This window comes from Patella vulgata, chromosome 1 (assembly GCF_932274485.2).
Source record: "Patella vulgata chromosome 1, xgPatVulg1.2, whole genome shotgun sequence".
Lineage (NCBI taxonomy): Eukaryota > Metazoa > Mollusca > Gastropoda > Patellidae > Patella > Patella vulgata.
In genome coordinates this window covers 64197065-64262784 of record NC_065879.2, presented here as the reverse complement: position 1 = coordinate 64262784, position 65720 = coordinate 64197065, and the positions used below count along the sequence as shown (strand labels likewise).

The window sequence follows — 65720 nt, the reverse complement described above, 5'->3', positions numbered from 1 at the left end:
CCTCCACAGAACTCAAATATTACCTTGACAAGAAAGATTTTTGACCAAAAGACTCTTGGATCTGAGATGCACCGCTGTACATAAAGCAGAATCTATACTAAAAGGGCCATCATTTTTACAGTTGCCAGAATACATGCCACAGTCAGTTTTAGTCTTTCTCTCCTTTCTCTTTTCCCACGTTTTGCATTCCGGTTTTTGATGACGTTTTGGTGTTGAATCAAAGAAGAGGGTTTGAATATACCCTTTCTGCCAGGTTTTGGTGAATATTCATGATTTTGATGCTGAAGGCTAAAGTAGTTAAGAGGTTTCGGGAGATAAAGACTATTATTAATTTTTGCACTATATGCGTGTCCTATACCGATAGAGTTCGTTTTCTCTTGACCTTAATGACTTAACACCAAATTTGAAAAATATGTTAAAAACTATTCTCTATAGCGTTTACAAGGTTTTTTATTTTAGGAAAAGGGGATATAACGCTGGATAAGCAGGTCGCGGAATGCGGAATGTCGAAAGAAAAAAGTAATCCTTTAAAAGTAAGGTCGCTATCGGGTTACCAAGGTTTTCAGGATAACGGAGAATAACCCCATAAAAGAGGGTCCCGGAACGCTGAATATCGATAGGATTCGTCCATTCATCATCCCAATGATAAACAGCAAATTTGGAAAACACAAAAATCCATTGAAAACTATGGACTCTATGGTGTTAAAAAGGTTTTCGGAAACGTGGGATAACTCAAGAATAGAAGGTCGCAGAACGTTGAATATCGATAGGGTTCGTCCTCTCCTGAATTCAAACACAGTCGAGTTAACCAGCCAATTGTTGACGGACAGTGGCGATGGCGTAACACGCCCATATGTGGCCACAGACATGTATCGAATATTAATTAGAAACTGAAATAATAGTTAAGAACATAATTCTAAAAATGCAGCAACGTTTATTATTCACTGGTGTTATCTAATGTAAATTTCTCTCTGCTTACTTCAACATCAGAAGATTATCTAACTTAGTCTTATAATACACATCATATTCATTTTGCCAATTATGTTTTTTCCCCCAAATAAATAGTGTTTTATACACTGAATATAGTCAGGTGTTAACTGGTCTGGTTTTACCATTGCTATCTGAAGTATATCTCTATCTGTTTCGGTTTATCTTAAAGTGCGATAATGCGATAATGACAGGTATTTACATTGTCAAACTTTGTACGTAAGGGAATCGTTGTCAGTTGGAACTCGACTGGGTGGTTAATGGCCGTCTCTTCATTAACCCGGTTGGTGCAGCAAAGTAGGGCGTTAAACCCATTTCATTTTTTAAACATTTAATGTCGTTTTGCCAGTTTCAAATTTATGTGTGTTATCAGGTTTATGTACTGATCCATAGAATTAATAACCCACTTAGTCTTTGTAACTATTTGCATACATGTCTGGTACGCCACTAGGGCGGGGTGAGATATAAACTAACTCTACTATTGTCCATCTGCCTTCTATAGGTCATTTAGATACCGGATAATTAAATCGTTAGCCCTGGAATTTCTATGTCCCGTAAGTTGTCAGGTGGTGGAGGGATTCATTGCACCAACCCGATGTTAAAGCCTTTTGAGAGAACAAAAAATGGGGTTTAACTAGGTCATTTCAGGACTATCACATGGTTGAATTTTATTTCAATAATTCGCTTGCCGCGTATGGGTCTTTAGTAGTGGGAGGAAACAGAAGGACCCGGAGAACCCTAGTCCTTGTCATGTATAATTCCGGGGAATCGAAACTACGCCAGTTGAATAAATGACAGACCTTATGATACAACGTGAACGAGCTAATCATTCGGCCACCCCCGTACCCTTCAAGCATTTTTTAATCCCTTGTAAACTAGAATATTGCGAAAGCTGAATCGCTAAAAGGAATATCATTTCAAAAATATAGTTACATAGATATTCGGTATCCTATGGCACTGTTAAATTTATATTTCAAATGTGTCTGTAAAGGTTCAACAATTCTCAATGCACGAAAAAACATTTTAACTGAAAATGCGCTAGACCTAAAACATTTTTGTCAAGAAAGGCGATAGAAGGTGCATGTTGTCTATTCAGAAGGAAATTCTAAAATATGCTAGACCTTCGTGTAAAACGAGCATTTAAACTTATGTTGTTTAATAATTATGATTTTCGCAAGTCATTTTGAACGGTGAACATAATCTGGTTGTCGGGGCGATAATTCCGCATAAAATCGACTCTACAGGATTCATTCTTATGACTAGTCGAACAATCCCATCAAGTTTGGTGAAAAGAATATCAAATGCAGGTAGGACAATATATTCCCACATCATGTGTCAACTATAGAAACATTTTTTGAGCAAAAAGAGCAATCATGTATGCGGGTTTAAATTCATTATTTTATTGGTATTTTAAAGGAGCTAAATCGCTAATATTTGGGACCTTGAAATTGACACAAATGGGTCGCAACGTATATAATAATGTAATATGAATGTATATAAACTGATTTACATTCAATCGTTTTCGTTTTTACTCTAATTTCAAATCTGTTATGCTCGGCGAAATACGGCAGAAGTGTCAATCGAATGGCAATATCTGGTGTCTGGTTAGTCCAGTCTACAACAATAGTATTTATTGCGCATGCTCTCCAGATAAGAATATAGCCTCACCGATTGATTTGACGTGTGGTATATGTCTAGCCTCGTTTTTCGAGTCCCTTATTACAAATGACGCTGAAACGCATTATGGTACACGATTCGTGTACCAATGGTAAAATGTTTATTATGTCTTAAATATTGGATATCATAAGCACATATTTTCAATATACGACAACAAAACCAATGTTGATTTAAATTGACAAAAAATTCGTGTTTTCAATCTCGAAGACTTTGCTACTTTAATTTTCTTTATTAAAGATGGGTTCCCGCGTACAAAATGGGTGATCTAATGGTATATATGGACCAAAAACATATTCAAACTTATTAATTTGTCATAATTATACTTCAAATCCTTCTCAAACATTGTAATTGCGAAGGAATGCCTTGCTATTAAAATTCGATCAAACCAGGCCATGTTTACGTCACGTCTTGGGAGTCAGAGGAGAATTCATTGCATACATACGACGATGTTGTCTTTAATCGCTTACTATTTATTACAAATATCGAATCCTAATTAAATTCTCGGATTATCCACTACCCGCGTCCTTTTCCGTCATTTTTATCTCAGAAAGTATTGTACGTCTAACTCTTCATAAAATTTATCAACTTGTACATCAAGCGCTCAATGTTCGCTTGTGACCTTTGACATCATGCGTGCAGAAGTTCCTAATCGTCGGGCTGTTGATTAGGGGAACCCTTACATTTTTGTCCTGTATACGCTCCATGGGTCTTTTTCGGGGAATCCAGTATTTTTCTAGTAAGATTGGATATCTCTACTTTCCATATATACAGAAATTGCCATACTTTTATTAGAAATAACCACCCGATAAATACTTTTCTGGGAACTCATCTTTAATCTAAGTAATATCAATACAATTTTTTTTATTGTTTAACGAAAGCGTAAAAAGGGTACACAACCAGTCTGATCTGTATGACGTAATCAGTATATCTTTATCTATGTTTCTTTAATACATACACTACTTTTATCTTTACTATTTTGTTTACGATGAAATGAGTGACATTGAACAGGATAATGTACTAGAAAATTTCACAGAGCTAACATTATATTAAGCTGTACATGTACATATTAATTGTGCTTTATTAAAGGAAGTTGGCTCTATTCTTTTCAATCTTAAAATAGACGAAAGTGGGTCTAAAAGAAAACATCAATGTATTATGAGTATATAAAAAGTGATTAATGTTCAATTCAAAAATGAAATTAAAAAAAAATGTAATTTCTAATTAGTTATGTTCTTTGAAATATATGGACAGTCAAAATTGAACAGCAATTGTTTCCGCCTTCTTAGTCCATTCTACGGGTCTTTTTTAAATTTGTTTGTCAATCAACCATTTTTAATTAGTTCCGCGTTGTCTTGTGGTGTATGTTTTTCTTTGTTTATTAGAAATGGCACTAGAAATCATACTGGATATTACGATCCCATATTGTCAAGGCAAGACAACACAATCGATATTGATTAAAATGGACCAATATTGAATTCTAATCCGTGTTTTTAATTTCAAACAGTATAGATAACATTGTATTAGAGGTATTATTATTATTATTATTATTTTTATTATTATTTTTATTAAGGATTTAGGTCAAAGACCCATAGATCCAAATCATAATACAATAAAGTGGTCAGATCAGACAGTGGTATGGTATGGCTTGGTAATAATACATAGATATATATATACATGTAACTATAACAATATAATAAATGATACGTGCAGGTAGATTACTTTTCAACAGTCTTGGTGTATAGAAATGGTGAGATAGTCAGTAAATAGGATTTAGGACTGGGTTTTAACAATTTGTTTCTTAATACCCATACCCTATCTATAAAAGTAGATAATTGTAACAAACGGTTTTCATCGCATGTTAATAATAAATTATAGAACCCATTCTCTTCGTTAATGGAGTCACTCAAATATTGAACTCGTAGTTCATGATATGTCTTACACACAATAAATATATGGTACAAATCTTCAATTATATTGGGTGTACAAAACATGCAATTCGGATGCTTGGATAGTTTTCTCTTATATAAATTTGCTCCTGTGGAGAAGAGATTTAACCTTAATTTTGTGACATTTCTCTTTGCCTGCTTAGGGATTTGTGCAGACAAGTATTTTTCTTGACACAGATTCAGTTTATAATTCTTATAGACTTCAAGGCTTTCAGAATTACTAATTCTCTCAGACCAGTCTTGCCTATTAATATCCGACAGTCTTAGTTTTAGAGATAAAATAAATAACTTTACATTACCAACAGACTGAGAATACCATATATAAGCGTAACCTAGAGAACTTAACAAAATTCTTATTTTGGTTGCCCAGGTGTCTCTACCTAATTCATCTAGTTTGCATAGCATAAGATAAACCTGTTTGGGATATCTGTTATGGGACATACCAATTAACTTGATCCAGTACTTTATACAGGATATCATGTATGAAAAAGACAAGTCAAGGCGGCCACATTCGCCCAAGGCTCCGGGTGTAGTGGAGCTCTTATGGATTCCTAGTGCATACTTGACAAACTTGGAGTGAACACGTTCAATATCATAGCGGAACTCGAATCCCCAAACCTGTGAGCCATAAAGTAGTATTGGTTTGATAATTGCGTCAAAAATTTTGAAAGAGAGTTCGATGGATGGATTTGTTTTCTGAAATAAACATTTGATAGGGATTAATGCCTTTTCAGCCTTCACTGACAAATTGTACAGAGCCTTGCTCCATGACAACCTTGATGAGAACAATATGCCTAAATAGTTATAGTACGTGACACACTCTAACAAATTGTTTCCCAGGAAAAACCTTTCATTATTCCTTAGTGCTCCCCCATTCCTAAATACAACAACCTTGGTTTTTATGGTGTTCACAGATAAATTAAATTCAGTACAAAAGCTCCTTTAAGCTGACAATAAGGTGGTGCCATATGGAATACCTTGCTGTCAATAATCAGCCTTTAATCATAGTAAATAAAACAGGTCAATTCTAGTGTCGAGCAGTTATCTCAAGCTTTTAGAAACATTTTTTTTAAAAAAGAAACACGAACGTTCGGTGGTCAGGTGAAATTCTAAACTAGTACTAGTAGTTTTCCTGGACAAACGCGTGCAGGGTGACGTCAATACTTTCTTTTGTCGCTTTCCATTGGCAGGTGATTGTTGTGTTTTAACATTGTGCATTAAAGAAAGGTGTATTTTTTTTAATAGTCGTGATAATGGATGTAAGATCACAATATTACCTGTCCCGTCGCTACATCACTCGTTTTCCCAACCTGTGTTACATTGTTAAGTGCTCAACATTTCAAAAGAGACAACATTTTAGTACACATTTTAATTGTATATTATCTAATTATAATTTTTACATTTTAAATATATTTATATACCAATCTGATTAAAATACAGATCTATATTTCGTTCGTTTTTTATACTTGCAATGGCCTACACTACATGAAGATCTGACAAGTTATAGCGATAGGTCACGTCAGGGATCAAAAGACCGATTTATGATTCTATGACGTCAGACATTTGATTAACCAATCAGCATTGATGTTACTAGTGGATTACCCACAATTCCGTAAAAACACGTCTAAAGCTCCCCGTAACAGACCGTTTCATTGGCTTATCCCTGACACCATTCAGAACACGAGTTAAATAACAACTCTTCCAGATCCAAGTGTAGTAAAGACAAGTAAAACGAAAATTTGAATTATAAAAACGAAACGAAATAGGATCTGTGTTTTAACCAGATGGTTTATATACATAAAAGTATTGTGGTATGTTTTTGATTTTATTCACTGTATGTGATATGTTTTTAATTTTACTTACTAATCTGTGTTATTTGCTTTTATTTTGTGTATAAATGTAATTTTGTGATACAACTAAAAAAGCAACCAACTGACCGCATCAGACTTTGAAATGTATGATAACGATCATTTGTCAATAGCAGGAAGCTAGTCTCTAGTTTTCCCCCATCAAAAGTGATGAAATAGGTCGTGCAATCGAAAAAGAACGGCTATATAAAATTTCCATCGCGTGTCGGTGTTTTTGGTCGAACTACTCTTATGCACTGGGAGATTTTCCTTCAAAAGTTTAAAGACTACGAACTACAATGTTGTAGTCATTAGAGAAGTAACAGAATAGTGACTTTTTATAGCGGGTGAATCGATGGGGTTTAACGTTCTACTTTTCAGCACAAACGGAGCTAATGAAGAAGGACATATTATTTCATGCGGGGGTTGGGGGGTTGGATGGCCGAATGGTTAGCACGTGCGGACTGTATCATAAATCCTGTCATTGAGTCAACTGGCGTCGTTTCGAATCCCCGGTTGTACGTGACTAGGAGTAGGGTCGCCTGTCCAACCTCGTGGGTTTTCTCCGGGTCTTCCGGTTTCTTCCCACTGCTAAAAACCCCTACGCGCAAGCTAATTATTGAAATAAAATTAAACCATAGTCCCGAAATGACCTAGTTTATGTCGAGTGGACGTTAAACCCCATTTATCTCTCTCTCTCTCTATTTCATGCGGTGTGTGTGCTAAGAGAGACATTTTGCGTAGACAGTTATTGAATTCCAACTGACACTGGTTATTTTACTTGCACGCCAAGGTGTACTCGGGGCCTCGGTTTATTTGGTTCACGCGAACGACTAGACACTGTTTCTTGCCAGACCCTCGTTCTGCTATAGTGTATATAGATAGTGTAGTTATCGAGTATTTCTATAGGCATCTATAACAAAACGATATCTATTTTCACGACGAAATAATTTTTTTTAATCTGTTTCACAGAGGTATTGTGAAAGCCTTCTTATATCTGTGTATTAGCTGACTGACTTTTATAAGTCTTCTACTGGCAAAATGGTGCCTTTTACTCATTTTATATACCCATTTACACTAAATAGGAAATATTTTTTTTATCTAGATATACTTCAAACACCTTTATTTCTTTTTCTAATAAATCACAAAAAATGTTTTAGAATTTAATTGGCAGACGGAAAAAAAGTTAATATCGTGAGCTCATTTTAAAAGCCGCACCGATTTCATCCCTCTTTGTGATTGTAGCGGCCTTGTGAATATTTACTGATGATCAGTGTGAAATGTTATGTATAGTGTTGCTAAGTAAAGGGAGGAAACTACCATGAGCGTACTTGAAGGCAGACCACCATTAATTTCCCTCATTGTTAATTCTATCTCTTTGCCCGGCGCCAACTTTCACCCAAATTTTTGTTGGGCTGAATGCTTTTCACTACAGACAGAGAAAGAAATGGTCATGTTAGTATATTAAAAGCATGTAACTATTCACAGTACATATCACCGTGACCAACCTGTTAACCTCCCTCCTGTAAATCGTGAAAATTACCAACAAAACCTGACAATATAGTAAGGGAGCTAGGTTCACTCTGGTTCGAAAATCGCGTACAAAAATTCTACTATGGTGGATGAGTGGACTTAGGTACCCGGTCCTCTGAACCTTGATTCTTAAGTTGCGGGTCCCCTTCCCATGGGTGTTGGGGTCCGACAAAACATCGAAATTTCGATTTTAATTCGACTTTTGCCTAAAACAATCAACTTTCGTGCATAAGTCGACCAACTGCAGATGTCGCCAACCGACCCTTCCTTTCCCCTTATGAGTTAATTCGACTTCCACGTACAACATTAATTTTTTCGTTAAAAGTTTCACTGTTGGTCCGCTAGAACATAGCACTAACTTAAGAACGCGAAATCCCCTTCTGTACCCAGATAAGAACGACAAAACGACTGGGCGCATGGGTGAAATGACCAAAATAACGATTTAATTCGACTTTTGCATACAGCGATTTACTTTCGTGCTTACGTTGACCAACCTCAGATGTCATCAAAAACACTGCTTAAGAAGACCCACGAACCTTCCTCGCTTAAGAACACCCTTTTACCCCTCTGAGAGATGAGTTAATTCGACTTCCGGGTACAATTTTTTCTTTAAACGTTTCCATATTAGTCCACGGGTTATGTTCGGGTTTTATATAGCTCGGATCTCGGAGAAGGGAGCTGATTTAGTTGATGATCCTAAAAGCTCCAGACGTCCATTCTGTTTCATCAAAATACAATCTGTACGAAACGTCATACTCATGATATTCCAGGATCTTCCAGATGGTTTGATATTTTCATTAAGGACTCCAATGAATTGCTCTCGTACGGTGTTGTCGACCTACTCACTAATGTGCCAAGAGAAAAAGCTTTGATTTCAGAGTTCTTGAAACCCGTATTCGACAACTTTCTACACCAATGGATACATCACTACAAGTTGATACCATTATTCCTTTGATCAAGCAATGCCTGGAATCCACATATTTCACATGGGGAAAAAACTTTTATGGACAGATCCATAGTTTACCGATGGAAAGTCCTTTATTCCCGCTGATTTCCGAAATTTACAAGCTGTCACTAGAAGAAGTCACATTAACCGCTCCTATGAATAACACCTACGTCATGTTACAAAAAGAAGATGATACTGTCGTCCCCCTTAATCCCTTAACAACCAACATCCAAGAATGAAGTTCACAATGGAGAATGAAACCAACAGCAGCCTCCCATTTCTTAATTTAATGGTAAGAAGAGAGAACTCTAATGTCACCACCTCAGTGTACAGAAAACCAACACACATGGATCAATATATCTACTACAAATCTAATCACCCAAATGCATAAAAAGCAGGCATTATCACCACGTTTACTAAAAGAGACAAAACCATTTGTGACTCCGAATCCCTTAAATTTCAAAGAAACAGCCCAGTCCATGTCAGGAATCAAAGTCTTGCAATTCTAATCAAGAGTTTTTTGGTTCCCCATTGATGTCTGTGATATTATGGCGCTTGTCTCATTACTGAACATTTTAATAAATTTTACGTGTTTTCGCAAAATAATTGAGAATTGGTATCAGGTATGAAAAGGTAAGCATACCATGTATCATGCAAGATACCCGTGAGAAATTTTTGAATATGATTTTTCTCTTCAGTGCTTTTGTTTGCAAGGTACTTCAGATTTGATCTGTAAATACTAACCGTTTCTTGTCAATAATATCTAAACAACAAATATTTGGATTTAAACATAAGTACATGTTTGGTCAGATAAAAGAACATATCGCAACTACACGTATCTTATTAATGAAATCAAATAAAGGTTTGAATATTATGGGGGTGGGCTAGGGGCTACGAATATAAACACTATCTGGAACTATTATTCTACCGTGCTGTATGACGTGGTCTTAGAGACCAAGCGAGATGCGCATGCTTAGACCAGATGATGTCATTAGCATGCTGACTTTCACCGTGAAAGCACGGTGTCTGATTGTCTGGGGAAAAAACCTAAGCATTCTTCGATACTTGACAGAATTGTCACTTTATTATCATAATTTTCGATAATTAATAAGCACACCAAGGTGGTGGAAAATTTTAAGGCTAAAATTAGTCTTATCTCATTGAAAATTGTCCCCACGCTGTCGCCATTAAAGTTCAAGAAATAGCCTAAGTAATAAATAAAATGGCGTCAGTGCCTGCTCGGTCCAAATCTGTTGGGCCCCATTGCTGAGAATTTTGATTTGGCAAGCCAAATATTTGATAAAAACGCCAAAAAATGCAAAAAAGTTATCATGAAGAAGAATTTGACATATTTAAGCGCGAAATGCGTAAATTACACGAAGAGTCCGTTAAAGATTTAAGGCAAACTATAGAAGTTTCATTAAAAGATAATTTACGACAGTCGGTTGAAAGTAGACCGGATACACGACCTAATAAGGGTACTGATATTGTCAACAAACGAAAGCGGCAATATCATCACAGTGTTAGTGAGATTTCTGACTCGTCTGAACTAAAGGTTTTCAAACAAGCAACAGCAACAAAAAAGGAAGTCGAAATTACGAATCAAATTGACGATTTATTGGCTGATGAAAATTCAAGTGAGCCAGTCACACAAAACTCTGACTTCGATGTTTTCGAAGAGGCATTAGAAACAGAATACTGCACAAACGATGAAAAAGTTGGGAAGAATATTAGCAATAAGATTGCTGGTATAGTTAATGATATTTTTTCTCATAGTATGACAGATGAGAAAATTAAAGAGATATTTGACAAGTATCCTAGGCCTGGGAATATAGATGTCTTCTTGCCTAGAGTTAACAGAGAAATTTGGTCAAACATTAAGCCACAGACAAGATCTTCAGACATCAAGTACCAGAAAACTGAGGATAGGATAATCAAAACAGCTTATGCATTAACGAACATTGTTGATCAATTAATGATTATCAAGAAGCAACCAAATAATATCAGTATGGCTGAAACGATCTCTAGTATTACTAATGTAATCAAAATGAGTATGGACTCCCTAACATTGTTAGGCCATTCTTATCAAGAAATAAATCAAAGGCGAAGAGCTCGATCTGAATTTTAGGTTTAACCAACTTTGTAGTGCTACTTTGGCATCTGATTTAGGGCCTTCTAAGTACCTTTTTGGAGATGAACTGGGTGAAAGATCTGAAAGAGGCCAGTCAAGTTAGTTCTAATGTATCCTATACCGGTACTCGCTATAATAGCTATCAACCTAAAAGTTTTATGCCTGGACCAAATAATAAAAGGCCTTTTTTAGGGTACAGGAAGGGCCTGAATCACCAGAACACTTCCAGGAGATTGGGTCCAAACCAAAAGTGGCAAGGAAGGGAGAAATATCAGAAAGAAACTCAGAGAAAGTAATACTTAATAGAAATTCACCCAATCATTTGGTGAGTAACATTATTTTAGCTAGTAAGAATACATGGTTATGTTTTAAACAAGCTTTAGAAATTAACTTATTACAATTGGTTAATAATTTTCAAGCAGGAAAATTGAAAGAGCATTTTGGATACTGGAAAACTTTAACATCAGATAAACATATCTTAAATGATATTTTGGGTGTTAGTATTGAATTAAATAATATTCCAGAGCAGAATTTTATACCATATCCATATAAGTTTGCACAAGACAAATGTCAAACCATATCTAAACAAATTTCAAAATTACTGAAAAGGGGAATTATTGAGGAAACTGAACATGAAAAGAATGAATATATTTCTAATATTTTCACAAGGGATAAAAAAAAAGATGGATCTTTACGAATCATTCTTGATTTAAAACAGTTCAATGATGAGGTGATATATAGGCATTTTAAAATGGACACTTTACAACATGCTCTAAATTTGATAACACCTAATTGTTATATGGCATCAGTAGATTGGTCTGATGTTTACTTTACTGTTAATATAAAGAAATCGCACAGAAGATATCTCAAATTCATATGGAATAACAAACTCTTTCAATTTACTTGTTTACCCAATGGGTTAGGTTCGGCACCAAGACAGTTTACTAAGATAACAAAGGTGCTATTTTCATATTTAAGAAAATTGGGACATTTAAATACTTCATTTATCGATGACTGTTTTCTGGTAGGAGACTCTTTACAAGACTGTAGAACTAATGTTACTGTTACAGTTATTTGTTCTTTGTTAGCTGGATTCACTATTCATCCTGAGAAATCAGTGATCGAACCAATGCAATCAATTACTTACCTAGGTTTTGTTTTAAATTCCGTCCAAATGACAATAAAATTAACACAAGCAAAAGCATTGCATTTAAAACTGGCTTGTACTGAATTATTGGGAGAAAATACATTCACAATAAGGAAGTTAGCTCAAGTGATAGGCTATATGGTTTCTACTTTCCCAGCAGTACCTTATTCTCAATTATATTACAGGAGATGTGATAATTATAAAGCCAAAGTTCTTAGATTAAATAAAGGTAATTTTGAGGCCCGTGTTGAACTGCCCTTTGATTGCAAATCTGATATCAGCTTTTTGGATATCGAACATCGAAAAAGCTGAAAAGTCATTGATTTCTAGTAATCTCTCAATAACCCTAAAATCTGATGCGAGCAAAAAAAGGGTGGGGGGGTATTTATACTAGCAGTTCAGGTCTGGTAACAAAGGCCACTGGTGGACATTGGTCAGATAACGAACAAACTTGTCATATTAATGAACTTGAGTTGTTAGCAGCCAAGTTTACATTGTTGACGTTCTGTAAAGACATGTCAGATGTTCATATTTTGTTACAAATTGATAATACTACGGCAGTGTCATATGTGAACAATCAAGGGGGAAAAAATGTCGTATACAATGAGATTATTAGACACGTTTGAATGGTCTATAGATAAAAATATAAGGCTTACAGCAGCTTATATTCCTGGAGTCTTAAATATAGAAGCAGATACGCAAAGTCGTATGTCACACGATAATGTAGAATGGAAATTAGATTCTAATATTTTCCAAAAAATATTTCGCAAGTTTGATTTAACCCCTGACATTGATTTATTTGCTTCACGCATAAATCACCAACTGCCATTATATTACTCTTATAAGCCTGACCCTTTTGCTAAGGTCATTGACGCTTTTTCAGTCCCATGGAACACTTCTGAATTTTATGCTTTCCCACCTTTTTGCCTAATGGGTAGAGTATTGGCTAAAATTGAAATTGAAAAAGTTAGTGGTATTTTGGTTATTCCATGGTGGACAACCCAGCATTGGTTTTCGAAAGTAATCAGATCATTAATTGATTATCCTTTTATATTACCTAGGATAGAAACAATACTGAGTCACCCAAACAAATGTCCATTAAAAGATTTGCCGAAGATGAAACTACTGGCACTCAGAATATCGGGAGATTCTTCACTAATTACAAGATTTCAAAACAAGCTAAAGACATCATTTCATCCTCCTGTATAAAAAGTACCGAAAAACAGTATAACACATACATCAAAAGATGGATACAGTACAGTGTTGAAAGGGAAGTTGATCCCTTTTCTCCACCTTTAGAAGTGGTTATAGAGTTTTTAACTAGTCTTTACAATCAAAATCTCTAATACAGTGCTATTAATACAGCTAGATCTGCGCTGTCTACAATAATTATTATTGACAATAAACCAGTTGGAACAATTCCAGTCATTGTGCGCTTTATGAAAGGTGTATTTAATTTGAGACCTTCAGTGCCAAGGAATAGGGTCATTTGGGACACTAGTGTTGTGCTTAAGTATTTGAGAACTTTGTCTCCAGTGAAGAAAATTACTTTAAAGATGTTGACATTTAAATTAGTTACTTTATTAGCACTTTTGACAGGGCAAAGGATTCAAGCTCTACATTTAATGGATGTTCGCAATATAACTGTGAATAATTCTGGTATCAAAATTAGACATGGTGATCTATTGAAGCAAACAAGACCAGGATATCAACAAGGAGAACTTGTGATTAAAGCATATGCTCCCGATAGGAGACTATGTATTGTGACAGTGATTAATGAATATTTTAAGAGAACTGAGGAAGTTCGTTCCGAGAAAAACCTTTCAAAACTATTTTTAAGTTATGTTAAACCTTATAATCAAGTTTCACGAGACACAATCTCTAGGTGGCTGAAATCTGTTCTTAAAATGTCTGGAATTGATATGAGCATTTTTGTACCTTATAGTATTCGCTCAGCTGCATGTGCAGTAGCAAGTAAAGAGAAGGTTCCTATTAGAACAATTGTAGATACAGCAGGTTGGTCAAATGAGTCAACATTTAGACAGTATTATGATAAACCTTTAGTGGATGAGGGTGTGTTCTCAGAAACTATTTTGAATAGAGCTACTATTTAATTGTTTAATTTGAACTGTATTGTATTGGATTTCTTGTGAAAAAATAGTGATACTTTACATTATAATTGTTGTTGTTCATGGTTACAACTTTAAAAATCTCGCTTGGTCTCTAAGACCACGTCATACAGCATGGTAGAATTTATAAATTAAACGAGACTTACCTGTAAGGTGAAGTTTGATTGTTATTCTACCATTGCTGTTGACGTATCTTAGAGATCAAGTGCCCACCCTTTTTGATAACCCTTCCCTTACTTAAGAATTGTGGAATTTGGGTTGTTTTTGGTACATTGACATGCATGTTTTTGTAACCATTCACACTTTGAAATATGACATCATCTGGTCCTTGCATGCGCATCTCACTTAATCTCTAAGATACGTCAACAGCAATGGTAGAATTACAATCAAACTTCACCTTACAGGTAAGTCTCGTTTAATTTATAAATTATTTTAATAGGTTTACTAGTGTTACAATCTTTTTTATACTTTGGATGACCTACACTACATGAAGATCTGACCAGATGTACTGGGAGGTCGCGTCAGGGGTCATACGATGGCCGAATATCATTAGGTCTGTCATTGAGTCAACTGGCGGGGTTTCGATTCCCCGGTTGTACGTGACAATGAGTAGGATCGCCTGTCCAACCTCGTGGTCCTCCGGTTTCCTCCCACTGCTAAAGACCCCTACGCGCAACCAAATTATTGAAATAAAATTGAACCATGTGTTAGTCCCGAAATGACCTAGTTTGTGTTGAGTGGGCGTTAAACCCCATTTCTCTCCCTCTCTCCCATGACGTCAGACATTGATTAATAAATCAGCGTTGACGTTTTATAGGAGTTTACCTACAGTTTTGTGCAGAGCACGCCAAGAATTCGCAGTAACAGACCGTTTCATAGGCTAATTCCTCACACCAACTAAACGTCTGTTATACAACAACTCTTCCAGATCCTAGTGTTGCAAAGACAAGTAAAACGAAATTTTGAACTATAAAAAACGAAACGAAATAGGATCTGTGTTTTAATCAGATTGCTTATAATATAATACACAATTAAAGCCCCAACATTCCATAATGAGAGTTAAAACCATTATCTAGTGATTTCACACCGTCATCATTCTCTTAGATAATTATATTGAAATAATAATTTTGCTTTTTAGCAGTCCATTCAACATGAATAAGGTTTTGTACTTACATAAAAACAAATTGCATTAAATTAGTACAATTTTTTACTTTTGAGATACATGCGAACTATTTGGCTTGTTGGGATATATGTGAACTATTTGGCTTGTTGGGTTTTTAATAAAACTCTATTTAACCCTTTTTGTATTATTTGATCACCATGTAAAATTATTTGTAATTTAATGCTTGGACCATTTAAACATCTTTTAGGAAACCAATTAGATACTAATATTACCCTACCATATTTGTGGTTTTTTTGGTCAGATTTAGAACCCAGTTATACATGTATTTTATTTTCATGCTTCACTGGTATTACCTAAATGGTATCTTAGAAAGATATTGATTCAGTGAACTATTAAAGACGATGGGTATCCGCATGATGCAAGGTATGCTTACCTTTTCACACCTGATACTACTTCTCAATTATTTTGAGAAATCACAATGTCTGAAATTTTTATCGTATTTTTAAATGGTATAGTAGGGAATAATCGACCGGAAATCAATTGAATTCCAACTGTCACAGTTCAGTTGAATCGTTATGTCTGTCATTGATGAGTCAAGTGGTTTGGTTTCGATTTGCCGGTTGTACGTGACAAGAAGTAGGGTCGTAATGTCCAACCTTGCGGGTCTTGCGATTTCCTCCCTCTGCTAAAGCCATCTACGCTCAAGTGAATTATTTTAAAAAATTGAACCATATATGTTAGCCCCGAAATATCGGTGTCTGTACGGAAGCCTATTCATTTTCTTTGATTAGCATTTGTTTTAAGAGTCTTTTTTTAGAATAAGACCCATAATAATATAGTAAAATTTGAATTGAATAATTCGCTTGGCGTAGGGTCTTTAACAATAGTAGGAAACGGAGAACCCGGAGAAATCCTATTAGATTGGGCATGCGACCCCACATTAGAAAGTATCAATATGGTATATTTAATTTATCGACACAGATGGCCTGTGGCAGTCGAGCAGTATGTCACTGGTCTCACCAATAGAATGTCATGGATTCCAATCTCGGTATGAGCCGAGTAGAATCTTTAGGATTTTTCAAGCCCGAGATTAATAAATGGAACAGCATACAGAGTTTCATCTGTGTAAATAAAGGCGAGGCCGGAAAAGAGCTCTGGCATTTGAAATTTGAAGAGGAGGGGTAGGACACGCCGCTGACCAACAGAAGTCCCCGCCCCCATTGCACTGCACATGAAATTTAACTACTGATAGTCTTAAAATGACCGAAGTATTGTATTGACTATACTTTAAACACCATTTCATTCTATTCCATATCAACAAAACATTGGTTAAAAATGAAGCGATCGACTGCCCCCGTTTAAAAAGAAGCGCACGTACTAATATCTTTTAACGATTCATATTAGTCGGATATCAATCCAAGGCGAATAGGACATAATCTTGTATTGGTGACAGTGAGTTTCGTTTCTTTTTATATATGATTCATATTAGTCGGATATCAATCCAAGGCGAATAGGACATAATCTTGTATTGGTGACAGTGAGTTTCGTTTCTTTTTATATATGTAAATACTTTTACAACACACAATTATACCCCACTGAGGTAAACTGGTAACAAACACAGTCTATATAATGTTCTATGAATAAATTGACTGCGTTGAATCACCCGGCTATATTTGCTTAGCGTCGTTTTGGTTGATCGCCATTTTGGGGCGATCCCCTATTAAATTCACACTTAAAAACGATAGACATATTTGGATTTTATGTGTTTAAAATAGGTAATATTTGGGATAGATTGTGTGATTTAGGTTACAAGGTAAGTTTATTATGTTTATTTTCCGTGTTAAGAACTCTTTTTTTATCAACAAATATTTAGCCACATATCCTGCAATTTATCCTAGGATATATCGCTTCACTTTGCTTTAAATGGAATAGAGTGGAGAGAGAGAGAGAGAGAGAGAGAGAGAGATATGAGGTTTAACGTCCACTCCACAAAACTAGGTCATTTCGGGACTAACACATGGTTCAATTTTATTTCAATAATTCGCTCGCGCGTAGGGTTCTTTAAGTGGGAGGAAACCGGTTAGACAGGCGACCCTACTCCTTGTCACGTACAACGGGGAAATCGAAACCACGCCAGATGACTCAATGACAGACCGTATGATACAGGGCGCGCGTGTTAACCATTTGGCCATCCAAACCGCAGGAATAGAGTGGAGTTTAATGTTTCCTCAACACAATATCTCGGTCATATTGAGACAAACGTATGGTATGGTATTGTTTTCAGTTCTATAGTTTGCAACTACCAAGGCTTCTTTTACATGCACACCAATGTATACACTGGTGGACCTAGGTTTTCCGTTCTGTTCGAACAACTGGGCACATTTTTATTTGTTCATTCCATTTCAAATGACAGGAAACCTATGCTCTCGGACCTATCATACCGCCTTCATTTCAGATAAAAATAATGTTTTGTTGAAGGAAAGAATAAATTGATATCTCAGTATTTAAACATCCCTATATAAACAGGTACTGGGAAACCATCTTGTCAGAGGAATTCTGGCTTGTAGTGAGCATCTTTCTGCGCAGAGTATTACTCGACCGATGTAAACAAGCTGTTAGGTTTCTTTGGAGACAAAAACCTTGAAACCCTACAGTTTTTTGGGCGTAATGCAAATGCATGATCAAAACGTCAATCTGCAAAAATAGATATGGAATATGTAATTGATTTATTTTGTTTTAAACTAGTTGTAGAATGCCTACAATCAACACGAAAATGTTGTCGTTTTGTACATGTCCATACCATACCACAGTCGCACAAAGGTCTATTTTACAAACTAGGATGTTCCTTCAATAAAAGGCTTTGATGAATAGTTTAGCACAAATCCAATGTCATTACAAACGTCGATCCAGTTAGAGACTATCTTCCATTGTAGTATTATACACAAGTTTTTTGATTAATTTCGCTTTAAGCACCTTGCATGGTCTACACAGCGTGGGTGTCACAATGACCCATTATGTACCTTTACAATGATATTTTTTAAAATTTATTTACTAGCTATAGAACACACACTAGCGTATATAAAATGAACATTACATACAAATCTCATAATATTAGTCAGATTAGAATAGTTCTTAACAGAACACAGTTTTTATGGGATATAATCACTTGTTTTTATTCTGAAAGCACGACGTTTCGACAAGTATAGTCTTATCGTTATCAAGCACAATGATATTTAGTTCAATATATATGAAATTATTACACACTCTTATATATTTATCTTCAAGATTACTAATCTGACGAGGACACTTAATTGCCACATCCCCATATTGACGTTGAACATAATCTTATATATATTGAACTCGAGTTTACTAAATGTCATTGTGCTTGATAACGATAAGAGGATACTTGTCGAAACGTCGTGCTTTCAGAATAAAAACTAGTGATCGTATCCCATAAAAACTGTGTTCTGTTAATGTGTTTCCCGATCGCTAAATGCCACTTAGATAACAAGATTAGTCATGTTTATTCCGATCTACATTTTGATACTGAACAAGACCAAAGGGCAGTGTGATGTTGAATCGTTTTTCGTTATTCGGTATTCACCAATAACGAATAACGAGGTGATCACCTCGTATAACGAGGGACAAGCTACCTCGTTATTCGTTATTCAACTTTTTATTTGGAATTCAAATATGCAGCTAGCCATGACTAGAATGATGGATGCCAAGTATCCCCCAGTAGTATAAACACAACAAAACGACCTCTAGACGAAAAACAGTCCACATTGTTATTCAAGCAGCGAATAACGAGCTGTTTTCACGTCGTTATTCGGGATTCACATATGAAGGTGTTCATGTATCTTTAATGAGGATATTTTAGTATCTAATTCAAAACGATCACGAGACAACAATAGAATAATGGATTGCAAAGTATCCCCTATTGTAAATAATGTATGTATATATTTGTTACCGTAGTTTTTTTCTTCAGAAATGACTCGCATTTTTTTTATGTTCCCTGCCATCCTGTTTATATGCCCAATACTCATATTGAAACCTGTATAACTTGTCATATATCATTATATTTACATTATTCTCACCTTTCTTATGTTTGTTGTTTGAACACTTTGTATTTTCCCTTACTTGCATCTTTAACATTTTTTACATATACATGTACCTGATACCATCAAATCTTACTCTCACAATTAACATGCACAGTAAAAACACAAGAATCGTGGATAAAATAATGTGGAAAATTCTTTTATTTTTTTCATTAAAATTTCTTATCGTGGCTTGCGAAACTATCACATACCTTTCAAGTTGTTTCACTCTTTCTTTCTTCATCGCTCTTCTGAACTTACTTCTGCTTATCTTATGCGGCGACGTTCATCAGAAACCTTGACCAAGGAACATTAAGTTTATTCACTTGATGTTCGTAGTCTTGAACATAAAGTCTACAATCGCCTCGTTGAATTTTAAGACGATGACATCATTACTTTATCAGAAACATGGCTTGGGATAAACACAATATATTTACACATGCTCTTAAACAGAGACGATGGTTGCGGTGGCATCGCATTCCAATAGATTAAACCTAAAACAAGTTATCGCAAGCCCCACACGTATAACGCCTTATTCATCAAGTCTTCTTGATCTGTGTCTTACATCCTGTCCAGATCAAATCGTCTCTTCATATATATGTACTTGACGCCGGACTGGGTGACCACTGTCCAATACAAATTGAAATCTATAGTCATACCCCTGACGAACATGCTTATTCTCAGACAATCTGGAATTCTATGGACATTAATAATATTAATCTGTTGTTTTATAATAATTTCAATTGGAATCAATTTTACATTGAAAATGAAATGAAATGGGGGTTTAACGTCCCACTGTTCTGCTAATGAAGACGGGCATACGCCATACAGTGTGTTATGAGGGAAATTTTGCCCGGGCATCAGCACTATGGCCTACTCTTATATCGAATTCCAGCTGCCAAGGGATCTTTTACGTGCACGCCAATGTATATACGGGACCTCGGTTTTTCGTCCCATCCGAACGACTAGACCACTGTTCTTGTCAGGCCCCCCTTCCTGCACCACTGATAAAGGGAAACCACGTCGGAAAATCCCGATGAACTTTCTCTGCCAATGCAGGGATATCGAGCCAGCGTCTTACCCACTTAATCACCGTGGCTCCTTACATTAAAAAGCACTTACTTCCAAATGTTTAGTGAACAATATTTCTACTGTCATATCAACAGGTATTGATCTGTATGTACCGCACAAATGAACCACTGTTGTACGTACCCAAGATTGTCCGTGGAAGAATGGTCACATTCGTCGTAATATTCGTAAGCGAAATCGTCTCCATAAAAAAGCAAAGCGCTCCAATCTTCCAATAGACAGGGCTGACTTTCGACACCAACGAAATTATGTAATTAGCGAAGTTCTATCGACAAATTGACCGAGAAATAAATGACAAAAAGGGATATTCGATCTAAGATTAGCTACCAGCTACCTCTTTCTAAAAGTATTAGAGCATATCAGGCTCGTATATCTTATATATGGCCCCGAAACAGGCTATAATACTTTGTTATTGATCCAGACATACATAAGCATATTTCTGAATTTACAACATATACAGATTACCTATGTCATAAACATTATGGTAATTCAAATAGATAAATATTTCAAGTACGTGTACTGAAAGTTAAGGCATGGGAATTATGGTCAATTCTCAGATATCGGGGAGCCCGAAAAAATGGCCAATTTCAGGTGCCTATGTTTTCATTCAAAGTTTAGGACACTTTCAAACGACGTCGTTTTATAAACAATAACCAGTAACCTAAACGGGTACGAACCCCCTACTATTAAAAACAGGAGAATTTCTTACAAAAACTAATATATGAGAAATTGGTGAAAACAAGTTTAAAACTTTATTGGAATTTCATTTCTTTGAAAAAAATATTTACTTAATAGATCGAAAAATTCCTAGCCTATGAATGGCGTTTATACTGAACTATAAAATATTTAATCACTCATAAATATAAACTTTAAATTGATGCCCTTTTTTTATACATGAACACATACGCGACGATATGTATTTTTTTTACAGTTTTATATATTCTATATCAAAGTGTTTATGTTTAATAAATATTTCATTCTCTTGCCGGGATTATTCACCTTGAAGCGAAAACCGTGTCAGTGTATTCAGAAAATTATATCCATTCAGCGAGGTGCATTCATGACTCACAAAAGGGTAGTATTTAACGGTTACGTATGCACACCACTGATTCAGAATATTATATCTATTCAGCGAGGTGCATTCATGACTCACAAAGCGGTAATATTTAACGGTTACGTCTGGACATAGTTCTAAAACATGAAATATGCATTTTTATATAGTAATATAATGAGAATTTAACAATCACAAGAATGTGTCTGGGTGGTTTTGATAAATTTAAGGCAATTTCAGCTCTGATGAGTTATTTCCCATTTCCAAAATGCCAATTTCCGTAAGCCTAACATCCAGTGAGGTAGATGATTAATTGACACAACCGCCACGGATATACACTATTAATTAGTGTACCCCACTCAGTTAATCACGGGATGTGTTCATTGGAAGATCTTTGAAGTTATGATCTGTTTCTTGTAAAGTAACTAAACCAATGTCAATGATATGTTTTTCAATTATTTCCTTTAATTTTTTTGTATCTTTTACTCAGAGTAATTACATCAATAATATGTTTTTAAATTATGTTTTTTTTAAAATTCTTTTATTTTATTAATCATTTACTCACTGGGTAGATTTTATGAACGGGTCTGACCTGGATATACTTTGATGCCCTCTCTCCCTTGTCACTATGGGATCACAACCAGACACAGGGCCCAAGGACGACTTGGAGGGGTTCCACGACAGCATGAATAGAAATCTACCACACCGCCACCCCAACATTTTTCGATTTGTTGAAGTCACAAAGCGAATGGGACATTCAGACAGAGCCAAGGTAGTCCAACTTGATTTTGAAACTGGTCCCCCAAGACGACAGAGAGTGTATAGAGAAATTGAAAACAGAATTGTGTGACTGCAGGGCCAGCTATCCCAGGGCCACAATACCCCACTCTACTATGTTTGCTATAATATTATAAATGTGATTGTTTGATGATAAGTGAGAAAGAATGTACAAGTATATATAAAGTGTGAATAGTTAATAGTCCAAGTATATATCATATTGTGACTGTCGTGAAAAATACAAATATATTGATATTTATCAGCCATATCAATAAATGATTTACCTTGTATATCTGTTTTAAGATGTCTAAGATAAGGGTGTCTAAGTTTTGGGAGGATACCCATGGAAGACGAAGTTAATTTTCATATCGACTTTATGTTTATTTAGGAACATTTTCAAAATATTTTATCGTGTACACTTGATTAATTTGTGCGCTAATTATTGAATGTAAGTCACGCTATTTACTTGCTCTTTGAAGATGGTGATTATCATACAGCCCCAGTTTTTAACATATCTTTTTTTCAAGTTATGGTCTGAAGCATTGATGGGTTCATGCGAGGAAGAAAACCATTGATATTCACCGTTACACAACCTTCAGTTACAGATTTATTTCAAATTTGGTGTGAAACACTGGGGTCGTGAGCGGACGAACTCTATCGAAATTCACAGTTCCGTGACCTACCGTCCGGGAGTTATCCCTCTTTTTCCAGGACTTTGTGAACGTGATAGAGGCTACAGTTTTAACCGATTTTTTTTCATATTCGATGTGAAGCATGTAGGCGTATGATGCATGGTAACCGCTTGTTTATACACACTAAGACTACTGATTAATATTTACTACGATGGAAACCCTTATAAACGTTAATCGTCAACAAATTTAGATGTATATGAAAACAACACTCATCCATGTATCATCGCCTAATTCCAACTGAGCTTCATTACAATGTGTAAATTGTAAAATCGTTTTCTTTTGACTTATTTTGAAAGATGTAACGTTATTTGTTTCCTGGTACTTTTAGTTTTCCTATCAGTGGTTACGTATTCAAGATTTCAACTGTCTCTGGTTATGTATTCATAAATCTTTTTAAGCTGGACTATAGCACTATAGAATATCACAGGCCCAATATACAGTACAGTGAAAATCATAATAATATACACCCACATCGGGTGGTCCAGAAAAAAAACGAGTACACTCTTTACAGTGGAATAATTCAAAAAGAATTATCTTTCATATTTCACATGCCGCACAATATGGATGTTTGACAACTTCGGTCCAAATTGTAGGTCCATCTCTCAAATAGTATTAACATTATATTATGTTAACGTCCATACTATAGCACATGTGAAACGATGAATTATTCCTGCACTTTAAATCGTGCACTCGTATTTCTTTTAGACCACCCGATATCTTCATACAGAATACATTGGGCTTATGATATATATTAAAACCAATGGTTATCTTCTGGTTGCCTGCATGCCATTTGGAACGTGACTAACACGAGGTAGACTATTTCAACTCTATCTACATATAATAAACAATATACAATAAGTTAAAAAACCATCTAAACCGATATATTTATAACAAGTCCGTTTATGCGTCTCATCTTCGAAACTTAAAATGTCGTACACCAACGAACAATGGAAATTAATGCGGATCCGTTATTCTACAAACTCAAATACTCTTTATTGGCCTCTGTTTACTATTTGGTTGTGTATTTCCTGTGTTGTAAAGATACCCAATTACTTGGCACCGCAACCCCTGGTAGTTGACATTCGAAGAAAAGTAGACGGACATTGCTCTCCGGAAAATCACGTATACAATTACACGTTGAAGAGATTTTAAACCCCATTTCATTCATCCATTTCTCAGTGAAATATTAAAAATATAATAGTATATCACGTTTCTTTTAATTGATTGAAATATTCGCCCACGGACCCGTAATTCTACTTGATCTACATGAATGTTATATAAAACGAGACACGTATCAGAAGTTTTGAAATGTATCAGTGAGATTTTCTATTTTTAGCATTATCAAAAATTTAACATGTTATTTAAATACAGTGATGAGTGGGTGTTTTGTTCATTTAGAATGTTTACTTTAAAAGAGACTTCAATAGGTAATAGTACGCGGGTTTCAAGTTAGTGTTCACGAGTTTGACTCTTCTTCAAATACAGTATATATGTAAAAGTACTTGTCTGTTGATAGATAATAGGGCGTTACACCTTAACTGGCATGTACTGGGTTGCGGAGTCAGCTTTACGAGTTAGAGGGGGCGAAGGTATTAACAAAGGGCAAAATATCTGTATAAATCATAACTAAAGTTTTATTGTCTTGAAACTAATATCAAGAATTTTTTTATTTCAACAGTTAAAAGATAATGTATGCATATATATCTATACGACATACTTCTATTTTATTGTTCTGTTTCAATTAAGGTTGTACAAAAATTGCAGAAAAATAATGACACACACTTTTAGCGTGAAACTTTTACTAAATGTTGCGTATTTTTAATTAATTCTTCAATCGTTTAAAGAATTAAAAGCACGCTGTCGAACATTAATTTATAGATATCACGAAAATTGTTTCGTTTCATTGCATATTCTTCAAGTTCAAGACCACGTTTTATGAAATAAACATCATTATTGAGATGCAATGAAATCATACACCTCTTTACACGACGGTGTAATCGGAGCTAAGATAATTTGAATGAAAACCCGACAGTAAAAAACATAGAATAAGTCTTCAATCCCCCACCCTGTCGATCCGCCACTGGTTGTATAGGTGCACTACTGAGAAGAAGTTGTTGGAAAGAATGTAGGTAGGCCAAATAAACTATTCATTAGGTTTGATCTGCCCTACCTTAAAGACAAAACAAAAATAAGAGAACGACAGTTTAGTACAGAATATTATTATGTTATTACAAGTCCTATATGTTATTACAAGTCCTATTATGTTATTACAAGTCCTATTTTGTTTAATCCCACCACCACAAAAAATCGCAGTCGAACTGAGGAATCCGTCTGTGGTAGACATCCCAGAATTCAGTGTTTCTTTTTTTTGGGTTTATTCAGCGGGAAAGGTGTATACTCTATAGCGGCAATAATTGGTTACAACTTGTGCTACTAGGAGGTGGAATACTGCCTAAGTTCTGGTAACTTGTGTTAGGTTGGGGTCTCCACATGCTCAAGGCATCAAGGCTCTCACCACGATTAACCCGGCGCCCTGCTCTGCAGCATACGGAGCTGGTGTTATTTCAGAACTAAGTCTCTTTACTAGCTTTTGTGAACACAATCATTTCGTTTGTTTTAAAATTGGCTTAATCTACAGGTGTGCAATTCTAAACAACACGTTATATTTAGTCCCATCGGCAATATTATTTTCCACCAGGATATCAATCAAATTAAATGATAAAATTATACAAAAATGGTGGGACATTAAGGTTATTACCTCGTGAGAATGGACAAATGATTACATATGAAAAATAAATTTAATAATAAGTGCAGGGGAGTGCTCATCACACATAAACACTTACACAAAAAAACTGCGGACAGAACACAATATACAGACGTCGCAAGCAACAAACGCGCATACAAATCAAATGAATGGATCCAGGGGCTAGCCATAAGTGTCTAATGCGCTGTGTTGTCCCATTTCCGAGTAATATGAAACATTAACTAACAATAGGGACCAACTCAAGCAAAAAGAAAAGGGGAATATGTCCGTAATGTTATATCACAGTGCGAGTCATGATAGTAATGCATATGTAAACGTATTATTCTATTAGGGCAGGAAAACATGGATGTCAATCAGCGACATTCAGCGTGCTAGATGGATGTTGTGGAGTGCAGCGATTGGCTTCACACTGTTTGACGTAACCATCTAAAATAAAATTACTATATTTGGGGATTTGAGTATCATAATGAATGTATTTATAACGGAAATGACGCCACCAAATACTTTTAATCCAACAAAAGAAAAGGCGGACATAATTTGTTTTTTACTGCTGGGTTTTTCAGGTGCGGATGCAGGAATTTTTGCAGGAGGGTGTTTGCCAGGTTCCTGAGACAATGTATCCCCCCTCCTCCCGCAATGACATTGTGATTCAATTTCATGGATGCAAAGCATTAATTGTGATATCACATTTGGGTTTTTCGGGTGTGGATGCAGGAATATTTGCAGGAGGGGGTTTGGCAGGTTCCTGAGACAATGTATTTCCCCCTCCTTCCTCCCGCAATGACATTGTGATTCAAATCCATGGATGCAAAGCATTAATTGTGATATCACATAATGTCTATATCATTATCTCGTGCTTTGAGTGCCCATCCTGTCCCACTTCTGACGATAAAGGATAAAGCACACGACCGAGAAACTTTTCTCATAAAAAAGTGTTGATTTACAAAAAGATTTATGTAGCTGGATCCGCTCCTGTTTTTCCATGGGAAAAGTTAGTTAGAAATGACTAATCTGTTAAACTGAATATTCATCAAATTTCTTCAATCCTTCAGTGTTCTTTACATAGCATGTACATAATACCCTTTCACCGTGATATTAATACAATAAAACACGAAGTAAGACGAATGGAATTAATTTAAAAAAAATATATATTAGGGGCATTTTGCAACTAACATAAGATATCATTGCTATGGTTACGTTTCCAATCCGAGCGGAGTGATATTGCCGGTACGAGGGATTTTTCGCAAACTCATCTTCGTAGGCTGTTTTGCGTGATACTCTTTACTTGTCATCCCCGAGGATGAAGACTTATACTAGCGCTTAAGAAATATGGAATAATGTCGGAGTGCATATGACCACCCATTCCCATGCCTTAAACTATACACACCGAGCAGTGTAATGGACATGAAATTGAGATTTCTCAGAAATTTACTAAATGACATAATTATTCCCATTCTGAACATCTGAGACACGCCACCTGCGGAGAAGTATCTCAGACATAGTCAATAGCCATGATATCCATATCACGTGATCTACACATCATAGGTCATGACATTGACGTCAATGGGTCATGAGGTCCGCAACACGTTACATTGTAAACAATAGGTTTATCTTCAGCATTGTTTCCGTTGCACCCATAAAGACTATATAATTCGTCCAGTTCCAACATGTTCTCTCTTCTTCCAATGATTTTTCACAAAAATAACATCCACAACTCATAGAATTGACGTCGTTCATAGGTTCATAGAGGGTGCCATCTTGACACTATTTTGTGCGTCGGTCGTGTCTATTTCAGATATACACAATCAATTCTGTTGATGTTTTTAGCGTTGGGATTGACTAATAGTTAACTTATTTCAGTTCTAAAACAAATATTTTAAACTTTAACGCAAATTTAGAAAATAGCCAAATTCTGGCTGGAATTACTGAGCAAAATGGCCATTCACTGTATACGTGCGAAAAAAAAAGCTAGCCACCAATTAATTTTCGTACGTTAGTTACGTACGAATTATTCCGATATAACGTGAGCCGATCCACTAATTATTTAGTAGTTTTGGTTGTTTTTTGATGTCTCCTTTCTCTCCTGTTTCTACGAATCATATCTCTCCCTTTTACATGATTACATTTTTTAATTTTATAGTTTAGAATGATGAATTTTGATATCCTGCCAGATTTTGACTAATATCAATAATTGAGGGACGGAAGGATCGCGAGTTAATTCCCTATGAAAAATAATATTTCCACAATATATTTTTAATCACTGTATATTATTGATATTTTATGATGTCTGTATGTAATCAGTTATGTTTTAAATTTAGACTAGAAGTATAAAACAGTCCCATGCACCAGGAGTGATGGAAATGTACCTGTTAATTAGTATTACCTGTTTAATAGCTGGTACTAATGGCATTGACAGTAAGTTTATATTTCATCTATGCTAACCAATAGTCAGAATATAAATTCGGAAAAATGGAGTAACGCTATCATGTGGACTAACATTCCCAAAATGGATATTCCAACCCTATTTGATTTCATTTCATTTCGAACCATAACCTCTTGTTTATAAAAGGATATCTGCCATGCACCGGTGACGCTGTATTCAATGAAAAGCGAGTGTGATAAAACTAAAAAAATGTGAACAGCCTCAACACCAGCTTTAAATATAGGCCTAGACGTAAAATTGTCAATGAAGACATATTATTTGTCCACAAAACAAATTACATGTAATAATTACAATCCTACAATCCTATTAATAGACAAAGTGTTCTTCTTGTCAATTTTTCAAATCAAATCAAATGTCTGATTTATAGAATGAAGAAGACAGAACAAAGAGCTGTTTGGTCTTACACATTTTGTATGTTTTATTATCAATCAATTAAACATACATTATGCAAGAGCTAAATCTGATTATTGCAAGTCTTTATTTAGGCTTCAGATATCATAGAAATTATTAATTAGATCTTTATTTACTCAACAAGCACAAAATCAACTCTGTAGACCCACGGATGGCTTGGATTCAGCTCGGATTTAAACGGGATTTCGTTGACTGATTTAATTTTAAATGGCGTCGTGAGCGGAGATTAACCGTTACGTTGGCGTCATACTCCCGGATCGAGTCTAAATGATAGAGTGTATGAAGCGAGGCCGCTGTTGGGCGATGCCTTAACAAATGAGATCTAAACTATTTAAAGTGCAATAAACTAAACACAGATAATGACAAATTATACAATTCCTGGAGACCGTGTGAGGACTAATACAGACTGATAGGTCTTCTGTCTTAATAATATCAATAAAAATATTTTTATTTCCCCAATAGGCACGACGCCACTGTATATAGGCCTACCTATAGATTTATCATAATTGTATTATAATATTATGTCCTATATTCAATTGATTTAATGCATGCCCAAAATACAAAAAAGAATGAAAATTTACCCTCTCACTCATTTTGTCCAATTGTTATAAAAATCCAAAAAAGGTAAAACACAAATTCGGATATGATGACAGCAGACAAAAGACAGCAGAGATTATGTAGGTGGAGTTAACGCCTGCCAATCAAACGAGAATAGGTGAAGATGGAATTCAATCCCATTTCTAGTCAAAAATTACACTGGTGATAACTATGTTCAGAATAAAGTAATTTGACTGAAATTTTCAATATATTCTTCTTTCATCATCTATTTTTGAACTGTTATAGCAAGAATGGCTAACTCAAAATCTCCCATAATGTATCTTTAATTAACATACACAAAACAATCAATATAACGCAAACAATATTTCGGATAAAGTTCGTTATGTACTTTATGTGGAGTCTTTATTTTGTTCATTCTCGTAAAATAGATGTGTCTTCAAACGTGACCTTAACTAACTAAAACGCTCTAGATTAAACATTGCGCTTCTGAACTGTTGTGACGTCAAACAGACCGGATGTTTTATGGTTTAATACACATCGGGTCACATATACACATCGCATTCCTGTCTATATTAACGTCTAATTGTTTTTCAACGCCGTTTACTGATAGAATATATATACACACTATGTAATAAGTGCTTTTAACCTGTTTACGTCTGTACAATTGTATAATGTGTTTTACAGATTTAACATTTATAGAGTAGTTATGTTTAATTATCAATCTAAAAACAGCTTACCATCTATTTTCTTTTGAATCAGCATATTAATATTATTTTTATTGATATGTTATATAAGACTAACTATATTAATGATCTGTGCAAAAAGTGTTATTTTCACCTCAAAAGTATCGGTTCCATTCGAAATCTCATCACTGAAGACGAGCCGCAGCTCTAGTAAGATGTCTCATTTTTTCTAGATTTGACCATTGCAATAGTCTACTTGTCGGCATACCAAAGTATCAAATGAAACGTCTTCAACGCATCCAAAATACAGCTGCTCGCATTGTGACTTGGTCAAATCTACGCTCTCATATCACTCCTGTACTGAAAAATCTACGTTGGTTGCCTGTTCAAGCCAGGGTCGATTTCAAGATATTGTCTTTTGCCTATCAGTGTCCGAATGGTAGTGCTCCGAAGTGCCTGTGCAATCTCTTAAAATTTTACATCCCATCTAGACAGTTACGGTCACTCATCAGAAAAAAACTCTGTGTTCTTCAGTGGAAGTTAAAGTCATTCGGTGGTCGCTCTTTTCAAGAATCTGCATCTAAAAAGTGGAATAAACTACCATCAGACCTTCACAGAAGTCCTACACTTAATAAATTCAAATCTGACTTGAAAACTAACTGGTTAAATTATATTACCAGAGACTTGTGTATTATGCGCCATGAGCACGTTTTGTGGATATAGGGCTTTATAAATGGAAATATTATTATTAATAATGCGTATACTATATTTAACATCTATAATGAGATGCTATCTGATATATAAAGTTATGTGCTTTATGAGAATCCTCAATATTTTAATGTAATATTTTGAAACATTACAGGAGATTTTCCCCCAATTATTAAAGAGCCAATTGTATCGCAGACTAAATATGAACAAGCGGGGGCTGAAGTCATAATGGCATGTAAAGCAGACGCTAACCCTCCGGCTGAGTAAGTTATAATGTTTTTAATTCAATATTGGTTTAAAATTAATGTCATCCAAATCGTATGTCAAACTCAGTCATTCTAATTTTCAGATATGCATGGAAAATAAAGCCAGTAATTCTATATTTCTTATCCGATTAGAAAATAAACCCAGTGATTCTATATTTCAGGTGCGATTGAAAAAAACCCCCAGTTATTCTATATTTTAGATGTGTTTGAAAAATAAACCCAGTGATTCTATATTTCAGATATGAGTGGAAATGGAATGGGGACAAAATATTAAATAATGAACATATAGAAGAGGATAGTAATAGCGGTGAAATTAGATTCAAATCGCTAACTCCGAGAGAAATGGGTGACTTCCAGTGTTACGCTTATAATCGAATTGGGGGTAAAATTATAAAAGCGGCTTCAGCCATTATAACAGTCGAGGTAGCTTGTAAGTATTATCGAAGGGTATACTATATATGCATGCTTAGTTTGTTAGATCTCCATTTAAATTCTTCGGTGTCGCGACGCCGATTTGCCTTTTGGCTGAGCGGACGTTCTTAACACAAAATTTACTCTAGGTCATCCGTAGCTGAACTGGGCTACGAAATTCGTCTATATGCTAACTATAATTTGTTATCTGCGAGATCGTCTAAACAGGTTGATATTATGAAAGCACACTGGACTGGTGTCCTTTAGGTTATCGTTTACCCAACAGAAATGAAAGGCAATGTTATGTACATAGTATTTACACGTCCTAGAACACTTGATACCACTACTCTTTAGAGACAGGTCACACAGGTAACAAAAGAATTTATTTGGTGTTTTTTTGTCTTTGAAATTGAATTGATTCCAAAGAGAAAACTATATGTAGAATTGGATTTTCCTTTTTTTTTCGCTCTACAGATTTAAACAGCTGGGAAACTAATGAAGATCTGCCTCCGAGAATATCTGTCGAGGAAGGTGAACCGGTTAAACTGACATGCGATGACACACCTTCTCGTAATCCACCTGGACAGTTTAAATGGTATAGAGGTGACGAAGATGGTGGCGAAGTTATACAAGATAAAAGAATAGCTATAGATGCTGAGGGTAGGTGTGCTATACTATAAAGTCAACTCATTTGAATTAATGTATCGTTAAAACAAACTTTAAATCCGTTATAAGGAGTCACGGTGGCTCAGTGAGTAACACGATGGTTGGTGTTAGATCCCGGTGTGGACAGAGAAATTTCATGTGGATTTCTCGGGATGCTCCTCCTTGTCAGTGGCGCAGCACAGAATCATGGTGAGGTAAATATTATAATACTCAATAATTATTCTATCGTTCGTGTGCAAACCAGTAGGTTTGTTGTAATCGGATGTATTTGATTCGACACAGCAAAATGGTATACTTTGATAAACATTTATGAACCATCTGACCATTGCGCCTTGTATCACGGAAGTCTTGATTTAAAACAATAAAAGGATATTGGGTCTTCACGATTATTGTCTAATTTGTCTAATGGTTACAGTAGTAATTAGTATGTTTAATAAAAAACAAAAATAACCTACGCATGCGTAATCGGAAACTCGAACGTTCGTCTTACTGAAATACAAGTAACGTTCTCCCGACTTACACTTTTTATTTTATGAAATAAATGAATTAGTATAAAATCTATTTTGAGCAAACAAATATTTCTGTGAATTTACCTAAATAAATTTATCTTAGAATTCATATATCAATTTATTAATTCGGCATAACTGCCGCTAATTGAAAATGAAACATTTGTTAAAGGCTCAATACCACTCTTGTTGTAACTGAATAATATGTCCCAATCTTTATTCTGGTCAACAAATTGTACTATTTTAGAATATTTCAATTAATTGATGATACAAATTTCATCTTAACACACCTTATTTAAAAATTTTGAAAAATTCAACATAATGGTTTGAAATGTCTAACGTAAACCTTTTCAAATGAAACTTCGATTTAAAAATATTTTTGAACCCTCTGGACAAGTAAAATAGGATGTAATGGATAATTTACACAACAGGTAGGACACTTAAACATCTAGTACTTAGAATAAGGCTATTTTTTGTTTTCTGGAGCTGTCAAGCCAGCAAGAGTGTTATTGTCCCTTTAAGATTGATATGTTATTTTTGCACTAAGGCGGTTACGTTCGAAATATACCTACTGCATAATCTTTATAATGTTTCATTTACCATATTAATCCGAAAATAACGTTGTTGAAACGTGATTATTTCATGCAATTTTGTTATTATGTATTTTTCAGGAAGTCTTCATTTCGCCTACGCATTGAAAGCAGTTGATTTAGCCGGAGAAGAGTATAAATGTGCCATCTTTATTCGTGAACTGAATTCCATCAATTTAGGCAGTGGGAAGATTTTAGACGTTAAAGAACTAAATCGTAAGTAGATATGGCATGCAACGATGTTAGGTGACAACTTCCAAAAGAAAAGGGTCACACGGCCTTCATAATAAAGATAATAGTGTCTTTGTATGTTATAAACAAAACACTGCTCCTGGGTTATAGTAAATCCAATATACATTATATACACTATATACTGTTTATGTATTGATGCCCTAGCTGACTTAAAGAACAACGTATAGGGCTGTGCACACATTGGTATGCACGTAAGAGATCCCTTGATAGTTGGAATTTCCGTCTTTATTAGCCCATTCGAATCAGAACAGTAGGCCGTTAAACCCCATTTCATTTGAACATATACAAATGTGATTGATCAGTAGGCCGTTAAACCCCATTTCATTTGAACGTATACAAATGTGATTGATCTGGTTACACATTTTATATTAACTAGCTGACTTACTGTAATTTAACACATACACATGTGATTGATCTGGTTACACACTTTTCAGATATCACTTCATTTCATAATAACTAGCTGACTTACAGTATTTATACAGATACAAATGTGATTGATCTGCGTTAAACATATTTCAAATATAATTTGAACCGTAGCAAATATATGAGAGAGAATGAAAAAAAAAACCCATTGTCCTTGAACTGGTGGATGGAAAAAACATTTTCCATTAGTCATTATGTGAACTGTATATGCGAACATATTCGTTGTAGTGTGGAAGCGGAGAAAATCGGTATGGCGTGATCGACACTAAGACATTCGATAAGAATACTACTAATTCGGAACCTTCTTGTGTTGTAAAACAGGCTTAGCTCAATTTGTGTATTTATCTTACAGCGATACCTGAGCGAAAACCAAACGTTGTCTATTACAAGGAAATCCAGAAAGCTCTGGTCGGATATGATGTTGATATTGAGTGTGTATTCAGTGGCTAGTAAGTACCAACCTTATCAGTTATTCATTAAGATTTATATAGCAGTTTATGGGGTGAGGGTAATTTGGATTAGTTGAATTCGTTTAATATAAAAGGGGAATAATTTGGGTTTGATTCATTATCTTTATACACACAAGACATCGAAGTTCGCAATTGATTTTAATTTATTTTTCAAACTCTGTTCCACATACATTTGGTATGGTCTTTAAATAGACATCTGAAGTTGTGATTCAAGTCATAGTTTGGGCACAAATCTCTTGTGGTTTGAGAGATATTCAGTTTTGAAATCAGCCTAAAAATGAACAATTTTCGTCATAAATCTAAAAAGTTCCCAGTCTTGTCTGATCCGAATTAAATAATTTTTGGCATGCAAATAGCTAAACTAGTTCTTAATAAAATTACGGGATGTTTTTTCGTGGTGCCAATAATAATGCCAAAATTCCAGAAAATCCCCCCCCCCCCAAAAAAAAAATAAAAAATATAGGTCGTTATATAAACAGGTCTGAAATGAAATCTATTTCATATAATCACATATAAATGTTCCTCCGAATGTAAGCTTCAATTTGACACCAAGTTGAGTAGAACTTGGAATTTTTTCATCGCTTTCATTGGTTTACAAAAAAAGGTCCTTTCGAATCATGACGTATTCATGTTTCTTTCTGTTGAGGATTTATGTTTTTAGGGGAAAAGGAGACAGGTACTTAAGTATCACCGAGGAATGGTTTGAAAAGTTAGTTCGAATCTTAGACATGACAACCCCCTTAAAAATTAAATATTCAGCCTATTCATTAATCTGAAGATGACCTCAATGTACATTATGGAGACGTCCCACCCCCCATCCTAGTTTGACCCAGTATCCGATCAAAAGCGTCGGACCCATAAGAGCCGAACGGACACCAAACCGCGCCACAAGTCGTAGATCCTTTAGTAAGATATGTACCTTTAAAGCTTTACTCTTTTCCAGTCCCTTGGCAACAATAACATGGAAAGATAAAGATCAACAAGAAATCCCAACGAATGGTAGAGGTAGATACGAATTTATTGAGGAGTCACACAGAATTTTAAGAATTAATAAGGTAGTTGAAACGGATGAAGGAACCTATACATGTAGTGGTACAAATAAAGTTGGTAGTGATGACAGATCAACTTTCTTAAACGTTACATGTAAGTTTATTTGCTGATTCTCAGTACCCAAAATTACATTCAAACTACAAAACCCTTGATATTACAATGTGTCTGATATTAGAATTCTTTCAGGATCGAGGGCACCTGGTTAAGCACATTATTTGAACGACATTCGTCGATAAATTTCCAACGTGTTTTGAATTTATAATTGGACATCATGCAGATGGAAGTTGTAACCTAGAATGAAGAAGTCGCTACACAGGATGATAAGGCCTATTTCTTTTCACGTAATTAAAGAATCCACGAAGAGGAATAGTTTAAAGACCGGAAGCATCGTATATGATTGTTATGTGTTGTACTTTTGTATGTAAATACTAATTGGATTTCTTTACAGTATACCTTATCTATATATTTCATTTCAGCACGACCAATATGGGTCAAGGCTTTGTCGACACTGACCATAGTTGAAAAAAGAACTGCTCCAATGACGTGTAAAACGCGTCCGAGTATCAGGGAGGGGCCTAATTCACCCCCAGAATGGTTTGAAAATGGCGACCCAATATCGCAAGTTAAATGTAAGATATTAGATTTATGTTTGTTGCCATGAAAATGTGTATCCATTATTTCTGTATGTTCAAGGATGTATCCGGGTTGGGACGAACTGGATAATGACATGTTCTCTTTTCACAGATCCTACCGAGTTGATTGCATTTTACAAAATTTGCGATCGTCAAACATAAATTTATCTTAACAGACCACAGTTTTTATGGGAAACAATCACTGGGTTATTCTAAAAGCACGACGTTTCGACAAGCATCCTCTTATCATTATCAAGCACAATGACAATTGTAAACTTAGGATGAATATATAGGAGTTGCATGATGAAGCCAGATTGTTGCAAACTCTTATATAATTGTAATCCAGTTTCAATTAGATTAATTGGACCTCTGTGCAAGGGTTTAATGTATTCCTGTCGAAAAAAAAAACCTTATTAAAATAGGTCTAGGACAGTGGTCTTGTTTTACAGGGGAAGACAAAAACGATGTGCGCGACGTAGTAAATTGTGTTAATTTAATACAAAAAAGGTTTCGAATTGATCGAGTTTTTTTTATGTATTTCTAGTTAACAGTGGGAAATATGTGTTAGAGGATAACGGTCAGATATTGAGGGTAAATGATCTTGTAAAACCAGATGATATCACATGTTACCAGTGTAAAGTTACCAACTCTGAGGGCTTTACTTTTGGTAGTGGATGTCTGGACGTTATAGGTGAGTCCTTAATTGATATGTGTATCTTTTTCCAATATATAGGCGAACCAGGAGCAAATTCATATGGGGGTCGGTTTCTAATTTATAGGTGTTGATGACAGGGAAGTCGAGTTAGCTATACACCATAGTTTTACATCTTAAAAGAATCAATTACTGTACAGCATGGGTTCACATTCAATAGTCCAGTCAATTTATGAAATAATGTAGCTGTGTGACATAGTTTTACCTTACAGAAGACTCTGATTCAAGTCATAGGACAGTCACATGTACGCCATAGTTTTACGTCACCAAGCTTCACAACATATTCATGGCGATCTGTTTTGCGTTTTGAACAGAAATTTATATGACATATTTCTGCATTTGGTCTGGATAGTGGGTAGCAGTTATTGCCTTTAAACAGCTAACTATCAGACAACATCATAATCAACCGAATAGAACGATAGACCGAGATCCCTTGTTCATACATGTAGATAAGGAGGATTTGTAGGCGACGACAGTTGAATGTTTTTATAACTGTCAATAGCATACATGTTCCAGCAATTGTTTTTTTACTGGTGTCCTTTCAGAGCCTATTGAAATTATTAAACATCCAGAAGGGACTCAAGTGATAAAGAAAGGCGATATGGTAGATTTGACATTCATAGCCGAGTCCGATCCTGCCTGGACCCTTTATGACAAGTGGTATTTCAATGATGAAGCGTACCCGAACAGACCGCCTTTTGTAACTTACAACGAAACTGCCAATACAGCTTATATAAACACAGAGAGTTTAACGGATGAGGAATACGGAAAAATTTTCGGTGTTTACACCAGAGAAATATTTCATCAACATGAAAGGAAGAATATCTCAACGCTTGTTCAAGGTATATTTCTCTTTCTTGCTGTGTTGTATATATGTACCGTTTGTTCTATATGTTGTTGATGCTCTGGCAACATTATGTATCATTTCGCAGAGTATATTAAATAATTTCAACTAAAATTATTGTTATCTAATAATCAAAATAATAATTATTATCTAATGATCAAAATAATAATTATTATCTAATAATCAAAATAATAATTATTATCTAATGATCAAAATAATAATTATTATCTAATAATCAAAATAATAATTATTATCTAATGATCAAAATAATAATTATTATCTAATAATCAAAATAATAATTATTATTCGATAACAAGGGTCATTCTTTTCCCATTAAAATGACAATTATTGTTCGATGATAAATACGATTATTATTCAAATAATAACGATGAGTTTAATTCATTAATTAATATTCAATGACAATGTTTTGTATTATCTTATGACAGTGTGTTGTTTTATTCCATCACAATGTTTTGTATTATTCAATGACAATGTTTTCAATGACCATGTTTTGTATTATTCAATGATAATGTTTGGTATTAGTCAATAACGGTGATGATTATTAGTCAATAACAGTGATGATTATTAGTCAATAACCGTGATCATTATTAGTCAATAACTGTGATAATTATTAGTAATACCATTAATGAGTATTATTTCCTAAACATTGACCATAACAATAAATTTCTTTTTCTTTATGTAATTATTTATATTTCTGTTTTATTTTCTTTTTAGAAAAAGATAAGGAAGAATTTGTCCGAGGCAGCAGTCCGTTTAATTGGTGGAACCTATTGTATATACTGCTTGCTTTAGTAATTCTGGCTATCATAGCTATTATTATTTACTGTTGTTGTTGTGGTAAAACCGATTATAACGGTAAGCATTCTCGTGATCGTTTCTCTGTGCCAAAGTCCGGGCAGATTCTTTACCAGAGTAGTGCAAACGTAACCACAGAAACAAACTTTACCATAGTCTCAAAATGACTAACGTTTGTAGGATAAATTTAGTCTTTTCATAGAGTGCCTGTGAAACTGTATCTGCTATTTTAAGATTCTGGCAGTGGTGTTACTTGTAGTAGAAAACAAAATACTTGTTGACTGTTATCAGGCTATTCCGCCAGATTATACCCATATAAGGAACTATTTGGTGTGCGTAAGTAGTTCCGATTTAGATTAAGTGACAAATTGCATCATGGCTTATTATCTTCACAGTATCACTGGTATGGTTCAACCCAGAGATTATACGTGTTTCGTCTACGCATACGTTTGATCGGCGTCGTATATATTTTCATATACATTCATAATTTTCAGTTGACGAGAAAGAAAAGGGTTTGTGGGATGCACCCAAAGAGGAACTCAAATATTATGAATTTCCCGATTTACCCCAGGCGTAAGTACATATAATAACTCTCTTTTATTGTATTGATTTTTTAAAAGTTGGCCTATTGCATGAAGTTATCATATCAGCTACCTTATAATTATGTTGAAATATTATGATCCTTTGCTACTTGACATCACATATAAGTAAATAGAGTATTATTATTATTATTATAGTCGCAGTAGGACGTTAAACCCCATTTCATTTGATTTCATATTATTATTATTATTATTATTAGAGAGATCAATGGCGTTGAACCCAAGAGACAACCGTTACAGTTAACAGACGATCCGGTCAACTTCGAAGATGACGAGAGCTTGAATTAGTACGTTGATGGGGAAGATATTGGAAAGTTTAACGAAGATGGGTCATTTATTGGTGTTTATATGGACCAGAAAAGAGAAGAGTCCCCACCAGCATACCAAAGCCAAAGTAAAGTATAGTGAACATACACCCCCCACCCCCCAGCAACCAATAAGATCTAGTATTTCTTGGCATGTGACATATTTTGAGAAAATTTTAATTTTTTTATAACCAACTGATCGTCTGATAAAAAACATTGAAGGGCTAGACCGTGGCTGTGATATCATGTCTGTTTACATCCTGATTTTTCTGTCTCAAAATCACGACTATTCATTAAAACATGGCAGAAAATTCAATTCAAGAATCCTTATTCCTTTATAGACTAAAAAGAAGTAACCAAAATTACCATACAAAACACAAGGAAGGGTGAAAAATGAGAAATATAAAAATGCTTTAATCCAAATATAAGCTGTTTGTTTCAGCGACGTGTTTTTCCATTTTCATGAATAAAAATCATCTTATATGTTTTATTTTATTGTAATGCTTTATAATTATGCTTCATTTGATATATTGTTTATAGTATACCATTGCTTCATATTTCTTTTAATATATTTAAAGATAGGTTTCATGTTTGAGACAGCGTATATTTGGCTACATACATCAAGAATACAGCTTAATTTTAGTAAATCTAATTAAAAAAATAGCTACATTCATTATATTATATAAATTTTTTCTAATCCGCAAACGACAGTTGTTTTAGTAATACACGTGCGAAATGTATGAATCTTGTTGCATTGTTTTACTTTTGAATTTGACTTTATTATATTCCGCAAACGATTGTTGCCATCTTTCAATTTTCATTTTGACATTATGATTTATGTATATTACTATTATGCGTTATGCCACAAAGACTAATTTTATACCCTCCGTGTTCAAATGTATGTATTCCTGTTTTGTTATACACGTGCGAAAGGTGTTTGTCATTGTGGCCAACTTTTATTTTTTTTTTATTTTGACATTATTATTTTTGAATAACTTTTATGTGTTATGCCACAAAGACTAATATTATACCCTCCGTGTACAAATGTATTTATTTCTGTTTTGTTATACACGTGCGAAAGGTGTTTGTCATTGTGGAAAACCTTTGGGTTTTTTTATTTTGACATTATTATTGTGACATTTATCTGCTATGCCACAAAGACTAATATTATACACTCCGTGGTAATTTTGAAATAAACAACTTTTATATTTTCATTTGTACAGATGGTTTTGTTTGTTATATTATTTTGTTTTAGCAAGAGTAAGATTGATCGAGGAAGCTCAGTATATTTAGATTACATCTAGTTTCGAATTTTATATTTTCGTTGAACTCCACTGTCCCAATCAAAACCCGGTTAGGACTAAAAGCTAAGGCTATTTCGTCATAGGTCACGAAAAGTAATTAGGGTTAGGGCACGTAATTGTTGACGAGTTTATGGTTAGGGCTAACCTCACCCTTCCCCTTATAACTTTCTGTGACATATGTTGAAATCTGCGATGAGTCATAGCTTTTGGTCGTAACCGTCAATATGTTGATACAAGTGCGTTGTGCGTGAGTTACTTAAATCGGTTACAATCTGATTAAAATACAGATCTATATTTCGTTTCGTTTTTTTATATACTTTCGAAATCCTACACTACACGAAGATCTGACCGGTTGTACTGGAAGGTCGCGTCATTGGTCCTTTGAGCGCCTTTTGATCATCATCGTTGATGTTTCTAGTGGTTTAACCACAGTTCCGTGCATCGCTCGCCAAGAACATGCCTTAACAGACCGGTTCATTGGCTAATCCCTCACTTCAACCAGAACACCGGTAATATAACAACTCTTCCAGATCCTAGTGTAGTAAAGACAAGTAAAACGAAATTTTGAACTATAAAAAACGAAACGAAATAGGATCTGTATTTTAATCAAATTGAGTCGGTTACTATTTTGTATACCCCATGATAGGGTAGTACAAAGTCTCAAATGTGTGTGCTAATAATAACTGAACTTACTTTTCAACATGATGCACCTTTAATCACAAATTCTCGAATGAAAATTATTCAGTCACAGGATCGCTTGTGCGATGCAGGCAGCAAGCATTCGCCCACAATAGACATTCACGTGACAATATTCTTCGCTTATTTATCAACAAAGCCATGAAAAAAAAATATCTTCTTTACGCGTTGGACATTTAGAAATACGTTGTTACGAACTTGATTAAAAAATCGGCTAAATGCGGCGATTTTATTTTTAATTTAACTGATTTTAACCAATGATGTAACGATTCTCGGTCCAGAGTCGGCTCATGCAATCTGATTAAAATACTTAGTTTCGTTTTTTTTATACTTTCGATGGCCTACACTACATGAATATCTGACAAGTTGTAATCAAAGGTCGTATCAGGGGTCGTACGAGCAGCTTTTGACCCTATGACGTCAGACATTGATTAATCAATCAGCGTTGGCGTTTCTAGTGGTTTAGCCATAGTTCCGTGCATAGCACGCCAAGAAATCACCGTAACCCACTGTTTAATTGGCTTATCGCTCACAGCATCCAGAACACGTCAATGATAACAACTCTTCCAGATCCTAGTGTAGTAAAGACAAGTAAAACGAAATTTTGAACTATGAAAAAAAAAAAAAAATAAAAAAAATAAAAATAAACGAAATAGGATCTGTGTTTAAATCAGATTGCAGCTCATGTATTTTTAAACTCACTCTCACGACAACTTACCGACACTGCAAGGCTGTGTGAAATTTACTTTTATTTAATCGTAAAACCCTGTGGTTAGTTGCCGCCTAAGTGGGGCTGTTGCTAGCTCTTAATACGAAAAAACAGCTTCAGAACGGAAATTAACTGAACGAAATGTATTTTTTAAAATCTTTATTAACCCGACTTGTATGATTAAACTCTAATGGAAAAAGCAAGAGAAATGATAGGAACATAGTTGTAAGTTTAACTTCTATTCTGAAGTAAGAAATAAGAGCGTACTTTTGAAAGGCACCGATTGTGGCATAGGCCAACAATTCCCCACAGGAATTAAAACGGAAAGACCTAATGCCCGTGTAAACGCGAAAAGGAGAAAAAGAATAAAGTGTATTTCATTTGAGATAAGCGGTATGTGAATGATAGTTTATATGTCGAACAATAGGGCAGACAGGAAGAACAGCTTTCAATTATCTCATGGAATATAAATAGTGGTCTATGCTCTAAATTAAACGATACCAATTTTACTAACTTTTTAATTAAGTATGATATACTAATCTTACTTTATACTGGTAAATACAGTGCCAATGCTAAATTAAACGGGTATAATAAAGCTGTTGTGGCTAGAAATAAGTGCAAAAGAAGCGGTGGGATTGTAATATTTATAAAAGAACATTTAAATCGTGTAAAGATAGTTGAAATTTGTGAACATGGATTAACAATCATCAAGATATTAAATACTAATCATGGCGAACAAGACCTATTTAGTTGTCGTATGTACATACCACACGAACGATCGGAATTCTATAAATCATACGATGTTGATTTCTTTGATGAGATAGAGTGGTTACAATCTTATTACTCAAGATTTGGAATTTTCATTGTGGGTGGCGATTTAAGCTCAATAACTATGGCAGTATATTAGACCCCAAATTCTAACATGCTGTCGTCCATAAGTACATCACATGCAATAGTTCATGATAAGAAATGACACAGTTTTTTGGCACACAAAGATATCCGATATAGATAATCTTCTGTGAGAAAGTTAAGTGACTCATTTTTATAGGCACTGAAATGAAGACAGTCTTAATCTTCACTGTCTTGGGCGCTTTGGCTGCTACATTGGACGCCAAGTCTTTAGCAGCAGACCCTGTAGCAGCCCCTAAAGTGGAAGTAGATCTTTATTATGAATCTCTATGTCCATATTGTAGACACTTTATTATCAATCAACTCTGGCCAGCTTACCAAAAGGTGAAAGAAATTCTCTCCATTACGCTGGTACCATATGGCAATGCTTCGGTAAGTACGGAGAGCTAACATTATATTCAAATAAGCTATGGGTGATTTAGACAACATTGATCAATATGACCAAAACCAAATGTCACATGAAAGTACAATAGGTGTTTCGAAGGGGATGGGTCATCCGAACATTTTGAACGACAACCGCGGGTGATATTACGAGTTTGACTTTAAGTAGTCATAGAAAATTCAAATGACGCAACCCTCACTTTTGGAAATCTAAGAGAACGTTCACCCTGGTGGGATTGGCGAATCGTTACCATTGGGGAATCTTAAATGCTGACCGAAATAATTCGGCATATTTCTTGGAGCGAGAATCGGGGTAAAATTTAACAAACGTTTCGGACTGTCATTTTTCATTCGGTTTTTTTTTGCGCTTAATCGCGTTATTCGTTAACTATTTAGTCTCAATTATCCCGACTCTTGGTCTATGACTATGGTCTATGACTCTTGGTTTCGAGAACCAAATATTTCAGTCATTCAGCAATGAAGCAGTTCAAAAACAGTTTTTTAAAATTCAATTTTATCACTATGTTTGTTATGGTCTATTTATTTCCTGTATTCAATTTCTATTTTTTTGTTTTTAAGGAAAAAAAGACAAATGGAAGTTATACATTTCGATGTCAACATGGTGCTAATGAATGCTACGGTAACGTTATAGAGGTTAGGTCATAGACGAGTTTAACCTCTTTGATTTAGATATAAAAAATGATCGAAATTGGGTTAACCTGATCATGGTACAATTTCATTTAATAATTCGAGTAGGGCTCTTTAGCTGTGGGAGGAAATCAGAGGACCCGGAGAAACCCACGAGGTTGGACAGGTGAACCTACTCCCTGCCACGTACAAGCGGGGAATCGAAACGACGCCATTTGACAACTCTTATGATCTAACGCGCACATATATATGTATTAGTGGCTAGCATTATCCGTTTAAATGTTTGCTCAAAAACTAGAGCCAAATTCGTTTAAAGTAAGGAAACACAATCGGCTATGTTCCAACCGTGGCTTTATCTATTAACGTAACATTTTCAACAAAGGCAGACTGTCAAAAACGGGGGAAAAATCAACATAAACAATTCAACGAAACCAACAAAGTCTCCGATGGCAGAGGGTGTCGTTTTTTTTTATTTTGCTTTACCGAGTTATGTGCTGTTTGTTGTTTTTTCAATAATTCTTGCGTGCCCGCGGTATAAATTAGGTAGCTAAAATTGTTGTAATCCAATCGCTTGCTATATAAAGCTAACAATTTTTGTTATGTGATAATTTCTATTATCAAGTCGCATGCTATATAAAGCTAAAACTGTTGTTTTGTAATATTTATTTTTATTAGCCTGTTTAGTATTATTTAACGAATTGTTGTTTTGTAATAATTGTTGTTTTTCCGTCGAAAACTATGTAAAGATAACAATTGTTATTTTGTAGTTATGTGCTTTAAAAATCAACAATGGTTGTTTTTCGGTAAATGCATATTATTTTGAGGCTGTTTCATGCTAAACCTAAAACGTTTTGTTTTGTAATTGATGCTTTTTTTCAGTCCCGTGCTATATAAAGCAGAACTTTTTCCTTTTTAGGCGTGTGCAATAAAGTATATGAAAGATTTTGATGCACATTTTCCCTACATTTATTGTGTTGAACAAAATATTACCCGTGGTCCTGAACAAGCCGCTAGAGCAGTAAGTAAAACAACATCTATTTCTAGTTTGATTTCGGATGCTTTGTTTTCTTTTATTCGTTTAGCAAATGAAGGAAATTAGATTCGACGCAATATTTTCTTTGTCACTGTCAGACATGTTATAGCTTCATTTAGATATAACTTATAAGTAAATACGAATGTATTGTAAAGACAGAACACCTTTACCTCCTACTGGAACAATACTGAATGCATGATATTCATGGGGTTAGGATTAAGAAGATTATCACTCTCACGCCCCCAATTCCTTCCGACTTAAAAAAAGTGGGTGATAAGTAATTGGTAAACATGAATGTGGATTAGAAAATACTGGAAAAATATTACCGGTCAATGAAATCCAATTTATGTGGTGGTATAGGCACAATAACACTTTCAACAATATGGTAAATGTGTTACGAAAGAGACAAAGACCCCCCCCCCCCCACCAGAGTGCCACTGCTGCCGTTACTAAATTTTACCGAATGCAGTAAAATGATTTAGTCTTTCAACCACTAGTTAGGATCTATGAAGATTGGGGGGGATCACGTGGCTAAGTGTATACATTGGAATGCACGTAAAAGATCCTTTGGCAGTTGGAATTCGATATAAGAGTAGGGGATAGTGCCGCTGCCCGGGCAAAATTCCCCTCATAGCACACTGTATGGCGTATGCCCGTCTTCATTAGCCCAGTTTAGGAGCAGAACAGTGGGACGTTAAACCCCATTTCATTTCATTTTCATTTCTATTAAGATTGATTTTTAATATTAGTACACTACAAGTCTGATTATATTACAGTGTGCATTGAACCAGACTATTAACATAGATCAGATAATGACGTGTGCTAAAGGAGATGAAGGTACTATGCTAGAACATGAGGCCGCTAATAAGACCAAATCTTTAACACCAAAACAATACTATGTGCCATGGATCCTCTTAAATGGTGTAAGTAAAATACCTTAAATGTTTTTCAATTCGTTTTTCCTTTTATTTTGTTTTAAATTCCTTACCTCTGGACTAACAAATATTTATTCCGATATTTTGTGTTCGCGTTGGGTTTTTGACAGAGAGGGGACTATAATGCCGGAAATTGTAGTGCTGTATTAATACTTAATATGTGGTGGTATGGTGGACGTTTACTTATTTGTGGTGTGGTTCTCCTGTGCTTACTACTAGTTACGATGGAAGAACTTTATATTGCGGCGAGTATACGCGAAAGAGCAAATATTATATTAATTAAATGTCAGAGTATCGTATACATTATTCATTATGCATGCTGTTTCATATTACAGGTTCATACTGAGAGTATGACAAAAGTAGCTACGACAGATCTACTGCGACTTGTATGTGATACATATACGGTTTGTACAGCTTTTTTTTACTTAATGACCCCTTGATTTAAGTACCGTTCCTTACCCCGGGCGTTCCTGTTACCCTAGAACTATATCATATCACGTACGGCGCTAGTGAAATGATCTTTTCAAAATGTTGGATTTATTCTGCGATAATATTACGTCCGTCCAGTTTTGGGAATGAAAGTGAGTTTAACGCCCTACTCTTCCGCACAAACCGGGCATACGCCATGAAGCGTACTATGAAAATGGTTCTTTTTGGTGCGTACCAACGTGTACTCAGGACCTCGGTTTTCTGCACGACTAGACGTTGTTCATTGCCAGGACCCCTGTCCTGCACCACAGACAAGGGGCAACAACCAAGAGATAGTAAGTTAGCGCCTTTAAAACTGAGTCACCGTGGCCCCCTGCACATATTGGAATAATTATCTATAATCTATATTTATTTGTTTTCATTTATATAATTAAAACGATTTAAACCTCTACGTCGATATTCATTTCAAAGAAAATTAGTTTGACTTTCAAAACAAGGGGATCAATGTCGGGATCTCATATAGTTAGCGAGAAAACGGGTTAATCACCGATCCCTTGCGGCTCCACAATCTGGCTAAGAAAACATCCTTGAAATAGGGTCGGTCGGTCTATCTATCGTGAAAATCTTTTTTATATCAGTATTTTTTTTCGGGCGGTTTGTGTAATCTGTTTCCTAGCATTGCTTAAGGAAATAATACCCGAATTTCAAGGTTGGAATTTTATCTAGAGAAAATCACGCCAAGACCGAGTTATAGGGTCGGCGATTTTGGGTAATAGGGTCTGTCGGGTAAACAGAAGTAATGTTATATTTGAGACTAACTGGGAGTGTGTAGCGAACTTTTACAGTGGGATGTTTTGCTTTGCGCAAACGTATAATAAAGTGCAAATCAGGGCTCAAAGTCACTGATGAACTCACCATAAGGCAAACCTCCCACACAGATCGGCATCCGGATGTCGCACTCAATAAAATATTTACCGAACTTAAGCCGATCATGATTCATGCAATCAGTACAAGGTTTGTGATTGGTTGTACATATTCTCCAATCAAGTGTTATGTATTCATGATCTCTACTGTTGTGGATATATCTTTCGCGGTTTTTTTCAGGGTGTTAGACCAACAGCATGTCCTAAAAGAAATGGCTTAGTTGGGTGATTGCATGATTAGCCGCTAGAATAAACAAATCAAACACTCTCCATTTATGTTACTCCACCCCACCCACTCCCCACCAATCGCAATGCCTATTCTTGCCAAAAAGAAATATGTCGGCAATTGTAGTTTAGAGGAGATTTAGTGCTGTTTTTCGATAGCGGCGCTTTTTAAAAGGAGATTGACCGAAGCCACAAAATAGACCATGTTTAATATATTCATACCCCGCGTCTCTTTTATATGGAACAGTCGAAGCAGAACAGTGGGACATTAAACCCCATTTCATGTTTTTTATATATATTATACGGATACTAAAACTATGAAAATTCACCCACACCCTCACCACTCAAAACCTGATCATCCATTTATGTTTTAATAACTTGCAATAAACAACTACATGTACATAAATAACTACATACACAGCAAAAATATGCTCCTTTTATCATGGTTATGTGGACTTTGTTGATGCATGGTGAAGTTGTTTGGGGCTTTACGTGTAAAAAAAACCCCACTTTTTCCCCTCAAAATTGCTTCTGGGGAGCTCTAGATAGAATAGTACAACAAACTCAGAAATATTAACGATAACATATTAATACACCTAGATATAATAACAATAATATATTTAGATGTAACCAACTACACACAATAACACACACATATATTATACATGTATATAATAATACTATTACCAGCTAGCACACAAAAACAATAATATAGTAATATACATATAATAGCACAATCAGCTAACAATTTATACACACAATTATAATATAATATCTAGATGTAATACTATACCAACTACATACAATAACATAGAAATATATTTAGATATAATAATACTATAACCAGCTAACATATAAAAAATAAAAAATAATATAGTAATACTCGTATATCCAATATAGCTAGCATTTAATACACAATATTTCACTGCTAGGAAAATGTTTGTCGATATATTATATTGTAACACATGGAAATATTCTGAATATAAATAATAGTACTCATCCATTGCAGGAATTCTTCTGATAGATTTAATAAATTTCAATTGCAGATATCGAATAGTAAGTATACTAAGCAGCAAAAGAAACATCAGGTTGGTATGTTACTCTGAATAGGCGCATTGCATAAAACTTGCCAAATGTTTTTATTATATACTTGGGATCACATCTCCAACTTGACCTGAGCAATAAGGCTCCTTCCCAAACACAGAATTGAACCCATGCAATGTTCTCAAAAACGCAACCTGTCTTCTGAGATGATAATGTGTTCTCCATGATTTTCATGTAACTCATGCCGCACGTACTGTTAACCGGGACCAGCCCTATAAATTGCACCCCCATACCTGGTCGAATCATTCACACTACAATGTCAGCAGCATGCAACGATTTACGACAGCTCAGAGAAACCAGGCGTATCAACTGCAGATGGCAGGACCAGAATTTGGCGTCGACGTGGCCAGCGTTATTCTGACCAATGTGTCATGGAACGAGACTCATGGGGAGGTCCAAGCATTATGGTTTGGGGTCGAATCGGTCTGAACCAGAGAGTGGGTCCTGTGGTGTTCCAAAATCTTGGTCCAGGGAGAGGAGGCGGCATCACAGCATTGCTCTACATCAATCAAGCTCTCAGACCCCACGTCATACCACATTTCGCACGTCATACCACCGTTTCCCAGCATGATAACGCCTGTGCCCACACCGCCAGAGTTACTCGTGACTTTCTACAGCAGAACGGTGTCAACGTTATGCACTGGTCAACCGTTAGCCCGGACGTAAACCCGACTGAACATCTTTGGGGTGAAATTCAGAGGAGACTTAATAACTGCTGTTACCGACACTCGCAGTGGACACGCAGGTACTGATGTATAGACTGTGCACAGACTCTAAACCTTCTCGTAATGTCTTGGAATTGTGATGAATTAATCACTATTGTGTCAACATACTGCTCACAAAAAATTGCTTTTATCCATTTATTAAGTCGTTTTCTAGAATGATTTGATTAAAGTGCCTCTCTGATTTTGAAATCGTACTGACGTTTTATTTTGCTGTTTAGTATATAATGTCGGATATTGTAAACTTATAGAAAACAACATCTTCTTACCAATAACACAAGAACTTTTGGCTTTTAAGTCAGACTGAACAAATCATTCACTGTGATGTTATCAATCTATATTTTGTGTAATTCATAGAAATTCTGTCACTTTAGAATCTCAAAGATCTGGCATTGACTGCACATTATGTGTACTAAATTCGGACGAAAGATACACCTGGCGTTATTTTCTACCTGAATAAATACTACCAATTAAAACGCAATAAGTAATAAAAGAACAACTGTAAAACATTGGTAGCACACTTCAGTCAGCAGACATCATCATTTATCACCCAATAATACATTCTACAGTAGATATCGCTTGTGTGATATATTTCATAATCTACTGCGATATCTCCTTAGGAGATTGGTCAGTTAAAAAGGAACTATTTTTTTTGTATTCTCAAAGAACAGTTCATTTTTTTTTTATTAAAAGTAACTTCTTTTTTTTTTTATTAAAAATGAATTATTTTTATTTAATTGACCTTGATGGAAACACTCGGTCAATATAAAGGACTTTGCAATGGCTGAATTGCTATCAAAAAATGATGTATCACTACGCCGTTATGTAATCTGGTTCGGTAAAAGTAAAGTCTATAGCAAAGAATTATATTTATTTATTTGTGCATGTAAGAAAGGATTGGGTGATAAATAAAATCTCCTACTCGTCTTTTTTGATATAAAAAAATATCAAAAAAGACTGGTAGGAGATTCTCTATATATTTGTAAATTATACATCCGATCAGCAGCTAACTTCAACTAATATATGTCTTACTGTTCTGCTCCTAACCTGGGCTAATGAAGACGGGCATACGCCATACAGTGTGCTATGAGGGAAATTTTGCCCGGACAGCGGCACTACGGCCTACTCTTATATCGAATTCCAACTGTCAATGGATCTTTTACGTGCACGCCAATGTGTACACGGGATCTCGGTTTTTCGTCCCATCCGAACGAACGACTAGACAGCTTTCCCTGTCAGCCCCTCCGTCCTGCATCACTGACAAGGGAGAACCACGCCGGAAAATCTGGATGAACTTTCTCGGCCAATGCAGGGATCGAACACCCGACCTCCAGGCTAGCGAGCCAGCGTCTTACCCACTTAGCCACGTGATCCCCATGTATAAGGGAATGAGTTGAAAAGTAGCATAAATATTTGATGACATCTACAATGAAATGCCATCACAGTGTCAAGTTTTACAAATGTAGTTAAAACACACCAAACTGTATTATGTATCAGTCGTGGAAAACATGATTACGAACATGATAAATGATTGGAAAAGGGATATCCTTGAACATCGCGGTGGCAATAACCGTATACATAATGATGGCATTACATCAACGCTGCAGACCTGACACTCTAAAAATCAACCTTGCGGGTCTGCCACTAGTACTACGTTGTATACTCCAGCCGAAAGAAGTTATTATAATCACGCCTAACTTTATGGCAACTCCCATAGGGTTACTTAAAATAAAGTGGATTTTTCTCACCTAAATTTGCCTTTGAATACCACTAAACTAACTTCGATTAAAGACTTCCTTTGAATACGGATCGTGGGGCCTGTTTCACGAAATCTTAACTAAGATAAAATCCAAATTTTAGTAATTTGATTGGATAATATTAGATTCATTTTAGGGCTTAACAATTGAAGTATCTACTAAAACTTGGATTAAGATTTCGAGAAACAGGGCCCAGTCTTAGTGGTAAGGGATGAATATTATTTAGATGCACGAGGTCTGGATTAATAAATCCGTTCATGCACTGGGTTAATATAAATGCCATCAGATATAACATGTTGATTGCTTATATTAACATAGTTTGACAAGGAAACCGGATTATTATCACTCTCTGGTGGTGGTTGTAATGCCTTATAATGTACGTCATCCCTGGTCCCTGCGTTGAATGGTGCATATTCATTGGTTGTGTTTACCAGAGCGAGGTAATGTGAGCACACATGATCATCGTCAATTACCCGGGGTTGTAATTCAGTATACTCTTGGTTGTGAAAAATGGCAGTAGACTGTCGTGTTGGGGTATCATAAAGGCTGGCTTTATTGATTCGAGTTCGAATTAATCGGATAAACCTGCCAATTGAAATTGAAATAATGATAGTATTTTATAATGTTTTATAAGTTTTGTAATGTTTTATAACTTTTTTTTAATCATAATGTTTGTTTAGCTTACCATATTATTGCGATTACAAGGATGACCAATATTGCAACACCTGAGACAATCCATGGTACATACGTGCCTGTAAATATATATCATGATACATTGACATCAGACAATAACCCGTAACTGATTTACCTATACACTTGTATATATATATAGCAGGCCATTATATATCTAGAGTAACATTATTTTATTGTCTAGATTATTCATGGCGTAACTAGATTTTATTATCCAGGGCCCTGTTTCACAAAAACTTAAATCTCCTTAAAATCGTCTTAAACTAAAATTCCATCATAACTTAAACATGCATTATGCAAGAGCTAAATTTGATTATTGCAAGTCTTAATTTAGGCTTCAAATGTTATAGAAATTATAAATTAGATCTTTATTTAAACAACAAGACCAAAATCAACTCTGTAGACCCACGGATAGCTCGGATACAGCTCGAATTTAAATAGGATTTCACTAATTGATTAAATCAGATAAGGGGCAACCTGATGAAAATACGTCAGTTAGATCGAGGCTAAATGATAGAGTGTACTTAGCGAGGCCGCTGTAAAGCGTTTCCGTATGCCATTGAAAACTTTACTTGATAATCGAGATATGTAGGTGGAGTTAACGCCTGTCAATCAAACGTTCGGCGAAGGTGAAGACACATTTCGCTACCATTTCTAGGCAAATATTACAACGATGATAACTATGTTCAGAATAAAGTAATTTGACTGAATTTTTCAATATACTCTTCTTTCATCATCTACTTTTGAACTGTTATAGCAAGAATGGCCAACTCTCTATAAATATCTCCCATAATGTATCTTTAAGTTAGATGCGTTTCCCAAAACGATTTTAAGCATTTTAGATAAAATCCTACGGAATACTATTAGGGTCAATCAAATGAAAAAAAATAAAATATTTTGGGTATCTTGTTATTACAATCTAGCCTATCTTGTAATTACAAGATAACCATTCTGTATAACTATCTTGTAACTACAAGATAGCCTATCTTGTAATTACAAGATAATCAGATTTTTCTTTCATTTGATTGACCCTAATGGCCTTCCGTAAAATTCACTAAAATAATATTATAAGTTAAAATTGTATTTTAACTTAAAATAGTGATGCTTCACAAAACTATTTTAGGGACAATTTTAACTAAAATCAATTTTAACTTAGGACAGCCGTCACCCTCTCCTAAGTTAATATCACGACATTAACAAACATTGATTAGAGCTACGTTGTGAGATCTATTGCAACATATAGATATATTTGGAATAATGATAATATTGCCAATGGCCCGGGTTATATAATTTAAACATACTATCATTTACAAAAATAATTCTCATTAATTCCTTTTCATTGCATGGGAAATATAGCTGCGACCCACCCGTTTATTTTATTGTAAGGCAATATAAGCAATTAGATGACGCCCCAAATTAAAACCCCAAGAACAAAAAAAAAACCCAAAGCCCCATTAAACAAAACTCTTTGTTACTATTTTATATATTACCATATGATTCAAGTATAAATTATACTATTTTCAAATAATTAATAAGACCCCCCCCCCCCCAAAAAAAAAAAAAAAAATAAAAAAAAAAAAATATCTAAACTTCATATCTAATGTCTATATAAAAAAGTAGTTTTGTAGCCTACAATTGTTTTAAAATGAGAGAGAGAGAGAGTGAGAGGGAGAGAGAGAGAGGGGGAGAGCGAGAGGGGGTGGGTGGGTGGTTAACGTCCACTAGACACAAACTAGGTAATTCACTTGTGCGTAGGGACGGGCGACCCTACACCCTGTCACGTACAACCGTGGAATCGAAACCCCGCCAGTCAATTTGTAAATCAAAAAAAATATTTATAAATACAAACCCGTGCAAGTAGAAGTATTGCACACCTGGTTCTTGTAAGACGGGCCGGTGCAACTAGCCCCTTCATTTATCGATGTTGGATTGTTACACTGTCTGGTCTTGAGTTTAGTTCCTCCACCACATGTAACAGAGCAGTTGCTGACCGATGACCACTCACTCCAACTTCCATCCATTCCTGTAAAGTAATATTATATTAATTCGTTGTTATTTATTACACGGACATTGACCCCCATCCACCGACAAGTTACCAGATTTTATGAAGGTTTGGATGTTGCTTTAAATAGACGAATTTCTATATGTTCATCCTTATATCTAGTTAAACAGGCATTATGCAAAAGCTAAATCTATATATTTGCAGGTCCTTGGACCTTAAATGTTATACAAATTATTAATTACACAATTATTATCATGACAAGACCATAATCAAATCAACTCTCGATGCCATCGGGTGACACAGATTTTAAGTAGATTAGAATGGTTCGGCCATTTAGTGATTTAATGGATGATCAACACTTTGTTTATTATCTTAATAACAGTAACATTGACAATTAAGGCTACAATGCTCATCTACCGATTTATATTTTAACATATTCCAATTTTATTATCTATGTTTTAAACTATCTGATCAGGTGTGTGTGTGTGTGGGGGGGGGGGGGGCTTGGCGGGCGAATGCGAATGGTTAACGCGTGCTCGTTGCATCATAATGCCGGTCATTGAGTCATGTAAGGTGGTTTCGATTCCTCGTTTATACGTGACAAGGAGTAGGGTCGCCTGTCCAACCTCGTGGGTTTTCTCCGGGTCCTCCGCCCGTTGGCTCGTTAACTAGCTAATTAATTAATGGAAATATATCCTTGACAAAGGAAGAAACAAGACCGTGCTTATCAAAGGTACACATACATTCAGAATTAAACAGATCTGTTCAATGTATCGTCTCAAGGAATACGACCCATCAACCACATTTGTGGGGAACTGGTTTATAATTGTCTAGCGAGAATTTTATACATTGTCAGCTACTTAACGGCAGGTATAATGCTGCAAATAAAACGGAAATGAGGCAAAGTATGTGCTAAAGTCCAAAATTTGAAGTCCATTTCGAAGCACAGCAAGAAAAAAATAATTAGCGACCGTGACGAAGAACATGTTCTTAAACCAAATCTATACATATTTCAATATAGATATAGAAGTGACAACCACTCTCTTTTTTTACTAGATAGGCATGGACGAAATGAAATATTCCAGTAAAAAGAAATGACAGTCGAGACTTTTCAAATTAGCTTTAAACAGCATTTCATCTGGTTGGCCAGTAAAGTGCACGGCACAAGATCAACGACTGTGCAGAATCGGGTATCACTCTGATGGAGTAATGGCGTCTTCATACAAACTGTTAAATTGCAAATGACATGTATAGAGCATAATATGTGAAAGATATAACTATACAAACCAAAACATGGCAGTTGGTTACACATCGTGGTCTGATTAGAATTGCCACCACAATTTGCCGCACCACCTCCTACAGGATTGTTACATGTTCTAGTTCTAATCATAGATCCGTTACCACATGACACAGAGCATGGACTGAATGAAGACCACTTACTCCATTTAGCACTTACTATAATAAGAAACGACATGACCAGTCAGCACCAATAATCACGGTAACAATATTTGTTACCCGTACTATGTATATATATAAAGGCCATTATTACCAGTTATAATAAAACAAAAATACGACAAACAAACTAATATAATATGAAAAACTGAATATAAGAGGCTGGGTTTCTAGACTGCGACGGTGTTGCCTAAACCAGACAGTTATTATATGATCAAAAGCTAAAAAAGAAACAACCTTGCTAACATCATCAACGTTACAATTTCGTATTGTTTGGTTCTCCTCATCGAATACACATACTTCATTTACTTAATTAAACTAAACTTAAAACAGAATATAATATTGGAATATTAGTTGAACATATTGTCACTATATAAATACAATATATACTCACCGACATTATCACAATCACATGACACCTGCACCGAATCTGTTCCGCTTTCATCTACAAATAGAGTAAAAAGGTTCATGGAACAAATAGTGAATTAATGTTCACCAGTCTAGATCTAGCTTGTTGGACATAATCATGGTAACTTGAATTATTCATTGACAAAGAACAAAAATTGGTTCAGATAAAACAAATCTATGTAACACTTGTATTGTATTGTGAAAACTGGTGTACAAATTTACAAATTGTGTATGTTATCTGAACCACCCTTTCCTGTTATAATAGATACACAGATATATAAAGACACGTTATATCCTTGAATTGCATATTAGAAAGAATATTAAGCTGTTTCATGCGAGTCACATGGGCAATGAACAGGGTCAATCCGTAACACGTGAATTGAAATATCCTTCAGCCCACCCCCGGTAACATAGCACCATAAACATTATGACCTAATGAGAACAGCATATGACTGTAGTTTTACAGGAAATAATTATACAATGTAAAACAAATTCTTGTTATTTGTTACATATCTAATACCTGAAACAAAATACATTCTTGATACTGTTTGTATACGATATTGTACTTAATATACATAATGTGTATACTACCGATACTATATATAAACCTGATGTTAATTATATACTTGACGCTGCACTTAATATACACTGTAGTAAATATACATTGAATTCCGGATCATATAAACTTGGTATTAATGCTAAATATATAAACCTGATTATAAATATAAAAAGAATGCCTGATACTAAATAGCAGTTTGTAACCGCTTATGCCACTACCAAAGGAAATTGTATACCAACACAGGGTTTGTTTAGACAGTATACGCTCGTACAGTCATATTTTTTTCTATTGGATAAGTCAGTGTATTGCTATTAAAGTATTTTATAAAGTATATCGTACCTTTGATCAGCATCAATATTGCATCACCATAACTGGGCTTGTATTGGGTGATATTGATCTGTAGATGCTTGGCTTTAAGGCTCCTTCTAGGAATAAACACGGGTTCTCCCGTACAATTATATATAGGTTTATAATCTAGTAGCACATTTACTCTGTTGCATGTTTCAACACCTAAGTTGATATACTGGATACTAATCGCAGTAGCATTTGCATTACAGGAACATGATGAATCTATAGCTGGTGGAGCTCTACCTCCATAATACAGGTACAAAAAACCATTTTCACTTGATTTTGTACTTGTTGTCGCCATGTTATAGATAAGGGACACTGTAACACATGTTAAAGACATGAATAATGAATGAAGTGGGGCTTAACGTCACATTGTTCTGATCTGACTGGGCTAATGAAGGCCGGAAAGATATAAATAACAACTATTATATGGACAACACACTATTAATAATGCCAAAGTGCTTTTATCTGTGAGGTGTAGCTAATTTCAGCCCTAACGACGGCAACTTTACATATTTTCACAATAACTTCTCAGATAAATGATTAAATTTGTACATCATTTAACGACAACTCAGATAAACAGTTAAAACTGTACAATTAGCTGGCATTACACTATGGTTTCTTTGGGTTGTATTCCTGATTGTTTTCAAATTTGAGTGAAGTCTGTGTCACTACAGACCCGGCACTGTACAGCGCAGTGGACCCTTACGGCTAGCCCCCGGATCCATTCACTTTTTTTTGTGTTTTTATAAGTATGATGTCTTGTCCGTATATTTGTTTTTGTGTAAATTCTGTGTGGACTTACTATTAGACAACTCATTAAAAATGTACATTTAACAAATCTCAGACAACTAATTAAACTGTACATTTATGATATACGTCAGTCAACTATATAAAACCATAGATTTAATGATAACTCAGTTAACTGTTTAAAACTGTAAATTTAACGGTAACTGGCGAACGTAGTAATATACAATAAAACAGATATAAAACAAACATATGTAGGCCCATTCATTATATTAACATGTTTATTTTGCATCTTTTGGACACAAGGTATGTCATATGCACTATTTATCTTTATTGTTACAATTAATTATTTTTGATTAGAGAGGCACGCATCTACAAGGTCTGACGGGAGTACTTTTAAGAAGATACCGTATGTAATATACAATTCTACTATATAAATAATGGGATTACTTACCAGGAGTACAATTATAACCATAATGTACATAATGATAAGGAGTATTACTATTAGGAGTATAAGGGGAGGTGATGGTACATGATTTTTGATAAGTACAGGCTGTATAAACAGAATAACTATCTTGCCGACTGAAAGTTTCATTTCTATCACTAGAATTCCTGGTACAGCATTGACTCGTGTTACAATCATCTTTATCTTGTAGTGGTGGACAGATGTTAATCGATGGTTTGGTATAGTACTGCAGGGCGTAAAATATAATACGTGTACCAACTTCACAGGTTATAGTAAAATTTGAACATGGCGAATCGGGTTGTTGATAACAACCATATACATCCATTGTTACCACCACCATTACTATAATAAACCAATAGAGTGTGCTTTAAATGGCACATAAATATTGTGACAAGGTGCTCCATAAATTGTATCATATTAAGATTATATTGTATACATGTAAAGTAATTTCACGCTAGTCACGTGACATGCCCCCGCCCCCAACAATTCAATATATGTATATATCTAGTATAAACTATGTCCATAAAAAGTATACGTGACAAAAAACGGATACAAAGTTTAATGTAATCATGACAATTGAATAATATATTAGTGTTATAGTTATTATACAAACGATATATTCTTATAAATAATTACTAAATTACCTGCACCCAACAACATTAATAAAGCTAGAGATAATTTCAACATGGTCGCCATAATCTGAAATAGGAATACTGGGGGTTTTTTTGCGTCGTGAACACTATAAAAACGGGATGGAAAAGTTGAAGAAATAAGCGGAAAATGATCTGCCAAAAATTGATATAGTATTCGGAATATAATTGAAATACTAAAATTTGTGAAAAAAGATTAAAAACAAATTTAGATAACTTTTTATAAATATTATGTAACAAAAAAATATCAAGTATAAGCTAAAAATATATTTATAAAAACTTATATACCCCCCCCCCCCAAAAAAAATAAAAAATAAAAAAAACAACAACACAAAATCGCCAGCTTAAGACCTACAATATGAAGATTTAGCTCTTGCTTTATATGTGTTTTAATTACACCATTTAATTAAGTAAAATTATACTTACATGTTTGTAATAAGCCGTGTTACAAGGAAATAGTTTGTGTAGTATGAACTGTCATATATAGACGAGCAGACCAACCGGAAGTATACGTCTTTCGTTGAGTGGATGTAAAAACTTGCGACATAATTAGACACGGATAGACATGTTTGGTGTTGATTGTTTGATTGGTATAATACTTTTAAGGGATGCCCATTCAGATATAATCCATGATAATTTGTTTATTTAATCAACGTTAATCAGTATACTAAAGTAAAACTATGTTACGTAAAAACTAAATTTATCAACATGGATTACAGTGGTGGGCACGGTATTTGGTTTAGGGGGAGGGGGTACGGGATTGATGGAGGTATAATACTTTTAAGGGATGCCCATTCCGATATAATCCTTCATAATTTGTTTATTTAACCAACGTTAATCAGTCCTAAAGTATAACTAAAATAAAAACACGGTGGACACGGTATTTGGTTTGGGCGGAGGGGGGAATGGGGTTTAGCCATAGGCTTACGGGCTCGATGGATGTTAGGGGAACAGCATGGTTACAGATGACGTCGGCGGTCGTCTGCGAGAGGCGAATGAGCGAATCTTACCGTATAGACCCCCCCCCCCAACGCCAAGAAAATTTGGAAAATTAGTCATTCAAAAACCAAACGCTTTTCCTGCTTTTCTAGCCAATGAATATATCACCTTTAACTAATCTACTATATAACCTAACTAAGGTGGCTGACTCGAATTCCAATCAATCGTTCACAGATCTTGGAGACAGGACCGTCGGGAAATTTGTTTTGAAAATTTAGCTACCCCAAACTCGTTTTCCTGCTTTTCCAGCCTGTGAATACAGCAACTTCAATGCTGCTCCCAAAAAAGAACCAATGTAATATATAAAAAAAATAGAGCCATACGCTCTTTAACGATCCTACTATAATAACAGACGTTACAATAATATATAGCGAGTACTTGTATATAGTTGAAAAAAATACAGACAATTGGCAAAAATGACATGAAATAAAATGGGGTTTAACGTCCTAGTTTTCAGCACGGAACACGGGCTACTGCCCACCCTTATTTCCAACTTTAAAGGGTTCTTTTCCGTGCACGCCCACGTGTACATGGGACCTTGGATATTTGTACCATCTGAACGACTAGACACTCTCGTTGCCAAGCCCTCGGTCATACACCACTGACAAGGGGAAACCACGCTGGAAAATCCTGGGAAACTTTCTAGGCCAACACGTGATCGAACCTCGACAGCTTCGTTGGTGAGCCAGTTCCTTACTTATTCAGCCACTGCGACTCCATACAATAATAACTGACATATAAAAGCTCTTGATTTTGCCCATAGGTTGTGTATCATGTATGTTTATCTTCAATAAATTGTGCTTTGTCATAATTAAACAAAACGTATTTTTGTATGTAATAATATATATTGAATAACTATTACGAAATGGACATTGGACCGCGAGAGAAATAAATACGTCAAGCTTACCATACTTTCCACGCCGTTTGATAATTATAGACAGCGTTTCCGTTAATGATGTGGCATGTACAAATTTAAACCATGTTATTGATGCCCATATTCATACTATTTTGCATTGTACAGGATTTATCACGTGTATACAGCATCTATATAAACCACAGATCCAATCAGGTACGTGTATATACATAAAGTGACAGTTTTTATATGTCAAGTCTACTCGGTCTCAAAACAATTCTACAAAACCAGCCCTATACCAATTATAATATATTTGAAATTGTGCAGCAATACATAAAAGATAGTAAAAGATTCTAACTTTTTAAATATGTTTATCCAATGCTTTTTGCTGTTGCATTGGATAAACATATATATATGTATATTGTTTATTGTAAATATGAGATTTATATATTATTTTCTTTTGGAGAGAACTTATATGGGCTTTTCATTCAGTTTATTGGATACAAATATTGTTTAAACCAAACTTCCATTTTCCAACGATGGGACAGCAGGCCTGTTTTTATATCAAGTCTTAAAATGGTTTCTGAAAAGTGATTCATAAGAATGTTTTGATCTTCAAATTTCTCCAGCAACAGGAAACGACTTTCTATTAAATCATTTATCGTTAGATTGTATTGATATATTGCATGAATGTGAGCATTGTTAGTTTTGTCTATTCTCAGTTTAATTTGAGTGATAGAGGATATTACAGTCGGAATTTAATAAGGCGGTTAGAGTGGTACATCCTGGTATAAATTTTCCCACAACTTCAGTATTTATGTAAAATTCAATAATTTGGAATATTTTGGGATTTTATAATAAAATCTAGTAGTTGAACGTTGAAATACATAGGTGACAATACTGTGAAATACAACCACTGCTTATTACTGAAATACGTTTCGACTACGCTTGATATCTAGTCGTTATCAAGTCGCTCAGTAATAATCAGTAATGGTATTCTAAAGAATTGTGACTCTGTATTAATTCTTGGTATAGCTACATTAATGTAATGGTATTTGTACTACATCGGTAAAGGCATTGGTACTACTTTTAGTATCAGAGAGAGAGAGAGAGAGAGAGAGAGAGAGATTAACGTTCACTCGACAAAAATCAGGCCATTTCGGGACCAACATATGGTTTATTTAATTTTATTTCAATAATTCGCTTGCGCATAGGGTTCTTTAGCAGTGGGAGGAAACCGGAAAACCCTTTGAAAACCCACGAGATTGGGCAGGCGACCCTACTCCTTGTCACGCACAATCAGGGAATCGAAGCCACGCTGGTTGACTTAATGACAGGCCTTATGACACAGAGCTCATATCAGTATAACATTGGGGACATTAATTTACAAAATTAAAAATTAAAAATAGAAATTAAAAACTAATTTACAAAATTAAAAATAGAAATTAGAAATTATTTTTCAAAATCAAAAATTAAAAATACAAATAGTAAGCCGAAAAGACCCCCCCCCCCCCAAAAAAAAAAAACAAAACAAAAAACAAAACAAAACAAAAAAACCCAAAACAGTTCGTATTTGAGCTTCCGTATAATTACAAGCAATTGTATTCAAAATATATACTATACATATACAATATATTATGTACAATGATGAAGAACACTGCCATATGAAGAAGTAAAAGCAATTGTACATTCATGTGTATTCCATATTATTTTATCGTCCTACTGTTCGGCACTGACTGGGCTATGAGGGGAATTGTGCCTGGACAGGGGCAATATATTGAATTCCAACTGCCATGGGTTCTTTTACGTGCACTCAAATATGTAAACGGGACCACGTTATTTCTTCCCACCCCCAACGACTATTCGTTGTCCCTTTCCAGGTGCTCTGTCGTGCATCACTGACAAGGGGCACTACGCTAGAACATCCTGATGAACTTTCTTGGTTAACACAGGGATCGAGCACGAGCCCTCCAGGTTAACGAACTAACGTCTTGCTGACCGTGGCTCCATCACAGGCGCAAGTACCATCAGTTTTAACGAGTAACGTTATTGTTTTTCAAGGAAGTATGGTGGCTGATAGTGGCCATTTTAAATCTCGCCCTTTTCATAACGCGACAACACGACATCACGACAGTATTGACGCAATCATACGACACTAAATTCTGTCGTATCATCGTGTTATTTTTATCGTAACGTCGAGATGTCGACTTATTGTCCTAGTCTCTTTCTACAAGTCACAAAAATACAGCTGTACTCATTACATCATATATAGGCCTAAGTAGTAGATTTGATAAATATAAAAGAGATAGTAGGAAAACGTTGATTAATTATTTGTTTTCTCAAAATAATGAAACATTTTGTGTCCACTAGTGAATTATATTTGGTATTATATTAAAAAAATCTAGAATTACAATAGCAGGACCAAAGTGAGTTAGCTAAGTTAATTCCTTGAAGAAAAAGTGGTGTCGGGAGGTATCGAACAAGTAAGCATTCATTGCCATGTGTACGACACCCACCAATATTTATAGATGACTGGAGCTATAGTTTAAAAGTGATTTCAGAAGAGAGGGTGGGAAGGGGATTGTAAAAAACCCAAATCGGGTCACATTCTTTAAAATCACAGCATTATCATAGTGCAGCACGTCACCCCAATAGTTGCAGGAGTTTTTTTGAATGAGGTGGAGAAAACGATTCGCAGCCTGTCATTGAGTCAACTGGCGTGGTTTTGAATCCCCGGTTGTACGTGACAAGGTGTAGGGTCGCCTGTCAAACCTCGTGGGTTTTCTCCGGGTCCTCCGGTTTCCTCCCACTGCTAAAGACCCCTACGCGCAAACGATTTATTGAAATAAAATTAAACCATATGTTAGTCCCGAAATGACCTAATTTGTGTCGAGTGGACGTTAAACCCTCTCTCTCTCTCTCTCTCTCTCTCTCTCTCTCTCTCTCTCCCATTGACATCACTAATGGGATTGAGGCCTAGATGAGTAAAAATAGGCCCAGTAATATCTTCAACTATGAACACACTCTAAAAGCCTCATACCCCCCCCCCCCCCACGTCTCTTATTTAGTTTTACAAATAATTCCAGAATCAATAAAATGGTATCAATGATGTTTGATGCAACTGGAAAATAATATGTCAAAAATTGATTAAACATGAGAAATATTATTACATATTGAATCCGTATCAGTGATAACGTACATTTACTCAATATGTTCCTTCCAATGGATCATCATTTAACATGAAACAAGGAAAGCAGCGATCGAAGAAAAAGATTTAAAAACACACACATTTCAATATGACAGTAGTGATTCGGTCATGCATTTACATTCGAGAGTGTCATGCTTTCTTTGAAAGTAATGATTGTGCCAAATTTGAACAAAGTCAGTTTACATTCGCGGCCTATAGGTAGAGTGTTGACAGATCAAACGTAAAAAAACCCAAAGAAAAAACCAGACCTATAAAAATATATTTCTAAAACTCTTTTAATTTTGAAATAATATTGTTTTCGCGTGTGCTAAGTGTTTCAGCGAATACATGTAGTTACAGAAAGGGTCTTGTAGATTAAGACTATAGCGCATGTGCAGTTTCAAACTTCCGACACGACAAGTCGACAAGTCGATGATACGACAAAACCAAACTGTCGTATCATCGACTTGTCGACTTGTCGTCTCGGAAGTTTAAAACTGCACATGCGTCATAGTCTTCATCTACAAGACCCTTTCTACAACTATTCGCTAAAACACTTATCACACGTGAAAACAATATAATTTCAAAATTAAAAAAGGTTTAGAAAATATATTTTCATAGATCTGTTTTTTTTTAAGGTGTTATCTGTCAACCCTCTGGTATAACTACAGACTGCGGAACTAGATGTTCAAATTTGGCATAATCATTACTTTCAAAGACAGTGTGCTATGAGGGAATATTGCCCGGGAAGCGGCGCTACGGCCCGCTCTTATATCGAAATCCAACTGCCAAGGGATCTTTTACGTGCACGCCAATGTGTCCACGGGACCTCGGTGTTTCGTCCCATCCGAACGACTAGACAGTTGTCATTGTCAGGCCCTCCGTCCTGCATCACTGACAAGGGGGAATTTTGTCGGCCAATGCAGGGATCGAACCAATCTGTGAAAAAAGTCGTCTAATATCTCTGTAAAAGATGACTGTTTTCAACACATGCAATCACGTCACGCGGTGTCAATCATTGGACCAATGGCGCGTGCATTGTTTATATAAGACGTAACTGCTTCGGGTAGAATGATGCCTTTTACTCATTTTAATACCCATTTACGCTACATAGGAAATATTTTTTACCTACAAATACTTCAAATGTCTTTATTTATTTTTCTAATACATAAAAAAAAAATTTTTAGAATTAAATTTGTCGGAGGAATAATGTTAATATTGGGGACTCATTAAGTCGCATCGATGTCATTCTTATCAGAGGCCTAGCGAATATTCACTTCTGATCAGTGTGGGATCGAACACCCGACCTCCAGGCTAGCTAGCCAGCGTCTTGCCCACGTAGCCACGCGATCCTCTGAAAGGATGATACTCTCGGTTGTAAATACATGACCGAACCAGTACTGTCATATTGAAGACGGGCATACGCCATACTATGAGCGAAATTTTGCCAGGACAGCGCACTATGGCCTACCATTATATCGAATTCCAACTACCAAGGGATATTTTACGTGCCAGGCCCTCTGTTCAGCACAACTGACAAGACCTCGTCGTAAAATCTGGATGAACTTTCTCGTCCAATGAAGGGATCGAACACCCAGCTTTCGGGTTACCGAACCAACGTCTTACCTGCCTAGACACTGCGACTCCCCCGCAAAATATCAAGCACCAAAAACAATGGATCGAGGCCTAGATGATTACACACTATGAAAGCCTCATACGCCCCCCCCCCCCCCACGTCTCTTATTTTGTTTTACAAATAATTTCATAATCAATAAAATGATATCAATGATGTTTGATACGACTGAAAAATAACATGTATAGCATTGATTAAACAACATAGGTAGTAATGAGAAATATTACATATTGAATCCGTCTTAGTGATAGCGTAGATTTACTCAATACGTTCTTTCCAATAGATCATCATTTAACTTGAAACAAGGGAAACAGTCGATCGAAGAAAACAGATTTTTTAAAAAAAAACCACAGGTTTCAATGTGACAGTAGTGCTTCGGTCATGCATTTACCTCCGAGAGTGCCATCCTTTCTTTGAAAGTAATGATTGTGCCAAATTTGAACAAATTCCATCTAGATTCGCGGCCTGTAGGTAGAGTGTTGACAGATCAAATGTAAAAAAAACAAAAAAAAACAAAAACCCCAGACCTATAAAAATATATTTTCTTAAACTCTTTTAACTTTGAAATTATATTGTTTTCACATGTGCTAAGTGTTTTAGCGAATATTTATAGAAGGGTCTTGTAGATAAAGACTATAGCGCATGTGCAGTTTTAAACTTCCGAGACGAC

General features: G+C 35.3%; 3 protein-coding genes and 2 long non-coding RNA genes across 6 annotated transcripts; 3 read left to right on the top strand and 2 right to left on the bottom strand.

Annotated features, from left to right (window-relative positions):
• Positions 1 to 10251: 10251 nt before the first annotated feature.
• LOC130010755 (uncharacterized) lies at positions 10252 to 10857 on the top strand (the record flags this gene model as incomplete). The annotated part of the gene is made up of 1 exon (XM_056098760.1): positions 10252 to 10857. A coding segment is annotated over exon 1 (606 nt), but the record flags the coding sequence as incomplete, so codon positions are not given.
• A 6258-nt stretch (positions 10858 to 17115) lies between these two features.
• On the top strand, positions 17116 to 40501 carry LOC126814901 (neuronal-glial cell adhesion molecule). 2 transcript variants are annotated; one of them, XM_050541501.2, is made up of 14 exons: positions 17116 to 17279; positions 28255 to 28351; positions 30894 to 31002; positions 31245 to 31435; positions 31891 to 32076; positions 33260 to 33394; positions 34206 to 34302; positions 35267 to 35466; positions 35850 to 36002; positions 36550 to 36696; positions 37263 to 37559; positions 38297 to 38437; positions 38872 to 38950; positions 39177 to 40501. In XM_050541501.2, the coding sequence occupies exons 2-14, from the start codon at positions 28291 to 28293 to the stop codon at positions 39262 to 39264; spliced, it is 1884 nt and encodes a 627-aa protein (XP_050397458.2). In that variant the 5' UTR covers positions 17116 to 17279; positions 28255 to 28290; the 3' UTR covers positions 39265 to 40501. The 2 variants fall into 2 exon arrangements, with proteins under 2 accessions (XP_050397458.2, XP_050396696.2); XM_050540739.2 differs by lacking the exon at positions 17116 to 17279 and adding an exon at positions 17624 to 17732.
• Positions 40502 to 42927: 2426 nt separating this feature from the next.
• On the top strand, positions 42928 to 47777 carry LOC126814214 (gamma-interferon-inducible lysosomal thiol reductase). Its single transcript, XM_050539576.2, has 6 exons — positions 42928 to 43271; positions 43860 to 43934; positions 44845 to 44946; positions 45738 to 45884; positions 46232 to 46300; positions 47430 to 47777. The coding sequence occupies exons 1-6, from the start codon at positions 43047 to 43049 to the stop codon at positions 47475 to 47477; spliced, it is 666 nt and encodes a 221-aa protein (XP_050395533.1). The 5' UTR covers positions 42928 to 43046; the 3' UTR covers positions 47478 to 47777.
• A 2747-nt stretch (positions 47778 to 50524) lies between these two features.
• On the bottom strand, positions 50525 to 56732 carry LOC126826911 (uncharacterized). The gene is made up of 6 exons (XR_007682465.2): positions 56507 to 56732; positions 55595 to 55645; positions 55036 to 55203; positions 53596 to 53769; positions 51742 to 51808; positions 50525 to 51641 (listed from the first exon to the last, which is right to left on the bottom strand). It is a non-coding gene; the product is annotated as an uncharacterized LOC126826911 (long non-coding RNA).
• Positions 56733 to 57586: 854 nt separating this feature from the next.
• On the bottom strand, positions 57587 to 58854 carry LOC126821909 (uncharacterized). Its single transcript, XR_007680536.2, has 3 exons — positions 58805 to 58854; positions 58373 to 58427; positions 57587 to 58070 (listed from the first exon to the last, which is right to left on the bottom strand). It is a non-coding gene; the product is annotated as an uncharacterized LOC126821909 (long non-coding RNA).
• Positions 58855 to 65720: the final 6866 nt, after the last annotated feature.

What these genes read in the sequence shown, in the direction of transcription:
- LOC126814214 (XM_050539576.2), top strand. Translation starts at nt 43,047, where the DNA reads ATGAAGACAGTCTTAATCTTCACTGTCTTGGGCGCTTTGGCTGCTACA. An exon ending in GCTACGGTAACGTTATAGAG is followed by an intron (nt 43,935 to 44,844) that starts GTTAGGTCATAG and finishes TTTCCTTTTTAG; the next exon opens with GCGTGTGCAATAAAGTATAT. An exon ending in TTGTATGTGATACATATACG is followed by an intron (nt 46,301 to 47,429) that starts GTTTGTACAGCT and finishes GGTTTTTTTCAG; the next exon opens with GGTGTTAGACCAACAGCATG.
- LOC126814901 (XM_050540739.2), top strand. An exon ending in TGGTACTAATGGCATTGACA is followed by an intron (nt 28,352 to 30,893) that starts GTAAGTTTATAT and finishes GAAACATTACAG; the next exon opens with GAGATTTTCCCCCAATTATT. An exon ending in AACTTTCTTAAACGTTACAT is followed by an intron (nt 35,467 to 35,849) that starts GTAAGTTTATTT and finishes ATTTCATTTCAG; the next exon opens with CACGACCAATATGGGTCAAG.